We start from the raw sequence: 72,089 nt of genomic DNA on the forward strand, positions 1-72,089 counted from the left end.
ATGAAATACAGTTCCACTTGTTTGTTCGCGTTATGAACACGAATGCAAAGTTAACTACGTGAGTTCCATTATTGTATAAACACTGTCAAAACTGCTTTTAATGTTATTAAACAATTCCTCATTGATCAGCCATCTTGGCTCAAACTTATTTCTGAATGAGGCAAGGCCAGCTCCTTGATTTGAGCCACAATGGCGCCAGCTTCTTTGCTCTCTCGTATAAACCCCCGGGAATCCACATCTACACGGAATGCGTTGGCGGATGTGTTCACTGGCGGAAGGTTTGCGTGATAGCACAGTGGTGTGTGAGTGATGCGGTAGCCGCTGCAGCAGGAGGAAGGACCTCGGTTCTACTCGAGTATCTTTCAGTTTCGCCTTAAAGAATATCACTCAGTCTGTCTTTTAGATAATTATCAATTCCTTTACTACGACACTGTCATATTATTTGTACTCAGGGGAAAGTCTGCAGTGGGGAAGTAACCGCCATTTTAATCGAATAAAAGACACGTTTTCAGTGACAGCATTACAAGCACAACAATGGCTCTGAAAAGAATTCACAAGGTAAGGAAGACAACGTGAATCATACGGGTTCTTCAAGCAAGCAGTTTTATTTTATTGTATTTGTATCGCTCGTAAATATACAATGTACATGGGGGTATATCCACAAAGCTAATCTCTCCACACTGAAACATGGTTACAGTAAGTAAACGACGTGTCTGGTGATAATCAAAAAAAAAAAAAAAAACAAGGGCCCTTCAATTCTGAAATGTGACGGGACACCAGAATCCACTCTCACACCTTTGACACGTTTTAAATGAGTTTTGTTTTCTCGTTTTGTTGGGAGGTGAAGTATCTGTAGGTTCCTGTACTTTCGAGGACTCGGCTTGGTGAAATATACATATATTGTAGTATGTAAGGTAAAGCCATATCGACAATATTACTATATTTAAAGACGGGCTTGTTTAAATCCCGATATGTTGACGTCGTGAATGCTTACCTGTCTTTTTTTTTCCAGTTTTTGTTTTGAGATTAAGAGCAGGACGCTAATGGGCCTAGTCTTCAGAGATCATTCAATTGTAGTGTTTTTCTGGTGGTGGTAGTATACTGTGATTATTTAGTATGGTGACTTAAAACACAATGGGGTTCAGATTCATATATTTATTATTATGGTTTCAAATAACTTTGGCTACTTTTGGAACTCTTGTAGCACTAACTTTAAATCAAAGTTTGAGACATTTTAAGAAAATAAAAAATATTAGTTTATGGGATAATCGTGTTGAGCTAAGTATAACCCTCTGATCTTTCGGAGTCTTTATTTTTATTTAACGCCCTAACTGTCAATGTGTAGTCTCAGTCTCAATTGAGTGGAGCAAAACATGTTTTGATCTGTTTATTGGGCTTCTGGGGGGGCTGTGCAATAATACTTGTGATGTTGCAGTGAAAGCATCATTAACAATATCATAGTTATAGTTGCCCATTAGTAAGTTCACTTTGATTTAAAACACAGTGCAAACTTAAGCCAAGCTTATTTTGAAGTTAACATTTTAAATGGGTCACTTCTATATCAATCACCTCCACTTCCTGGATTTTTGCAGGATATCTCATTTTAATTATTGATTATATCTTGTTTCAAATTAGCTTACTCAGAAAATGTCAAACAGTATATTTTTTTATATTTTTCTGCATTTATTTCATATTTTAGCATTTACTTTTTTGAGATTAACTTAAAAACGCTATATTTGTTTTTATCTACAGAAAATGAATGGTAAAAACATGTTTTGTACAGGTCTACACTCAACTGGCAGACTTTATTTAAGCCACATTTTTGTAAGAAAGGAAAAATAGTGTCACTTATTTCAGTATAATTGAAACGTGGTGTATTATGTAATGTGTAAAGTTTAAAATTTAAGTTACTGTTCGCCTGATGACTAGTGAGCTACTTATGAACCGCTGACCAACATATTTGATCTAATCCTAGCCCTCTTGGATTTGCAAGGATCTTATAAAATGGTATACCTGAATTTGATAAGAGAATCCTTTCACACCAGTAATGAAAGCAGGTTAAATATATAATCCAGCCTATATAGGTTTACTGCTGGATAAAGACCTATCTAATATGTGTCCACTTGCTTCGATCTATAGCTTAACTTTTGCGGGCGTAAAATGGAAAAGGCATTTCTCTCTCACACATATATATATACACACACAGACATGTACACATTTACGTAACTATGCACATATATATACACACACACGCATATCTATTTATAGTGTATGTGTATTTATGTATGTATGTGTGTGTGTGTATATATGGATCATTCTCCCATAACATGTACTACTAGCATTACACGGGATAATAAAAATAAATCAAACGTATCATTATCTGTTATATTCTTGTGTTTTTTAATTATGAAATGCCCTATCTATAGACGTCTGTATAAAAAAAAAAAAAAAAAAAAAAATCGGCCAGCTACATTTTGTGCTTGTGTTTTCCACCACCCCCTACAGTTTTGATTGGATCAAAGACACCGAACCGGTGTACAAAAAGTATATAAATATCTATGTTCTTGGTTGACTGATATGTTAATTTTCACATATCAACGATATCTGCATGCATCTGTGGGTGTTCGTGAGAGTCTGAATGGTTGCATGTCACTTTTTTAAAAAGGTGCATGCTGTGGCCATGTTTATGTTTTTAGTCTCTGGAACACCCAGTATAACATTTTGCTAGCTGTTTGGGTTATTTATAATTTAATTCTGATGTTTTGCGTCTATAGACTTGCACAGAAATGTGTCACAATGAAATAGTGAATTTAACTAAATAGATTGCTTGATCTGTGGTCTGAACTGCAAGCATCTGCGATACAACAAACTTTAAGCACACAAACCAAAACCTTTTAATTGTGATTAGATTGTATTTAGTATGGCAACTGAAAACCACATTGAATTATAATATATAATGTATATAACTTTTTGCTGACTGAAGTCTGTGGTAACCTGAATCACAAATGAGACACCTTTAACAAAACTGCTTGTTCTACTCCTGACGCATAGTAATCCTTCCAAATTTAGCAACTGTATTTTTTTCACCAACAGTAGGTTATTTATAAGTGCAGAATAAATGCTCTTTTTGGAATGCAGAGTGCAAGAAAATATTTTCCTTTCAATTACTGATCGAACATGATTTCTGTACACCACCCTTGCAGAAATTCTTGAATAACGGTGCACGTTCTCATCCAAATTTTTATGAAACTGACCCTATATTCATGTGGTTATATGTATCTGATAATATAAAGGGGTGGACAAATCACTTCTATGTGTGGTAGTCCAGTGGGCTACCAAGAGAGAAACTATGGTAGCCCGCCACAGATTTTGGTATCCCACATTTTTCATTTCCATTAATATCTATCCAATAAATAGATTTTAGATCTAATTTCAAGGTGGTAAAAGGTTCAGAACAGAAAAGCGGTTCACCATCAAATTGCATAGGCTTGGCATAGGCAGTCAGTGTCAAATCTTTTGCGAACGAGAGCCGGGGGGTAGTGGCAAGAACAAGGGTGCTTTTTTTAAAAAATTTCTTTCAATGTTGACTAATTTGTTTTGCCAACCAATTGAATATGGAAACTCTGGGTCCATGTATATTCAAAAAGTAGGCAACGTCATTTCCGCAATTATGAGGCTGTCATAACACCAAACACATCTGTGAATGTTAGAAAAGTAGACCGATGTAGTAGTATCTCGTAAAGTAATTACATTCGGCATAGTTTTACTTCTGATGCATTGGACTCAAGTCGGTGTTTATAAGTTAAGGACTCTTATCCGGAAAGTGAGAAGGAGAGCATCTCTGTCAGCACTAATCCCTACATAGATCGGCTACTTAGTTACCCTACAGTAAATAAAATGCATCATGTTACTGCAAACTTTCCCTTCCCACCTGCACAATACAAAGACTACGAGCGATCGTCAAAAAACAGACACAATGGCAGAGTTTACCTGTGTTTTGACATTACTCGAGACAATATGCTCAAGTCACAGATGCCCTCTCCCTCTCGGGGTTTACATGGTTTTAGTTTATTGCACTCGAGATGAGCTGCTGTTTACCCGACGTCATGCAAATACATTGCGAATGAGTGAATTAATATGTGAATTAGATTATGTACAGCTCTCGTGTTGTTTTAGCAGGAACATCATAGAAAGTGTGGTTCACATGTGCGAGAACAATACTCGAGACACTTACTGTATTCAAAACTGCATAATACACATTCTACATACAAGCAGTTCAACATTACTGAAGTGTTATGTAGTACTTGTAGTATGCAGTTTCAAATACAACCACTGACCCATTGTCATGTGACAACTTGTTCAAATTAAATAGATTTTCATGTCACTGATGGAGCAGCAAGCCATGAATGTAAATGTTTTATTGGGATTACAACATGTACACTACTCTGCACAACAATATAGGAAGCATAATGATTAAAGGGCAGGAAAAAAGAAACTGCTTCCCATATTGCCATTAACCTGAAATACACCATTGCTAACAATGAAACGTCCTTCAGGAAATTACTTGCTTTACCTTGAAATCTCCAAATAATCTGACCAGATCTTTTCACATCACTTTTTAATGTGGCCATTTAAGGAGATTTTATATATACGATTTAGAATTTGCACGTGTTTTCCCCCCCATGGTTTTGTCATTTTTATGTACTGTAGTATTTGGGATTGACTTTTTTTTTTTTTTTTTTTTGGCCACAAAACCGATTCTCCCAAATGTGTACTTGCATCATGACGTCACAAGTAAAAAAAAAAACAAAACAACCTGTATCTAAACTCCCCCTGTGGCATTTGTGTGTGTGTGTATGTATATATATAATATATATATAAAAATTATTCATTTATGTTTGTATGTGTGTGTATATCAATTACAAACGAACCAGCAACTACAAATGTGTACTACTGTACAGCTAACTCACTTAGCCAACAAATATTATAATTAGGCTTAAATTATTCTATTCTCATCACAACATAATTATTCTCAGCAAAACTAAATGCACAGAGCATGACATAAGTTTGTTCCTAATAAATTTGCCTTACTTGGTTATTTATTTTCAGTCGGCTTCTTTTGCAATTTAGTCAACTATGCAAACTCCCGCATGCAAGCCAAACCTAGTGGAACAACCACTCGCAGCTCTGTGTTCAGCATTAAACCCTGCCCCATAGGCCTAAGAGCCAATCGCAACTCGCCTGCACACGTCAATCAAGATCAGAAGTCTATAAACAATATTGTTTTAGAGTTGTGGGCTTTGGGACATTAGTTTGGTAGTCTGGTCCCAATTTTTGGTAGTCGGGGTGTCTGGACTACTGATTTGTCCACCACGGATATATCATGACTCTACTAATTAAATACTATGATGGGCAATAAAGTGGTGTACTATACAGACAGTTTCGATAAAACGTTTAGATGGTTATTTACATTTTTACATCAAAGTTATATCAGTCTAAATTCTGTTTATAATGAATACGTAAGGCAGACAATTCTGAGCTATTTTAGTAAAAATGTACTCGTGTTTGTGACTACAAAGCATGTGACAAAATGGCATCTAAAAAAAACTGCAACTTCTAGAGATCAGATTATTAATTACACAAAAAGTGTAAGGATTTAACTATTGAAACTATAATTTATTTATTCATTTTGTATCCATGTTAAGTGTATGTTAAATGTGTGTGTGTGTATGTATGTGTATATATATATATATATATATATATATATATATATGTTTTTTTTTGTCAAGTTGATTTTAATACGTTTAATACGAATAAATAAATAATAAATAAATACATTTAAAGATGGTGCAGGAAAACCTGTGGAAAATCATGTAAGTCTTCAAAAGTATGGGAGCACTTTACATGGAACACTGCAAAGACAGTTTGCTGCAACGTGCAGAGCACGGCAATGATGCATGAACACCTGAAGAGACCTGAAAATATGCAAGATAAGAGAACACTTTCCAAATTATTAATAAAATAGTAAAATGAAAACTAAATGTCTTGTTTTTCTTGGCAAAAAATATATAATAGTATTTCAATTTAAAATGCTTTGGCTGCGAAAAGTAACTTATGTTAGCAAAATATTTGTATATTTATTTAAAATGCTTCGGTAAAATATGCAATTGTGTTGGTTTTACTTGTAATAATTCGTAATGAGAGAAAACGACAGTTTTTGATATAGCAGTGTTCTTAAGGACTAATTTATGCATATAATAAAGTTTGGACTGGCGTGCTAGTGCGCATGCGAAGACCCCTGTGGCGGCTAAAAGTTGATCCTGATCAAATGGCAGCGTAAATGCGACACCACTGATCCTGCTCAAAAATGTCAGTGTAAAAACACCTATTGTCTGTCTATATTTAATCTGTTATATAGTTCTTTGTGGTTAGACATGCAATCGGCTTTTCTACCAATCCGGGTCTTCCTCTTGTGATTCATTGATTAATGTAATTTTTAACCCGTAAAATCAGATCGAATCAAGTTCGTTTCACTGTTGTACGACAGTTACGTACTATGTGTTTTTTTTGCGCATGTTAAAATCTGATTCATCATCGGATCCACTGTGCATGTAAATGTAAATATTGTGCTACTGTGCATACGGTCTTATTTCAGTTTTTTTTTTTTTTTTTTTTACCTCCATAGTCCATTATTGGACTGATGTTGAAGCCATTTGATGTAGCAGAGCCTGTGAACACTCAATGTAATGTTTTCATTATTCATTAGTTTTCAAAACAGTTTTGCACCTTTTAAACTGTTCTTTGTGTTTTTAGGTGTTTTACTCTTCGATGTAAACACCTGTTGCTATATGTACTTTATAAAACCCTTTATTTTATGAGAAACAGATTTTTTGTTTTGTTTTAATAAAAAAACGTGCATTTAATACTGGAATATGTTTCTTTATCCGATTAATCGAAGTATTAACCGACAGATTAATCACTTATCAAAATAGTTGATGATTGCAACTCTAGTAATAATGAAGACTGCCTTGAAGATGGGATTTGTTATTTGTCTAATTGGTTAAACTAATGTACCTCGGCTAACAGTGGCTTCCTAACAGTCAATTCTGCATGGAAATACTTTGACAAAGTAAATTCGGCATACACAGGTATGTTTTATGATTTTATTTAAAGTAGACCAGTAGTCTATACTTTGAGTATGGTTTGAAAAGGTGCGGAAAGTAAATAGTTTAGTTGGGTAGATTGTATGAATTAGTTAGACACTACATCTTGTATTTTGCCGTTATGATCGGAAAACATTGTCACAAGGATGCTAATGTAATGTATAATCAAATGTCAATGCATTTGTCGCAGCTCACATTGCTAAACTATTATTGAATGAAAATTAATAATTGAATACAAATTTTAAAAGAAAAACACTTGTCAGTTAGGTTACAGCTGTAGCTGCAAAACATCCAGTTCTTATGCACATATCAACTCTGCCATAATTGTTTGTGAGACCCCCCCCTTATTTTTCCAGTTGTTGGTTAATCATTGTCCATTATAATGTTGATACCATATATTGATAAAAAATACTAGCAATAGAAAATGCTTAGAAATTAGAGAAACTCCCAACAGTTGTCAGAACATTACATTCCTGGCTTAAACTATTGATATTGAGTTGCTGCTGTCTATTTTGTGTGACACGTACAATTTTTAGTTTTTTGTAATAATGTCGGAAAATGAGATCTCGTACTCTATTGAGTCTGTCAGCCTTTAATCGACTAAATCATGCACCAACAGCATCACAGCACAACATTTTCAAATGTTATAGGTAGGGCCAGACAGAATTCCATAGACTTTGGCAAAACTTCCTGCAGAAAATCGACATAAATGAATATATTGAATTTAATGTTCTTCTATAAAGAAATACAGATTGCAAGTGTTCTAATTAGGGCCCAACAGATATATCGGAGCACTGATATCCGCCAGTATTGGCCTTTTACAGAAATATTGGTATCGACACACATTCCTTTGATCTACCGATACATTTTCTCAAAATATTGGCTAAATATTTTTTTCAAATTACAATAAAATCCTTCGTTGGACTTCAGACAAATCAATATGTTAGTTTGCTTTGATATATATTTACTGTTGTTCTCTAACATAGTTATGGTGCTTTAGTTTTTGCTGGAAGCTTCTGAATTGACAGCGAGTCTCGTGCACAGCAGCGCTGCGCACACACTACTGAATGTCATTGTGAAATTAAACCAATCCCTTATGAAATATAGGGCTTATAAGTATGAAGTATTTTTGAAAGCTGTGCTGCCTTTGAGTATCCATGGTTTTGGTTAGTGTTCTCGTCATGATTAAAGTTTACCATATACTATGGCATTGAAGCACATTTTTACTGAAAAGTAAATTAAGTTACCATTATAAATATTGAATAAATACATTACAGTAAATGTTCACTGAAGATGTTGACTGGATACCCACATACAAAGTCTCCAAATGACAAGCAATCTCAGATCACAGTAGAGAATCTAAAGAAATGGAGTGAAAAAATTTACTTCTCAGGCAGTTGGATAAAACTGAAACCACACACAATATTTATCAAATTTAAAATCCTACATTGTGTTTTGGTTATGTTTGGTATTGCAATACACAGTTAATAAGTTACACTTTTGAGGGCATTTTAAAAAACAAAAAACTAAACAAAAAATCTCCCCCTTGGGAGAGAGTGCAGAAAAGCTGCACTTCCTGCCCTATAACCTGCCACTGTGGGATCAGCAGTATCGAGCACTGAGAAGGACTTGCGAATGTGGAGGACCTGATCCCTGTAAAACTCGAATATAAGCTGGGCCAGCACTTAACACTCTTCTTCTGTGTTCTAATTTATAGAACAAGCAACTTTTTCCTATCTGTGTGTGAAATTGTTAAAATATATTGTGCTATGTTTTCTAATTCAGTGATTTTCAAACCGGTCCTTGAGGACCTCCTTCCCAGTTGTTTTTTGTTTCAACTGAAGTATTAATTCCTTAATTTAATCCTTAATTGAACTAACAACACAATTTTTAGAAGTCACTCCAAAACTTTGCTTTATGAGGGGCCCTCCCAAGAAGCAATTTTTCTGGAATTTAGTTATCAAACTTGGTGAATATTGTAAATTATAAAATTAAGAGATTAATAAATCAAATGAAACCTTATATGATGAATTTGCTTTGTATTTGAAAATATAGATTTTATGAGTTTCCGGAGCTAGCGCGGGACACTGTCATAATGATGGTCACACAGATAGATGCAGTAGAACAACAAAAATGAGATGGGCACAGATCGGCGCATGAGATGGTGTCTAGGCCCCCACCATGGCCTGATACATGTGCCTTCTAGTAGTAAGAGTAAACAATCACCAGGGGCTTTTACTAGTGGAGTAGTGTTGTCTGTTCTTTGACAGGTTTCAGTTTAGGTGAGTATAACTATGCGTCAGTTAGTGTATTTATTAAGGCTGCTTTGCTAGGTAGTGAGTGAATGTTTAAGACTGCAAGCTTAATCATAGTGCGTGTAGTTTTTTGCAACTTTTATTATATTGAAGCAAGGGCCCCTAGAGGAAAGGATATGTCCAAGCTGAGGAAGAATTGTTTTTATAGGTTTAATTATTAATTTTATAATTTGAGAGTTATGTAATTTAATGGATGCCCCCAGGCAGGGATCTAGGCTCAGGGAATGACTATGCTGGGAATTACAGGCAGACTGCAGTGTCCTAGGATGTAGCCTGGCCAGTACTCTGAAGAGTAAAGTTTAAACGGTTAGCTATGTTGTCAGATATTCTCAAAAATATTCCCGATTGATAACCGAACTGGAAAACGGGTGTGCATCAGATACATTCAATCAGTTGTTCAGAGACAACGGTCTTCATCCCTCTGTGTAATTTTGGTAGATCTCCAGAGAAGATTTAGATTGCTTTTTTTTTTTTTTTTTTTTTATAGCGATATAAAGCTCCTCAACCCTGATGCTTGTTAATGAATATTTCTTAGGTTTTAGCGCAGGGATGTATCAAGCCACTGTTGTTGATCTAGGTTTTTTTGTTTCGTTAGACTGGAGTAAAGGCACTTGTACTGCATTTATACTGCAAGGTCAGACCTATAGCGGCTTTGGTTGGACTTTGAGCATGTTTCTTATCCACATTCTGTGTCATGTTCACACTGTGGACAGACCCAAGCCATTTAGGTCCTTTCTTCATGCATACCACAAATTACAATATGTGCTTGTTGACACAATCAAAGTTTTATCTTCCTTCAAAGACTGAAGTATTCCAAAACAATACCAGCAACGTTGCCAGTTGGTGATTGTTTTGTATAGGTTAATCCAAATACATTCATTACTAATACTCATGATAAAAGGATAAATAAAGCAAACATGCATCAAGTTTGTTATTTTCCAGTATAACCAATGCGGGGTTTCCCATAGAAATCTGCATAGGCAACATGGTCTTATACTGAAATCTGTTACTGAATTGCTTGGGGGGATGTGCTTCCCTGTGGAGGGGATTTAGCTGTAGCGAATGGGAGCGGGGTGCAGAGCATGTGCACATGTGCTTTAATTTTAATTTTATTTTTCTTGTTCTTTCATGCATTTGTTTGGCCAGGCAGCACTGATTTTTAGCCAGACCTGAATAGCACTGTGGGAAACCCTGCAATGATTGTCTATAGTTTTATTTTTGCCCTTTGCCACTTTGTTTTGTCAAATGTTTACAACCGCAATACGTTTTTTTTTACATATTGAATACTAAGGACTTTAATCAGTAGAGAATTACACAGTTGAATATGTATTATTATTGCAGTGTAAAATTATATTCCTAAATGCAAAACAATTTCAGTAAAAGTGAAGCAGCAAGTAACGTGCATGTATAATAGCTTTCCCAATACATACAGGTTAAACATTTTCCTTTTGACCACAAACACACTTTCACTTAATTGATCCATATGTGATTGTTCTGATACCTCTTCACATTGAGATAAATGTTATGGGCAGTCTTGCTGGCACTAAGATGGTCTTCTAGGTCACTTAGGTGTGGCTGAAATAGATAATTATTGGTCCTACTGTGTTAATTGGGCATTGTTTACAAAATGTTTTCAAACTCTAATCTGCCATTTCCATGTTGATGCATGTATGAAAAATGTTCAAATACTTTTTTCTTTAAATGTGCTGAAATAAGTAAAAAAAAAAAAAAATCTTTTAGGTCCAAATGTATACAGATTACTGTAACAATATTGATATACCACAGTTCCTACAATAAGGGAGTAGGGGTGGGCGATATAGCCAAAATTATCCATACAAGTCATTTTGTTTCACGATAATGATGTATCACGATATAGCACGTTTTCTTAAAACTCTATTACTAGTTTATATAAAATAACCTTATGGTAAAGCCTATTTTATTTGGATTCTCCTGTGAATTAAAGACTTGCCAAACTTATAATTTTCTCCTTTTATTTAGAACTTGTAGTGCAAAGTAAACATAAAAATTACTTTCAAGTGAATTATAGTAGCAAACGAACTGAAGGCCTACAATATTAATATAGAACATCAAGTATAAGCAAAACACTTTCAAGTATCAGCCATAAGAGCAAACAAATTAAATATAAGCCTACTACAATACGAATATAAAATATCAAGTCAACATGACTCTTTCAAGTAGTGTATCAGCCATAAGAGCAAACAAAATAAAATATAGCTAGTCTGTAGACATCGACTGCACAGTGTCCAGTCTTTGATTAAATGGATTGTCAAGCTCATATAGGGCTCAGTCGTTCGGCTCGTCCACGTCGGTTGTTATTGTATAGTACGTTACCCCGCTAAGCTCCGCTATAACTAGATTCTCCATATAAACATGCCAACTCGATCGCACTGAAGTGCTTGCGGCTTTTCATGACATACCACGGGTATGACCAGGGGATAAAATTAACTTTTTTGGCCACTAGCCACTGTGTCTGGTAAAAGGAAAAAACTTTACAGCCACTTGGTATTTTTACAAGCCAAAGGCAAACATCACCAAAAATGCATGAGGGTGCGTAAATGTGTGGTGAACGTGTTAAAATGTGGCATTTATTCTGGTAATTAATCAATCACCATAACAAAAGCTATTTGCACACCTGTATAGACTAGACAGGTGTGTATGAGGGAAAAGGATCTGGATAGAAAAAACATGCTCCCACATAGTACTACATACATTCTACTTGCAAGTGTTATAAGATCTTTGATCAAAACATTGCAGTCTATTGAATTATAACACTTGCTAGTAGAGACAGTGTGTGGGAGCATCTTTTCAAATTAATCAATCACATATGCAATAACATGGCAGCTAATGGGGATCTGTATAAACACACTAAACTAATGCATGAGAAGGGGTATTATATGGTTACAGATTATTGCTCTTCATACTCTTCCTCTTCACTGCTACTCCCTTATCTGGGTTTATGCACGTCATTAAAAGGATTTCATTGGATTCGCTAGATATTCAGAGTCACGGTCTGTGTTTGGGTAAAAAATATATAATCTCTAGGAATGATGACAGACCGTAACGTCCTTTCCATTGGTCAATACCATGCACGCCAGCAAAGACGCACTGTAAACAAACCGCATGTTTCTCTTCAGCAGAATCTCCACTACGCAGAAAAAAATGCATGACTCTATCGCAAATAGTTTCCCCATAAATGAAAATGCCTGAACATGAGCGTCCTTGTGGCAATGTTTTCCAGTCACAACTGCGAAATACAATATGTGTAAGACCTATCTAGCTAGCTAGTCTACTTGACTAAATGATTTACTTTTCCTCTCCAAACCACACTGCCAGTCTATGTTTGGAAACAACTGTACGTTCGAGATACAGCAAATACAAAATAAATAGCAGTAGCTCGCTGTGTATGTAGTAATGTTTGTTGTGGTCCTCTTTCCTTTTTGGTCATATTATAATTCTGAAACGCTTTGATCCAGGTAATTAATAAGTCAGTAATTATGACTGAAAAGTAATTTTTTCCACATCCTTAATCACCTTACTTCTGCTTCATTGCTCTCCATGAAATATGTCCTTCCTGAACTGAAGACTGTCCAGATGCCATATATTTTAAAACATGATATTGTGGTTTGCCAAATAAACTAACATGCCAACACTACAATATCAACAAATTAATTCGTATTTTTAAACATACCGACAGATACTCTATCAGAAACTAAAAGTTGAGTTCTTGTATACTTGTTGGCTACCCGCCAAAGTGGCTGGTAAATTTGACAGATTTACCCGCCACTGGCTAAATCTACGCGCATTTGGTGGGTGGCGGGCGTTAATTTTAGTTTCTGGGTATGACTGATGATTTAAACCCAGTCTTCTCAACCGTGTAAATCGGGACCATGTATTTGCATATACAGTGAGGGGAAAAAAGTATTTGATCCCCTGCTGATTTTGTATGTTTGCCCACTGACAAAGAAATGATCAGTCTATAATTTTAATGGTAGGTGTATTTTAACAGTGAGATACAGAATAACAACAAAAAAATCCAGAAAAACGCATTTCAAAAAAGTTATAAATTGATTTGCATGTTAATGAGGGAAATAAGTATTTGATCCCCTATCAATCAGCAAGATTTCTGGCTCCCAGGTGTCTTTTATACAGGTAACGAGCTGAGATTAGGAGCACTCTCTTAAAGGGAGTGCTCCTAATCTCAGCTCGTTACCTGTATAAAAGACACCTGTCCACAGAAGCAATCAATCAATCAGATTCCAAACTCTCCACCATGGCCAAGACCAAAGAGCTGTCCAAGGATGTCAGGGACAAGATTGTAGACCTACACAAGGCTGGAATGGGCTACAAGACCATCGCCAAGCATCTTGGTGAGAAGGTGACAACAGTTGGTGTGATTATTCGCAAATGGAAGAAACACAAAATAACTGTCAGTCTCCCTCGGTCTGGGGCTCCATGCAAGATCTCACCTCGTGGAGTTTCAATGATCATGAGAACGGTGAGGAATCAGCCCAGAACTACACGGGAGGATCTTGTTAATGATCAGCTGGGACCATAGTCACCAAGAAAACAATTGGTAACACACTACGCTGTGAAGGACTGAAATCCTGCAGCGCCCGCAAGGTCCCCCTGCTCAAGAAAGCACATGCACAGGCCCGTCTGAAGTCTGCCAATGAACATCTGAATGATTCAGAGGAGAACTGGGTGAAAGTGTTGTGGTCAGTTGAGACCAAAATCAAGCTCTTTGGCATCAACTCAACTTGCCGTGTTTGGAGGAGGAGGAGGAATGACCCCAAGAACACCATCCCCACCATCAAACATGGAGGTAGAAACATTATGCTTTGGGGGTGTTTTTCTGCTAAGGGGACAGGACAACTGCACCGCATCAAAGGGACGATGGACGGGGCCATGTACCATCAAATATTGGGTGAGAACCTCCTTCCCTCAGCCAGGGCATTGAAAATGGGTCGTGGATGGGTATTCCAGCATGACAATGACCCAAAACACACAGCCAAGGCAACAAAGGAGTGGCTCAAGAAGAAGCACATTAAGGTCCAGGAGTGGCCTAGCCAGTCTCCAGACCTTAATCCCATAGAAAATCTGTGGAGGGAGCCAAACATCAGCCTCGAAACCTTAATGACTTGGAGAGGATCTGCAAAGAGGAGTGGGACAAAATCCCTCCTGAGATGTGTGCAAACCTGGTTGCCAACTCCAAGAAACGTCTGACCTCTGTGATTGCCAACAAGGGTTTTGCCACCAAGTACTAAGTCGAAGGGGTCAAATACTTATTTCCCTCATTAACATGCAAATCAATGTATAACTTTTTTGAAATGCATTTTTCTGGATTTTTTTGTTGTTATTCTGTCTCTCACTGTTAAAATACACCTACCATTAAAATTATAGACTGATCATTTCTTTGTCAGTGGGCAAACATACAAAATCAGCAGGCGATCAAATACTTTTTTCCCTCACTGTATGTATTGTAATGGCACACGTTATCTCCTTCCATCTTGCTAATGTCTTGTCCTGTGGAGTGCTTCGGGCAAAAGCTTCTTTCAAAGTTTGCGTCCGTTTGCTTTTAACACTCGACTTTACTTTGATAGTTTTCATTTTTTGTCTCTCTTGGTACTGTCCTATCGCACAGCCCTATAAGGGAGTATTTCAAATATTTTGATATGATTATTTGAGAAGTCATTATATATGACTATTAGTGATTACACATGCACATGATTATTGTATGCACCTTTCATACAGCATGCTCTTCTCTTCAGCATGCATAACTGATTAAACAAAACTATCAAACAGAGAGGTGTGTAGTATATTTTGTAAATGCTTCAAGTATTTACAATAGTATGAAATGTATACCAATGCAGTATTTTATTTTATTTTCTATTTAAAACCTTTCTAAATATGATACTTATATTAACAATAACCCTCATAATATTACATCTGTTGTATTTCATACCTGAAAGAGAGGACCACTTTATTTCAGAAATAGTAGTTGACAGTAGGAGTGAGAAGGTTTAAAATCAGTTTAGTGAAGGAATTGTGCCCATGCTTCAAGGAAGTTTGAAACTGATGCATTTTATTTTAAAATGTTTCCCCAACAGCACACATAAGAGACATGCAACAGTCTATACATTTAAAACCTGAGCTTCATAAAGTGAAAAAGTAATCGAGTTTTACCTCCATGATTTAGTATTTTTTCTCTTCATACAACTTGACTTTTAGTATCATTTTGGGGCCCCATGTGCTCTAAAGAAAGATTTTAAATGCAGTGTGGATTTCAAAACGTTTTGGAGTTGATTCAGTTCCATTTTAACTCATTCTTCCAGGACTCCCAATTCCGATCTCCTTGATAGTTAATGGTAATTAGCTATTATTTTGCACTGTTACTATGCATTCCAGAGATGCATAATAGTATTGAAATTGTCTGTTATAAATTTATGAAATAAAGATATAATAGTGACACTTAAAATGCTCCATAGCCTCTAGTGGCTTGATGTATAAGTTCTGAACTTTCTATGAAGGTATAACTTTATTTCCCAGAATTAAGACTTGGAAATATGAATTGTTTAATCCATCAATTGGATTTTTGTGCCTTGATAATTATTTGCATTTTGAGTAACTGTTAGCCTTTTTAGCATGCATTAGGCCAGGACTAGAGCTTGCTTATTTTAATGTTTTTGCAAAGTGTGTAAAATAAAAAATGCTGTTTGCTTGAATATATTCAGTAGATACTAGCTTTTTCTTTCCCCCCCCCCCCCCCCATAGGAATTAAATGACTTAGCACGTGATCCACCAGCACAGTGTTCAGCAGGACCTGTTGGAGATGACAGTAAGTATCACTTTTGCTAAATGTAGCAAATTCTCACTATTAAGTTCAACTTTGAATTCATACCATGTGGCATTATTCTTGTACCTAGGTTTGATATGGTCAACCCTTGAATAAATTGCTTATTTCATATAAAGGTGAAGCATTGTTTTCAAAATGTTTCAGCATGAATTTCATTTTTATGCACTCTTCTATGCAAAATAAGTTTATTTATCACTTTAACATACAATGTATTTCTGAGCCAATATTATCTGTACACTACCTAGGTTTATATTCAGTGTTACAAATGATCTTTTAATAGTATACACATCTCCAGTGGGGATAAAATATAATTGCATTTGAAATTAACCTTCTAATGTAAAGGAAAGATTTAAACAATTAATGCAATAAGAAACATTTGCTACCTATGCAGCACCCTGAGATTGAGAATACTTGATAAATAGTTATGCTGCCTGCTACTTTCCATAGCCATATGTAGCTTCCTTGTAGGGCTGGGCGATTATGACTTAAAAAAATACTCTATTTTTAGAAGTTTGGGCGATACACGATATACATCACGATATACAGCATTTCATTAATCCTTCAATAAGCAAAACTAACAAATACTACATGCAGGCTGTCATGGTAAATATATACACTCACCTAAAGGATTATTAGGAACACCTGTTCAATTTCTCATTAATGCAATTATCTAACCAACCAATCACATGGCAGTTGCTTCAATGCATTTAGGGGTGTGGTCCTGGTCAAGACAATCTCCTGAACTCCAAACTGAATGTCTGAATGGGAAAGAAAGGTGATTTAAGCAATTTTGAGCGTGGCATGGTTGTTGGTGCCAGACGGGCCGGTCTGAGTATTTCACAATCTGCTCAGTTACTGGGATTTTCACGCACAACAATTTCTAGGGTTTACAAAGAATGGTGTGAAAAGGGAAAAACATCCAGTATGCGGCAGTCCTGTGGGCGAAAATGCCTTGTTGATGCTAGAGGTCAGAGGAGAATGGGCCGACTGGTTATTTCAGTCAAAGTTGCTCTTCTATCAGCTTGAATCACTCGTTACAACCGAGGTATGCAGCAAAGCATTTGTGAAGCCACAACACGTAAGACCTTGAGGCGGATGGGCTACAACAGCAGAAGACCCCACCGGGTAGCACTCATCTCCACTACAAATAGGAAAAAGAGGCTACAATTTGCACAAGCTCACCAAAATTGGACAGTTGAAGACTGGAAAAATGTTGCCTGGTCTGATGAGTCTCGATTTCTGTTGAGACGTTCAGATGGTAGAGTCAGAATTTGGCGTAAACAGAATGAGAACATGGATCCATCATGCCTTGTTACCACTGTGCAGGCTGGTGGTGGTGGTGTAATGGTGTGGGGGATGTTTTCTTGGCACACTTTAGGCCCCTTAGTGCCAATTGGGCATCGTTTAAATGCCACGGCCTACCTGAGCATTGTTTCTGACCATGTCCATCCCTTTATGACCACCATGTACCCATCCTCTGATGGCTACTGATGGCTACTTCCAGTAGGATAATGCACCATGTCACAAAGGTGACAGTTTAAATCTTTTCATTTCAAATTGGTTTCTTGAACATGACAATAAGTTCACTGTACTAAACTGGCCCCCACAGTCACCAGATCTCAACCCAATAGAGCATCTTTGGGATGTGGTGGAACGGGAGCTTCGTGCCCTGGATGTGCATCCCACAAATCTCCATCAACTGTAAGATGCTATCCTATCAATATGGGCCAACATTTCTAAAGAATGCTTTCAGCACCTTGTTGAATTAATGCCACGTAGAATTAAGGCAATTCTGAAGGCGAAAGGGGGTCAAACACAGTATTAGTATGTTGTTCCTAATAATCCTTTAGGTGAGTGTATACATACACATATACAGTGGGGGGAAAAAAGTATTTGATCCCCTGCTGATTTTGTATGTTTGCCAACTGACAAAGAAATGATCAGTCTATAATTTTAATGGTAGGTGTATTTTAACAGTGAGAGACAGAATAACAACAAAAAAATCCAGAAAAACGCATTTCAAAAAAGTTATACATTGATTTGCATGTTAATGAGGGAAATAAGTATTTGACCCCTTCGACTTAGTACTTGGTGGCAAAACCCTTGTTGGCAATCACAGAGGTCAGACGTTTCTTGTAGTTGGCCACCAGGTTTGCACACATCTCAGGAGGGATTTTGTCCCACTCCTCTTTGCAGATCCTCTCCAAGTCATTAAGGTTTTGAGGCTGACGTTTGGCAACTCGAACCTTCAGCTCCCTCCACAGATTTTCTATGGGATTAAGGTCTGGAGGCTGGCTAGGCCACTCCAGGACCTTAATGTGCTTCTTCTTGAGCCACTCCTTTGTTGCCTTGGCTGTGTGTTTTGGGTTATTGTCATGCTGGAATACCATCCACGACCCATTTTCAATGCCCTGGCTGAGGGAAGGAGGTTCTCACCCAAGATTTGACGGTACATGGCCCCGTCCATCGTCCCTTTGATGCGGTGCAGTTGTCCTGTCCCCTTAGCAGAAAAACACCCCCAAAGCATAATCTTTCCACCTCCATGTTTGACGGTGGGGATGGTGTTCTTGGGGTCATTCCTCCTCCTCCAAACACGGCGAGTTGAGTTGATGCCAAAGAGCTCGATTTTGGTCTCATCTGACCACAACACTTTCACCTAGTTCTCCTCTGAATCATTCAGATGTTGGCAAACTTCAGACGGGCCTGTACATGTGCTTTCTTGAGCAGGGGGACCTTGTGGGCGCTGCAGGATTTCAGTCCTTCACGGCATAGTGTGTAACCAATTGTTTTCTTGTTGACTATGGTCCCAGCTGCCTTGAGATCATTAACAAGATCCTCCCATGTAGTTCTGGGCTGATTCCTCACCGTTCTCATGATCATTGAAACTCCACGAGGTGAGATCTTGCATGGAAACCCAGACCGAGGGAGACTGACAGTTATTTTGTGTTTCTTCCATTTGCGAATAATTGCACCAACTGTTGTCACCTTCTCACCAAGCTGCTTGGCGATGGTCTTGTAGCCCATTCCAGCCTTGTGTAGGTCTACAATCTTGTCCCTGACATCCTTGGACAGCTCTTTGGTCTTGGCCATGGTGGAGAGTTTGGAATCTGATTGATTGATTCCTTCTGTGGACAGGTGTCTCTTATGCAGGTAACGAGCTCAGATTAGGAGCACTCCCTTTAAGAGAGTGCCCCTAATCTCAGCTCGTTACCTGTATAAAAGACACCTTGGAGCCAGAAATCTTGCTGATTGATAGGGGATCAAATACTTATTTCCCTCATTAACATGCAAATCAATTTATAACTTTTTTGAAATGCGTTTTTCTGGATTTTTTTGTTGTTATTCTGTCTCTCACTGTTAAAATACACCTACCATTAAAATTATAGACTGATCATTTCTTTGTCAGTTGGCAAACATACAAAATCAGCAGGGGATCAAATACTTTTTTCCCTCACTGTATATGTGTATGTACATAAGTTTAAAAATAGCTGGCGTTACAATAGTTTTAATAAATCTTAAATGTGGGGTGCCTTATCCCACGGATTTTATATAGAACAATTTTCCGGTCAAGGAAGGACAGCAGCTCCCATCTAAAAACAGTCCATGTTCACTGATGTCTCAAAAATTATTTATTAGAGAAAAAGTGAACATCATAATGCTTACACGTTTCGATTTATCTTCCTCAGAGCACATATACACATTATGATTTACTGTCAGATAACAACAATAACACAAGTAATAGTAATCACGCAACACATGCGCTGTAAAATGGTACAGATTCAGGTAGATTTTAGCACAGCCGGGTTTATAGTGGCGCATTAACATCTGCTTTCTTTCTGACTGTCGCGTCTCGATTCTACTTACAAGTACAGCACGTTGTTGATACAAAATAGTTATTATAATAATAATAATAATAATAATACAACAGTTGAACCACTTCACCATCTTAATAAAAATAAAATGATACTTTCTGCATGTGTTTGCATTGCTTTCCAATTCATTAAAATGCAAACAAACGTTATTATTAATTTTATACAAATTATATCAATCTAAATTAGCGGGGGTGCAGGGGGTGCTTGCAGATCGAGTTTAACCCGGCGACGAGAGCGGGGCGCAACATGTGCGCTTGTGCACTAAAGTATCTCTTGGTTGTGTTGGTTATTGTGTGTCAGTTCTCTCTCCTCATGTCTGTCTGTGTTTCTGATGCTCATTTCTACCTGCATCCAGCACGTGTGGAAGAACCGGGAATAACGCAAAGCGTCCTAATGACGAAAAATACTGCCGTAAAGTTTGCAATTTGCAACACCACGATATAAACGATATAGCATAATATGAAACGATAGACTTTTTATCGTCATACGATATACATCGTCATATCGCACAGCCCTACTTCCTTGGTTTAAAAACAAATGGGTATGTTATGTGATTGAGACGCCTATTGCATTCAGAAGTGCTTGTTGTATTTTTTTTTTTTTTTAAGATCAAAATATTTCTAGTGGGGAAAAAATGTTTAATGCTCTGCTGCTTTTCTTATGTTTTCTTTTTCCTCTTTCAGTGTTCCACTGGCAGGCCACAATAATGGGACCAGTAAGTATAGTAGTTTTACAGTACTGTCTATAGTAAATTATCATCTGTTATTAAAATGATGCTTCTCTTTGACAGAATGACAGTCCTTATCAAGGCGGTGTGTTCTTCTTGACAATTCACTTTCCAACAGATTACCCCTTCAAACCACCAAAGGTGAGATTATTTTCTCCTGATTTATACACTCAAACATTATAGGCTTATTCGTAAAGCTGTTTAACCTGTTCGTAACTTTAACCATGTTTCTAATTTAGGTTGCATTTACGACAAGAATCTACCACCCAAACATCAACAGCAATGGCAGCATCTGCCTCGATATCCTACGATCACAATGGTCACCAGCATTAACTATTTCGAAAGGTATGATTTTGACATTTTACCTTGTCATCCAGTATAACATTTAAGCAAGCAAGACCTGACACAGATGGTGTTTATAAGTCATTCTGTGTTTGTGTAATTAAACCCACCCTGTAGTTTCATGCCTGGTAATGTTCACAGTATTTTTTATTTTCTTTATAATACAATATTAGAATGTTATTTTACATTTACATGTTAAATGTATCCTTCCCCATAATTTCCCCCCTTTTAAAGAGAAACTAGTGTAGTTCAGTACTAGTTCATTGAAAGTGTGGTGTCTTTTTACATGTTGCTGTTAATGAATAAGTAAGGTGTATGTCAAGAAGAGCATAAAGACCGGGACACAGTGTAAGAGGATTATCAAGGTATGAGGGGGACTAAGAGAATGAATTTAACTGGGAGCCAGTGAAGATGTTTTAAAATGGGGGTAATGTGTTCCCAGGGTCTGGGCCAGATGAGGATACATGCTGCAGAGTTATTGTGCAGTTTGAGTATTTGAAGTTTGAGCATTTCGGTAATCCAACCTGGAGGAGACAAATGCATTGATTTTCAGCAGCAGAATTTGTTAGTGGAGCATGGAGTTATTGACTTGGAAGAACGTGTTTTTTGTAGTATGGCGAACACGAAAATCAAATGAAAGTGGAATCAAATATTACACCAAGGTTCCTGACTTCAGTTGAAAGTGATTCAATGAAACCGGGGACCAGCAGATTTTGGTTCTGGGCTTTCTTCAGGGTGGTTGCGATGCTGATCAGAATGGCTTCAGGTTTGTTACTTTTTAAACCTAAGTAGTTGGAGGCCATTAATGAGTTTATATCATGAAGTCAAGTGACCAAGCAGACTGAAGCAAATTGGTGTGGTGTGAAGGTAGATCTGGGTGTAATCCGGATTATTTGACCAAGTCGGAGGAGGTAGATGAAGAGCAGAGGCCCAAGGTAGGAGCCCTGAGGGACCCCATGGCATAAAGGAGCTGTGGCAGATGGAAATCAATTGCTGTCTGTCTGATAGATAAGATTAGAACCAGGAGAGGGCTGAGCCAGAGATACCAAGGAGAGATTCCAAAGGGTTCAGAAGTATGTTATGGCAAACTATGTCAAAGGCAGCTGTTAAATTGAGGAGAATATTTAGTTTACTGGAGAAATTGGAAAAGATTCAGCAGGATTTAATAGGGCTGGGTGATATGGCCAAAATATAGTATCACTATTTTTCACATTTTTGACGGTATGACAGTATTTTTTAATGGCCATTTTATACTGTTCGTAAAGCAAAAATAATAGGACACAACTGACATTGAATTAAGTTTCCCTGTTCTGTGTCAGTTGTCTTGAAACCAAATCACGTCCACACTATCAACGACGCACCTTCCTTCGGGACAAATTCACTCGGGTAACTTTGCTGTGAAGTTTCACACACTGCTGTCCTCCATCTCGTCTTCATTCATTGTGCATTTATCACCTTTGTTTGTTTGTCAACATGCAATACACATGGAATTTATTTTCAATATTTGGCAGAATTCACTCCAAAACGAGCGTCGCATTCAAGAAGCAGTTCTGCAGAGATTCAGAGATGCGTGTTCTTGGGCTGCGTCCCAAATCGCACACTTGCTCCCTACACCCTTCGACAAGTGTACGCTTTGCGTGACGTTGTGCAGACATCACAGAGTGTGCACTTGGGTGAGGAGGGTGTAGGGTGAAGCTAAAAGCGCTCAATTGGACACACTTCAGTGCCTATGCCTTTGACCGAAAAAGTACCTATGCAGTCTTTTCTGGTCATCTGTCTCTGTATTTAATTACAATAATAATAATACTACTACTACTTTTGAAATACATCTACATACTATCACCTCCTAGTTTTATAGGATACTACTTCAGTAATTAACTGATAGGTGCCAAAACTTATTTTAGCGGAACTTTCTAATCATGTATTTAAATCATGATTATATAATTTATATTATCTATGTATTATTTCCTTGATGCATAATTTAACAATTTCTACAATTGTCTAGCTAGCATTACATTACATTTATATACACCCACCGCTGCCATATTTTCCGAATTGACTTGTCTCCGCCTTTAATGCACAGAGTTCTGGGAGTTATGTACACTCCGCCAAAGGGAGCATTATTATTATTATTTTTTTTTTTATTACTTGGCAGACGCCCTTATCCAGGGCGACTTACAACATAAGTGCAAAACAAAGTGCAAAAATACAGTTAAGTACAAGGCATTACAAATTCAAGTTAACTAAAACATAGTAATACAAAATACATTTTATAAATTCCAATTTATAATTTCCCCCAGTACAGTAAGTGAGGTCCTACATCCTGGAAGGTGAACGCTAAGTACTGTCAAGATGTAGGGTCACAGTCAAGGGCAATGGGAAAGGGAGCAAGGAGGAAAACGAATCAAAAGCACAAGGGGCATAATAAAACTGTGAAGTGGTATCTAGCAGGGATAGAGGACTAATATTACAAGTAATGTCCGAAAAGATGAGTCTTGAGTAAGCGCTGGAATGAGGTCAAGGACTCTGCCGTTTTGACTTCGGTGGGCAGGTCGTTCCACCATTTAGGGGCCAGGGATGAGAAGGAGCGGGCTCTGGAGGAAGGAGAGTGGAGAGGAGGTAGAGTTAGCATTGAAGGAACAAACTGCTCGATTAGGCTCCCTTCACTCGCTCCCTAAGGGATTGGGACACACCTTAAGATGGCCACCGTAGTATTTCCGCCCCGCAAGGGAAAGGAATGAGGGAACAACTGTGCGATTTGGGAAGCAGCCCTAGAGTGTTTCTGCGTGATGCCACTAAGCCCTGCCCACATAAATCTGCACAGAATCACACAGCCCAGCACAGCTCTGAGAAGCTGCTGCGGGAGGCGAGCTGTGGCTGAGAGACAAAAGATTATGCAGAAATCAAGAGGGACGTGTTGAATCTGGATGTGAGGTGAATGAAAACTACTACTGCCCACTTGTTGGAGACTTATGTCAACTTTCATTGCAGAATGAAGCTGTGAACAGCATTGTGAAAACCATAGATATAGAATTCTAGATCGACACTTTAGCATTGTCAATGCTTTATTACATACATTTTAAAAAATATAATGTAAATCTATGATGCACAATTAATTGATACTTAAATTATTTGCAATTCAATTTTTTTTTTTTAATAAAAACTAAAATAATATAAAAATAACAAATTTAAGTCATCCAAATACATTGATTTCTGCAGGGTTTGTGAATAAAGGTTGATTGTGTTCTTGTAGCGCAGATCTGCAGGATCCAACTGATCCCATTGGTGGAGCCGTGCAGATCTGTGTAAATTTGCGTTACACGAACACTATCGGAGTTCTTTGATCAGATGTGTCTCGTGTCAGACGGCACAGTGTCAAGCAGCCGCGCAGCAAGTTGTGGGATACATAAACGTGATCAAGGTTATTGGTAGCTGAATGATATGACTGAATAACATGGTAATTAGTAAATTATTCAATTTAGCATAGAAAACTTTAAAATACCGATATGAAGTTATAGAAAAAGTCCAAACCGGTCCATAAATGAATACCGGTATATAGTTGTTAACGGTATACCACCCAGCACTAGGATGTAAGAGCTTGTTGATCGTATAGAATAGATATCTGGGTTTTCCTTGGTCATGAGTAATTAAGTCTAGATAATAGGTTTTTTTTTTTTTTTTTCTGCATCCAGCGCTGATTTGTCAAGTGAGACATGTTCCTTGTATACCAAGGCATGAACCATTAGGCCAGTTAGTTTAGAGAGGCATTCAAGGTGTTGACCGTTAGCTTTCATGGACTTACGCTCTGGTATAACCAAGGGGCTGAGATAGAGGAGGTTATGGTGCAGTGTTTCAAGGTGGTGATGAGGAGATTATCATAAAACGCAACCAAGTCAGATGCCGGGGAGTGATTTTGGAATTAAGCAATTCCATAAAAACAACAGGGTGCATGTTTTTTATATTCCTGTAATTCATGGACTGATTAGATGAAGAGGGGGATATAGACAAGGTGAGGTTACACAGAACAACCTTATGATCAGAGATCAAAAGGTTGAGGCTACGGAAAGCAAAGGAGGTGTACCAGAGGAATGTCAAGAGTGGCCATGGGAGTGAGTGGGGAAATCTGTGTTGTGTAAAGTCAAAGCAGTAAAGTAGATTCAGGAAATCAGTAATACATTAACAATGTTCAGAGTCAACATGGATATTTTGGTCACCTAGCAACACAATAGCTGGACACAGAGTAGATGTCAAAAGTTCAGGTAATTCAGAAATGAATACAACAGATGCTTTAGGAGGATGTTATATGAGCACAAACAGAGTGGGCTGTGTACAGAGTAGCTTAAACACCAGACATTCAAAAGAAGTAGGAGGCTCAACCTTTACATTGAAGTTAAGCATGATACAGTACAGCAAAACCACCATCATGACTATCGGCAGCGTGTAGTAGTGGTTAGGTCTCAGTTAGGTCCAGTGTGGAGGGTCGTGGGTTTGATCCCAGGTGAGGGGGGAGTGCTGTTGTACCCTTGAGCAAGGTACTTTACCTAGATTGCTCCTGTAAATATGATGTATTGTAACAATTGTAAGTCACCCTGGATGCTAAGAAATGGAGTAATATTCCCAATTAAAAGTTTACAATAGCGTAGTTAAGTTGTATCGGTCTCCGAAGCAGTACCATTTTCAAAACATCCCTCATTTGATTTCCTGAAAAGCACTCTCATTTAATGAGCACTTTCAGTGCACCACTATTTTCCCCATCTCCTCAAATAAACTTTTTTTTTCTTTTTTTTGAACAAAAAGAAAAATCTGTTTTTTAAAAGCTTGTTGAAAGGTTAATACTCACAACAAACCTGTGTGCTATTGGTCAAAACCTTTTTAAGGCTAAAGTTTGGGCCAAAAATCACCCCCCCTCTAGTCCTCCAGCAATATTACTGCATGGACCGAAAATCGGCCCTGTAGTCCTCTGAGGGTTAAACATGGAGTTAAAAACATTGCAATCAAAAAGTATTTAATTTAGCTAACTCATGTAATATACTCGGTATAGTCTACATCGATGGGTATAATTTATTTTGCACAACTTGTAATTTATCCTTAGAGCACACTTAAGTCTTAAGTCTGAAAATTAGTCTTAGATTGACAGATATGTCCTTCTCCAGTAAAATCATAAGGGAAAGGAAGATATGAATGCCAACAACTTTTTTTTTGTTTTTGTTTGATTTGACAGAGGCATTTGTTTGTGCTAATATTCGCCTGGGAAGGGAGATTATAATCCCAAAATCTATGCAGTCTTCAAAAGCATTTGAAGTTAATTTCAATAATGACTGAATTTCTCTGATAATACCAATCAGATGATCAAGGCATACAATTACATTAATCTGCTAAATTCAATACATTTCACTAGTAAAGCCCTCTTAATATCTGGGAATTTTTTTTGGAAGCAGACAATCTGTTACAACCGTGACAAATATTTGTACTTTGCCCAAGAAGAAAACTACAGAATTCTTGGATAGCTTGTGTAAGGTGGTCTTCAAAATGTGTTCTACCCATAAAGTTGCCACCTGAGTAATGCATGATATGAGCCCTTCGTATTCAGCTGCTAAATATCAATACAAATTCATCTCTTTTTATGTTGACTCCAGAAATTGTGTAAAATTAGTTTCCTTTAAAGATTAAGCATTATTTCTCAATTTTGCACAAAAGGCTATAATAGTTTTCTTGGGGAAAATGATGGCACACTGAAAGTGATCATTAAATGAGTGCTTTTAAGGAAATAAAATGAGGGATGTTTTAAACATTTTACTGCTTCTGAGACCGATAAAACCTTTTTTGTAGTATTGTAAACATTTAATTGGGCACATTGATTAGCATTGTAGACTGTTATGACAGGGGGGGGGGGATGCAGAAGTTTATCACGAGAATGTAAATGTGCGTGGGTAAAGATGCATATTAAGTTGTTTCTAGTTAATTTCAGATGGTCAATCTAAATGTCAGAATCCCCTTTTTAACCCAAATTACATAATTGACACAGATGAAAACCGCTAAGATTAAGAAATACACAGAAGTCCGAGATGTATTCAATACAGCAAACCCGACCAGCCAATTTCTCAGCAAAGGAGAAAGAACACATCTACACTGAGTATAATAATCAGTACATTTGAAGATGCATTTATATTTATTCAACACATAACACAACCTGACCGGCTGATACTTGTTGTTTTGCCTGTGAGAGAATATAGACGGACCCGGCAACCAAGGATGGTGGAATAAGTGGCAAGGAGAGCAGAGTTGGTCACCAATCAGGTCTGTGCAATAACTTCTGGATGAGTAAGCCCAGGAACAGGAACTTTGCACATAAAACAAAAACAAACAAAAAACTTGCCAGTAAAACTAGGCTTTAAGTAAACCAAAAAAAAAATATATATATATATATAATATATATAGCGAACTCCTGGCTTGTGCCATTAAGACAGTTGAACAGCTACCATAAGCTTACTTTGCTTATTTAATTCACTGGCTGAGAGCAGCCGCTACCTTTCACAGGTATCAACCTTTAGAACTGAACTCCTACAGGTTGAGGTAAGGCTTATTTTATTCCCTTCCTGTGGCTCCTCCCATGATTGGACCGGTCCACTTTCCTAAAAATACATGTAAGGCTAAATAATGTTCTATAACCTTAATTCTTATGCATAAGCTTTTAGTACAATATTAGTAATTAAAAAAAACATTTCTACATGACATGAAATGAAAAAGAAACAGACTATTGTCATACATCTCCATATTAATCGTTGCATTAAGGAGAAATAGCCATTACACTAGGTGCCCCCTGCTTCTGCATGAGTGGTCCAGAACACTGTATGAAAGCAACCACTGGGTGTTGCTCCCAGGCACTTGGAGCGAACACAGTGAAACTAAAACCCGGAAGCATGAGCTCAGCGGCAGTCCTACAGCGGTTACCTTTCCTAAACAGTCCAGAAAACAAAAGGAAAAAGGCATTGAGAAAAAAAAAAGTGCATAAAATACATTGCTAAACTGCAAAGCGCACATATAAGCACCCAGCAAATTAATTTTTATTCCCGTATTGTACAAAGATAGAATGTCCGGTTTGTCTTTCCCCACGGCTTTACACGGAAGCTCTGCAGGTGCTGTTTGCTCAAGGTAAGGCTCTTCATTTGTTTACCCTGATGATAATTGCAATTCTGCAGCAGAATAACAGTTTGGGTTTAATGCAACGCACTCGGAGCACTCTTGATGTCATTTAAAAACACTGATGTTCGTGATGAGGTCGGGACAAACTCATCACAGCCTGTATTCTGTTGAGTTTCTAGACATGTAGGCTTCTTGCAAAACTGATATCTCTTGATTATTTTTAAACTGATGGTTTGTCTTTTTTTTGTGTTTGTTTTAAGAATATTCTGGAGATTTGTTTTGATAAGGCAAGTTTTGAAAATAAAATTGGCGTCTGTATTACACATTTCTGTATTCAATCCATAAATAAACTAATTATAGAAAGAATGTACTTACGTTTCTTGTGATTATATAGGTTTCAGATCCTTATATTTATGTTAAGTAATTTGCTGAGCTATACCATTTGTGTGAGAGTGCTGTAGTCTTTACGCCTAGAGCGGTAACTGTGAGTTTAGTAGGGCCCGACCGATATATCGGTACACCGATATTATCGGCCGATGTTTGTTCTTTTTTTTTTTTTTTTTTACGGAATTATCGGTATCGGCACATTCCACCAATAATGCACCAATAAACATTCATGTTTCATGGACACATCCTATATTTTTGTGCAAGGCCTAGAGTGTAGGAACAGTCCCACAGTCTCCTAGATACTCTCTACAACAGTATGCTAACCCACAGACTCTTCCAGAGGTATCAGAGGGCATAAATGAAGAGCTGCAGCATTATCTTAGAGAACCTGTGATTGATGGGAAGAAAGGCAACCCTCTTGAGTGGTGGAGCCAAAACAGTGGCTGCTTTAAGGGACCATCTCTACTGGGAACGAGATACCACTGCTCCTCACCTTCCTTTGTCCCAAGGGAGAGGGTTTTCAGTACTGTTGGGAACATTTATGCGGACGGACTGAGCTCTCTTTCGGGAAAAATTGCAGAGAAGCTGTGCTTTCTGCACTATAACCTGCCACTGCTGAAATGGCATTATTGAGCACTGAGAAGAACCTTTTTCTATTTGTGTGAAATTGTTCATATAATGTGTTCTATGCTCAAATTTATAACACATGCAAGTCTTCCTTTATATTACATTCTAATTTATATAATTTATTTTTACAATGTTTGATTTTGTGGTTATTTATGGTAATTCATGTTAATTTAATAAAGTTCAGTTTATTGTTCACATGCCTTCAGTGCATATCTTTGTCTCTTTGAAAGCAAAATTTGAGGAATTCATACTAGAAAATGTCTGTTTTGCATGTTAACTAAATAAATAAATAAATATTGGCAGATATATCGGTTATCGGATAATGTTGCTCCCCAGTTATCGGTATCGGACCCAAAAAACCTGTATCGGTCAGGTTCTCGAGTTTAGTACTCTGAGGGTTAAGTAGACTACATGGCCATCTTGTGTGGAGAGAAATGAAGTGCAGCCTTAGAACACATGTTGCTTAAAACACAGGGTGCTTGTCATACCTTCCTGGATAGTTACAACAGCTCCGGGTTTGTTTTCCCTGCGACACCTCAAGTCATTCCATTCAGTAGTGCTTTAGAGTTCACATTTTACCAACTCATAATACTAATGTACATTTTGAAGGAAAATGAAAAATCACAATTTCCCAAACACAGCACTGTGTAAAAAGAATGTAATTGTGATCTTTTTTTTTTTTTTTTCCTTTCAATTTAGTTATAACTATGGTAATTTTTCACAATCCTGACATGACATGATTTGGCATGGCTCAGATTCTTATTATTCATATGATTTCCTCAAGATGTCATATGAATCAGATTTAGTCATTGCCATGTCCATGACCATTTTACATACTGAAATGTTTTTCATTTTTTAATTCTCTGTCAAAAGTATAAGTAAGGTGTGCTGGCATGGGCGAAAGATACAAGGTTTCGTATGGTTCCTGGAATGTGGAGTCTATGTAATCTGTGATAACAAAAAGCATTTAATAATCCTCACAATTTTAATGCATCTCATGCTAGATATTGCATTACGATGTTGATGCTTCTCAGATCTTGTATACAGTATAGCCACCTTTTTCAGCTCTACCCTGTTTATTCATGGAGTTGGGCACTCATTTTGTTTGAGTACATAGCTGTAGGTCATATACCAAGAATAAAAATACTGATGTATGGATTCGCATTCATTTAGAAAAAAAAAAAAAAAAAAGATTCTATGCAAGAATTCTGCTTTGTCAAAGGAATAAAACCTATATTTGTGTGAATTATACCAATTGTAATTTAATTTACAAGGTCTACATTCCATGAAAGAGATTATATAATTTGTAAGCAAAGTAATAAATGAGTAAATGGAACTTTCCCCAGGTAGGGTTGAGAAAATGTGTTCTGTAAAATTCTGTAAACTTGTCGCAGCTTCCGATCCTAGATCAATGGAAAAGCCTATACTTGAATACAACTACAGATTCGTAATTGAGATATATGTGTGTGTGTGTGTGTGTGTGTGTGTGTATAATATATATAATGAATATGAGAGAGAGAGATTAGACCACTTAACATTTCTGAACTTGGAGTGGTTTCAATTTTTAAAATAATTAGAAATGTACACCTACAGTTAACCACACTACCATTTTTCACTTGGTGTCGTCAAGTGAATGCTCAGTTTTTGTAGTTCTTCTGTGTAGTTAGACCTTTCGACTCTGTGTAAAGTTCTTCCTCAGTGGGAGACCGAAGCACTTAATAATGTCATCTTTCTTAATTTTAAACTTTCCGTTACAGCAATAAGACAACTAACTAATTGAGAATATATCGAGAAATGCAATAGCATGTTATCCATTTTAATCATATACACCTCTAAACAGTATAAAATATAGGCTAATGTTATGTCAGTTTTTTTTTTATATATATATATATGTGTGTGTGTGTGTGTATGTGTATATATATATATATATATATATAATATACATATATACACTCACCTAAAGGATTATTAGGAACACCTGTTCAATTTCTCATTAATGCAATTATCTAACCAACCAATCACATGGCAGTTGCTTCAATGCATTTAGGGGTGTGGTCCTGGTCAAGACAATCTCCTGAACTCCAAACTGAATGTCTGAATGGGAAAGAAAGGTGATTTAAGCAATTTTGAGCGTGGCATGGTTGTTGGTGCCAGACGGGCCGGTCTGAGTATTTCACAATCTGCTCAGTTACTGGGATTTTCACGCACAACCATTTCTAGGGTTTACAAAGAATGGTGTGAAAAGGGAAAAACATCCAGTATGCGGCAGTCCTGTGGGCGAAAATGCCTTGTTGATGCTAGAGGTCAGAGGAGAATGGGCAGACTGATTCAAGCTGATAGAAGAGCAACTTTGACTGAAATAACCACTCGTTACAACCGAGGTATGCAGCAAAGCATTTGTGAAGCCACAACACGTACAACCTTGAGGCGGATGGGCTACAACAGCAGAAGACCCCACCGGGTACCACTCATCTCCACTACAAATAGGAAAAAGAGGCTACAATTTGCACAAGCTCGCCAAAATTGGACAGTTGAAGACTGGAAAAATGTTGCCTGGTCTGATGAGTCTCGATTTCTGTTGAGACATTCAGATGGTAGAGTCAGAATTTGGCGTAAACAGAATGAGAACATGGATCCATCATGGCTTGTTACCACTGTGCAGGCTGGTGGTGGTGGTGTAATGGTGTGGGGGATGTTTTCTTGGCACACTTTAGGCCCCTTAGTGCCAATTGGGCATCGTTTAAATGCCACGGCCTACCTGAGCATTGTTTCTGACCATGTCCATCCCTTTATGACCACCATGTACCCATCCTCTGATGGCTACTTCCAGCAGGATAATGCACCATGTCACAAAGGTCCAATCATTTCAAATTGGTTTCTTGAACATGACAATGAGTTCACTGTACTAAACTGGCCCCCACAGTCACCAGATCTCAACCCAATAGAGCATCTTTGGGATGTGGTGGAACGGGAGCTTCGTGCCCTGGATGTGCATCCCACAAATCTCCATCAACTGCAAGATGCTATCCTATCAATATGGGCCAACATTTCTAAAGAATGCTTTCAGCACCTTGTTGAATTAATGCCACGTAGAATTAAGGCAGTTCTGAAGGCAAAAGGGGGTCAAACACAGTATTAGTATGGTGTTCCTAATAATCCTTTAGGTGAGTGTATATATGTGTGGGTGTGTGTGTGTATATATATATATGTGTATATGTTTATATATATGTATATATACGTATACGTGTATGTATGTATGTATGTATGTATAATGTATTCTCTCCACTAGGGTGCTAGAAACACTCCTAATGGTTTCTGTGTTTTGGGTGGTTAAGCAGACATTTTGTTCTGGTGGGTGGCATTGGAAATTTTGATTTTTGATCTTCTTCGAGGCCCTGGGACAGGCAGTAGTACTTTGAGTTTACCTACAACCTGCCAATCAGTTTAAAGTAGTCAGTTTCTAAAAGACTTGGGTGTTCATTTTTTTTTTTTTTTTTATATATATATATATATATATATATATTATAGTATTCCCTTACATGGGAATAAAAGTCCATTGTGGAGTGCTTGTGCAGTTTTGCGAGGTGCAAACAGATTTGTGAGGCACAGGAAAAAGTGATATATATTCCAATGTCAAGTAATTACTTTGCACCAAGTGAGATTTGTTTGCGAGGGGGAGGCACATATTTTAAGAGGTAATTCTGTGACATTTGAATATTGGTCCCTGTATCTTTTTAATAGGCATGTTTTCTATAAGTGTTAAATTTGCCGATGTCTGTCAGACGAGGGCAAATATGGGATGTGCCAACTGAAAACATTTGCCAGCCCACCGTTTCAGTTCCATTTGTGAACTGCCTCTGGTTTCATTACTCTGAAATACCGATACAGATATTGCTTTGAATGAGAGAGATGTTGCAGGACTTTCTATGCCTTGATTTCTGATGTGCAATTTTAAGTGAAACCAGGGATTGCATCCAGTGGCAGAGATGAGACAAGTCAGAGTTGTTGTGGATAAAAAGTAACAAAACCGATATCTGGGTTAATCAGCAACAACTGCTGCTTGTGATTGACAAGGCATCCCACCCTCATTTACAGAGTTTAACCTATTGCCGTAGTAACAAAATGCCCAAAACCCAGAAATAGAGCACTTGTGGCATCTTTTCATGGTGAGTTTTAAATTTTAGTGTTAAAAGTTGCTTATATGATACTTATCTGGAAAAATGCTAATTGCATTAATATGCAAAAATAAATGATAATGTGAATACACTATTTTGCAACACAAAGAAGCAAAACTGTAATTTAAGGAACCAAGCTAGTATTCTAACCTATTAGGCCTATACACATCTGTGTACTTAAATGTTTATATTAATAAATTGACTTATGTATTTATAGTCTAGGAACCTTGATGATTTTGAAATTTAGATATAGGAAAAGTTATTGTATTTTGCTGTTCTAAACATGTTTAGAAACAAGGTTTCGCCACTAGCAACATTAAATAATGTGTGATGGTCAGGAAATGTGTAATAAAGTTGTACTGGAGTAATATAAAAACAATGGAGCATCCTGTATAACAGGTGTAGCTTTTTAATACTCATTTTTGAATATCTTTTTAGTTTCCAAATTCAGTTTTACTACATTTAATTTTATAAAATGTTGAAGAGGACTTTTCAATAATTAGTCTGCGATTGGGTGACAGCAATCCGCAAAGCCACAGTACTAATTCTGAGAATAATCAGTGTTGTAATCTGTTGCTGTAGTTTGAAAATAAGGCAACATAAAATGGATTAATCCTCCACATATTAAATTAACCCCAACATTGATTTGTATGTTTTTTGTTTGTTTTTTCTTCGTTAATGTGAAGTAATTCCAGATGTTCTAATGCTGTATATTGGAAGTGCATGTTGTCTAAACGGCAAATAAAATAGCGGGAAATCCTTCAACTGATGTATAGAGTTATCCGTGTCCGTGTTTCCTACAGGTTTCTGATTGTTCTAGAGGAATTAATGCCCTCCTGTTTGGTTTGTTCTGTAGAACAGCTCTTAGAAGGTCACCTCTGGTGACTTTTTGACACATAGGGAAGTCATATTGATTTTATTTTAAAGCCTGTATTGTTGATTGGCTTTCTAGGTAGCTTTAATGAAGATTGACGGGAGGGTGGGATTTGTTATGTCTGCTAAACTAGAACGTACCTTGGCAAACAATGGGCATGTTCATGTTGCGTGGATTTCTGCAGTTCTACGCAGTTCTGTGCAAATCTGCACGGCTCCACCAATGGGATCGTTGGAATTCTACACATCTGCAGAAATCTGCGCTACATGAACATGACCAATGGCTTCTTCACAGAGAAGTTCTGCATGGAAATACTTTGACAAAGTAAATGAAAAGAATTAAAGTGTATAATAGGGCTGGGTGATATGACTTATAAATAATATCTCTGTTTTTAGAAGTTTGGGCGATACACTATATATCTCTAATTCTTGTTTTTATCCAATGAAGCTACAAAAAAGCTACAGAAAGTTCATAATGTTTTGTAATTGCAATTCAGTATGTCACATTGAAGGCAAGGACAACAGCTGTGGAATTATCGATCATCCAGTATTTGTCATGCACATTCCTAATCCAAAGCCACTATCCATAGCAAACTTATCTGTAAAATTAGGCAACAGTAGATACCGGTAGCTATAAGATTGGGTGACTCTTTCGCTCGAACAACTAATTTATTTTGTCAAGCTTACTTGCACAGTTCTTTAACTTTGCAACAAGGAAAACAATATGCATGAATCAGTGACTCATTCATACTATGCAGTATAGAAAGTGTTTTCAAGCCAAATCCAAAAGTAGGTGGAGAGCTACCTTGTCCCTTTACTTTTCCTCTCAGCTTGCCAGCTGGTAATGACTGATACTGGAGTAAAGTGGCACAAGTCACTCTTGTTCGTCTGTAGTAGTGGCTTGCGTGCTCTAGCCTAGAAGAAGCAGCGCGGGGCGGCTTGTGAGCACTGCACATTGAACCTGGATTGCCTAGCAACCCCATATATTTGTAAAATAAATGCAGATAAGTTAAACTTGGAGTGCACGTTTGCTACTGAGCCAAAATATAAAATTGTTTTGCAGTGGCGGTGTAGATTCAGCATCGGTGTACCGCTGCTCCAGAATAGAGGTGCAGGAAATGCTGATCTATGTAATACTGTGCTAAATGAATTGGTCCTTAGTCCAGCCTGCCCAAGCAAGATGGCCTGACCTACAAAAAAGCTGCTTTCCCACTTTCCTGTCATCTATCTGTCAGAATATTGCACATTGTCACTAATCTGGTCCCCTACGCACATTATATATATATATATATATATAAATATAGCCATTGTCTTGTTCCAGTTTTAAATTTTAATTTAAATCAATGTGATTTAATTCTTAGTTAATATAATAATTTGGCTGACAACTTGTATAGTAATTGTTTTTAGCTGGTTATTTAATCATTGAAATACTAGGTTAAACACTCATTACACATCTGCAATCTACATTTGTTGACTGAAAACTAATGCTGTTTGTTGTCCAGTTTAGTGTGGTACAATATAAAGCAAGATGGTAGGCAAATGGCAGGGGAAGTGTAAAAGTTGTCAGAGTCCACTACATGCCCTTTCCCCAGCAGTTGTTAGGTGTTGAGTAACTGCATCACAGCACATTGCCCAATCCTGACACATTTGTCATGTGTGCTCCCCCAGTGTACACATTCCACACATACTAGTTTGTGAGAACATGAGTCAGTCATGTTTTAATTCAAACTGGTGACACTTGTTGGGAATAAATTGCTGAAAAAAACTCGTCCATGGAAACAAACTACAACTTTTAAAGACTTTAAACTCATTTAGTTAAACTTAATCTAGCAGGCGGTGGATTTTGAATTAAGGGTCAAAACCTGGCATTCAATTTGCAGGCTGTTGTCAGCAAAATGTAGAAAAGAACATAATTTGTTTGTGTTTTCTTGGCATGACTTTTGACAAATGAGGGCTTCAGGTCAGTAATTGTGCATTACTCTTCCAATAATCGTATATCTGTGGTTTTACAATCCAGACCCATTGAAATCTGGATTGTGAGCAATTTGTCCTTGCAAATCTGTAGGTTTCCAGTCATGCAAGTGGGACGGGGATGCTAAATTACCAACAGCATGAACCTGCTCAGCGTACCTATTGGTTTCTGCAACAATTCATTCAATTACATTGGGGTTAAGCCTACACATAAAATAATGTAACATTTTAGGCCCTGTTCATGACGCATTAAATATTTTTCTATCTCTCTCCCCGCCTGTTGGTTTCACTTCATGCGACTCCTCCTGACTTCCTCTATCAGCCTGCTTGTCTCCTCCTTTTGTGACTCTGATCCATCCATTTCTACACCCTGATTTGCATCTCCCAAGCTGTCAATATCATAATCAGCAAAACACTTAAACTTGCTATCAGGGATGAGAATTTTCCGCGGATTATAATTTCTTTGTACGAAATATCATGTGACAATACAAATAAGATTTTGGTGCTTTAACTTTAAGCTTTTAATCATCCTGAATGATGTGTCTGTTGGGAAAAGTCACCCAAGGTAGTTCATAACATTGGGTTTGCCCAGGGCAGGGAATGAGTTTACATATCAAGTGATTAAGAAATGTAAGGTAATACATGTAGATATTGACATGTAGCCTATGCCCTACCATATAGACAGGGTAAATTATCAAATGAGTTGATTTGAAATGCTCACAATGCAGTTTTCTGTATTATTTTCCATGATCCAGTACTGGGGGGCCTGTAATCTGTTTTCATCTAACTTTCAAATTGACTTCACGTTACAAAATATATTAAGGAAAATTTTAAATCTACAATTTTTATAAAGTCACTCAACAAAAGTATTTTGTGTACAGATATTTAACTACATGTTTATATTCTGTTGAGTATTCAATGAAATTCAGAACACAAATTTATGAAAAAAGTGGGAGTGCTCCAATATTAATATTACAATATACAATTTAAAGGAAGGATTTGTGATTGTACTGGCTGAAATTATTTTAATATTACTATGAAAAACATTTGTATCTTGATTTGGAATGTCAACCTCCCCATAAGATTACAAACAATAATAATAATAATAATAATAATATTATTATTATTTTTGCCTTTTTTCTCTCCAGTTCTTTTGTCGATCTGCTCGCTGTTATGTGATCCAAATCCAGATGATCCTCTAGTGCCCGAGATTGCACGCATCTACAAAACAGATAGGGAAAAGTAAGTATAATACACAAGTATAGCATTTCAGTTGTAATTTACTTTCCAGAAATGGGAAACCTCAAGTCAAGTAAATAGTTTAATTGTAGGTCCTATTTTTAAACGTGAAAGCCAAAGTGTCCGAAAGCATTTTATGAAGTGAAATGGAGCTGGAAACAGAACAAAGACTATGTAATCAGCATAATTTGGAGGGAAATCATTTACAACATCCATACATATAAACAAAAACTCTAAAAAGTCCTTGATTAAAATGCACAGAAGAACACTACAAGGATGAATCATGTGTATAGACTTACAATATAATAAAGATATGCTTGAATTATCATTAATACCAATGGAATTTTCAATCCATTGCCCACCCATGTGTCAAATGTTTTTCTTCAATTATTCTTTTCAGATTTCTCACTTAACAGCAGCAGCACACTTAATTTCTTTATAAATGTTATTCTGTGAAAATTGATCTTCAGTTTTCATAGTCTCTGACCTGATGAACTTCACACCAAGACATAAAAATAGGTGGAACGTCAGCAAAAGATAGATTTTCTATAGTTTGCACACTGGATATAAATGACAGCAGTAGTACAGTAACGCCTTTCCTCCTCCTATACACTATCTATTCCAGAAATTGTATGTAGAGCTTAACTGCACAATAAAGGAAACTTAATTTGTCTGTGCTACATAGAATACATTATAATATATATTTGTTTAGTGATCAGACTTGCAGCAATAAAATGTACTTCTGTATCTCAAGTTTTCTACTTTTCCTTTCAGGTACAACAGAATAGCTCGGGAATGGACACAAAAGTATGCAATGTAGTAATGCCGAATTGTGGATACACCTCTACATCTATATCTAGGGGAGCTTTGAAAGAAAGGAGAAAAATCTTGATTTCCATTTTGACTGCTTTCTATGAGCCCACGCCTCATCTTACCCTGTGCACATGTTTACCTGACCCAGCAGTGCTGCATTGTGTTGTACATATTTGAAACGGCAATCTTAGAAATAATGTGCTCCCTGTATCTTGCTATTTTTCAAAATGACATTTTTAACACGAAAATGTGTTAAGGGCCAGTTGTTCAATCATAACATTTATGAATCTAAAAGAATTCCTTGCCATTTTAAATTGGGGTAGTCTGAAACTGAGTTTTTTTTTTTTTTTTTTGTTAGTTTCCCTGTGCTTCCAGGCAATATTTCCAATAGTAATCAGTGAGTGGGGCAAATGTATTTTTGTAAAAACTTCTTAGGAATTCTTTTAAACTTATAATAGGTTATGAATAGAAAAATGAGGTCTTTGGCTTGTTTTTGTACTACTGGTAAATTCTGAAGGACTTTTATTTCCCCTTGTTTTTGCATTGTCATGACCAAGAACCATACCCACATCCATTAAAAATACTGCAGATTTGGACCACTTGTATCAACAAGTTATTAGTTTAATGTGTTTTCCCTATAACTTTTTAGGTTGCGTTTGGCTTTCATTTAATAAGAAGCTAAGGCTCCAGTTACTCTTAATGGCTCGATTTTCTGGATGTAAGGGTATGAATTCCTATGAAAGACAACTTCTGTATATTTAATTACCTGAAAGCTCTTTGAGCTTGTGTGTTTAAATATGATTAAACTGTGTAATAAAACTGATTACTAAAGTCGTTATGTTTGAATTTAAGTATCGATAACATAATTGCTGGAAACATGAGCTTCTGTGAACAGAATCATTTTGATGTTTAGCAGTCTTGTTTAAAAATGGAAAATCGAACAATGTGTAGTTTTTTAACATTTAGACTTCAGTTGGTATGATATTCGAAGGTGATGATTAATACATTTAAGTACAATATATCATTGTTAGTGGTAGTGTTGCAAGAGATTACTAACAAATAGTAATTTTATCAAGCATGGAAGATAATCATACAAGTAGTTTTCAAGAGTGTACAAATAAAATGGTCAGGTAGGTCACTTCATTATGAACTTGAACTAAGGATGTCATACTCACCATGTGTTGCCAAATGTTTTGTAAATCTTTGGAGAAAAACTTAAATTAAAAGAATATTTATGGAAGAAATTATCCACTTTTATAAACAGATTAGTCTGTAGTTCATACCTTGGAGTAATTGAAATGTGTTCTGACAGACATGAATATCCTTTATTGCTACTTTAAAAGACTACGCCATACATAAGTAAATAGACGCACAGATTTGAAAGTACAGTTTATGAAATGAGTAGTGCTATTGCATTGTGTTGGAAGGTATAAGCACACTTGCACTTTCATTTTTGGAACAGAATCCGTATTCCTGGGAAATTTCAGGATTGGTTTTATAAGGATCTGTCGGCTTCTACACACATGAAGTTCATGTTGGGTTAACTGAGTGAATTCCATCTTTGTGTTGCACATGCAGTAAGAGCTAAGGCACCATCTTTCAATGGAGAACTGCCATGAACAGTGACATAAACAATCTTGGGTTTTTTTGACATCCAGGACCGTGTTAGTGTTTTTGTGCTTTTGCAGAGCAAAACACTATGCACACAGCCTAAAGTTAGTAATCTTTAATAAAGATGGACCATGTATACAAGAATGGAAAACCTGGAGTTATGACAAAACAAAATATTCTGATAGTGTTCCAATGTTAACATTGCATTTTAACTGTCATTGTGTGGGGTGTGTAGCAGTTTTGTGTTGCACTTTTTTTTTTTTTTTTTGGTACCCTGTGTTGTGGAGACACTTTGTTCTCCTACATTTTCAACAACAGTTTGGGTTATAGTTTCAACAACATCACAGCACAAACATGTCTCTTCAGTTGGCCTTTAGAACTCAGGAAATATTTTTCTTGTTCGCTTCTACCAGTGCCCCATTTAAATCAATGTGATTTAATTATTAATTAATATAATAATAACTATGACTGAAGTCTCATACTATTTTAAAACCCATCAGTTGACAAGAACTTTGTCTGTGCTATGTCTGAGGCTTTCCCTGGCCATGGTCTGTATTTATAGCTCACAGACGTGCTTTACATGTGACCAGAATTATTATTTTTTTTTCTTGGGGAAATGTCGATTTACTTATGTACTTCAATATATTGTATTAACTGTGAATATTGCTTTAATCTCAGTTTGTATGTGCAAGATGCAATTTTTCCAGTAAGATCCAATTTATTATGGTAATTAACTTAGTTGTATTCATTTAAGTGGAGTTATTTTGGAGTATTGAAAGTAGTGAAATTGTAGTAATGGCACAGGTGAGAACCATCCAAGAGAACATTCTCACTGTGAAGTGAACATTTGTTCTTGAAAAAAATACTCACAGATTAATTGGCTCTGCTAACTGATGATTAGAGTGGTTTTGTTTCCTAAGAATAATTTGGTAGTGGGATCAGCCATTCACTCAATTTTCTCCTCGGTACAGCAGGTAATATTAATAGGATACAGAATTACCTCCACCCCATTGAACCTTTTCAAATATCTATATATATTTGTAACATTTTTTGACTTTTTGAAGAAAATACACATTGATGTATCAATTGGAATCCTTTATTAAAAAAACATTAAAATAGTTCACCCATTTTGTATGCTGCATTTACCTTATTTGAAACAAACGTATATGTATATGACCATAACTTGCTTTGGCCCATTATAATTGTTTTCTGATTGTCTCTCCTTGTCACTATGGCTCTCCCACAACTAAAATGCTTTTTGTTTATTTTTTTGGTAGTAGTGGTAGACAACTACTATTACAGAAAGTGTATATATAATGTTCTGCTCAGAATCAGAAGGGCTTCTATGCAAGATTAACTGCATATTTTCTAAAAGTATTTCAACTATCTTTGTGATTTACATTTTACAATCCCATAGGAAATCAAAAGTGTGCTGAAATGGGGAGGATTGTGGTTGAATCATAACTGCAATTGAGAAACATCAACACCATCTCCTTAATACACAACAATGGCAGGCAAATGCCCTGTAACTCAATTGTTTAAAACCGTGGTTCCCAAACACTGGTCCATAGCATATTCCATCTTGCACACTATTGCCTTCATCTCATATCCACATCAAAATATGTAGGAAATAATCCACAATGCTTCAAGTGTTCTGTATTGGTATTGCATTTTATTGTTATTGGCAATTACGTATTTTTCCTTTGTGCCAGTGCATGTGTATATGTTTTATATGCAATAAAATGTATGTTGGCTCTATAGTTCATATTGTGGTGTTACACAATACTTTAATACCACAAATAGTTGGGCTGCAGTGTTTAAAGGTTTGGGAACCACTGGTATGATTGCATGATTGTTTGAAAAGTCTGAATATTGGCAATATGGGTTAGTAATAAAAGGTATAGCACAATATTTGTTTTTTTTGCCATATCAGATATTAATCTGTTGAATTAACCATGTGGAGCTTCTTCTAATAGGGTAACTTAGAGTATTTTTCAGGCAAAACAGTGCTTAAAGTAAGAAAAATAACTGCTAGCAGGGAAAAACTACAGTAAAGTTTTTAACATATTTTTAATCACAGATGAATACCACATTTTTAATGTAGAGAGACTTTGGTATTGATGGTGTTGAACAGTATTTACTTTGTTAATTCCAAAAAAGTATTTGTAAAACACTATTGACCATTCCTTATTGCTTACCATGTATATAGCAATAAGGCCTATAATACCTTTCTTTAGCAATGATTTGCAATGATTTATGCAAATGGTAATCAAATCTGATGCCACAAATTCAATGCTGGACTAAAAAACAACTTGCAGAACTGTACTGGCCAAGATTGTGCTATTGTAATAGAGAAAATTAGCCTTTGTACTAGGAAAGTGTCCATGAGTATAAAGGACATTTTGAAGATCTTAGTGGATGCAAAAAATACAAATTAAATACTTAATGGAAGTTACAGTAACTCACTAACTAGCAATGTGAGAAGATTGAGCCAGTGACAATATTGACTTTTACATGTACACACGGGAAATAAACATTTGACAAATATGTCCAAGATTGTCATGTCAAAGCTTCTTCCCAGTGGCTAGACCGATACTGAGTGAGTGCTTTTGTTGTATAGTATTCATCTAGTTGGTGGAATATTAAATGTGCAAATCACGGCAGCTTTTGTGCTTCGTCTCGGGTGCTGGATAATGTTGATACAGGAGGTAGATTTAGAAAATGGAAACCAAAATGGTGTGACCTAATACAATTTCCTGATCAATATACTGAAAAAATGTCAATGATAAAGTGTTGAAATAGACAATCCCCTAGAATGCTGTGATTTCTACAGTTAATGATACTGTATTCTACTGTATCCAATCTAGATGCAACAAATGTGTGTATCAATTTCTCAGTGTCATGTAATGAAATTGTCTTAGTTTAGCGATGATTCTAAGCTGGAGGAAATTAAGATCTTTACACATTCTGAATGCGATTCAAAGGATAGATTTAGATCACAGATGACACCCAAGTTTCGGGTCATCTCCTTAGGGGTGAAATCAAAGTTATCATTACTCAGCTTTGTCAGTATATTATGAACATTTTGAATTTTGTCCCCTAAAATAAGGACTTAAGGACTTAACTCTGGTTAAGCATGAGGAAATTGTGTGTTACTTGCATAGCTGTGTAAGTTAGCATTATGTTGTTGAAATATATCACCTAAAGGGAGCATGTATGATGAACAACGTATAGGTCTGAGGACTAGTCAACATGGGTTTAGATGAGGCAGATCATGTCTTACTAATTTATTTGAGTTATTTGAACATGCAACTGCAGCTGTAGATCACGTGAAAGCATATGATATGATATATACTTAGATTTTCAGAAAGTGATTGATAAGGTTCTACACCAGGTTCTAAAACCTGTAGGCATTCAGGGTAATGTAAGTAGTGTTTCCAGCCTGGGGACCCGGGGCACCAAAACCCCGGGCAACCTGGACGATTTCTCAACCCTATGGGGAGAAAAAAAAAAATCATACTTGCATGTACAGAGCAACAGCAAGTGGGAATGTTCATTCAGTAACCTATCGGCAAAACCTACATATAAAATACAAAATATAATTGAGCACTATTGCAAAATACACTCACCTAAAGGATTATTAGGAACACCTGTTCAATTTCTCATTAATGCAATTATCTAACCAACCAATCACATGGCAGTTGCTTCAATGCATTTAGGGGTGTGGTCCTGGTCAAGACAATCTCCTGAACTCCAAACTGAATGTCTGAATGGGAAAGAAAGGTGATTTAAGCAATTTTGAGCGTGGCATGGTTGTTGGTGCCAGACAGGCCGGTCTGAGTATTTCACAATCTGCTCAGTTACTGGGATTTTCACGCACAACCATTTCTAGGGTTTACAAAGAATGGTGTGAAAAGGGAAAAACATCCAGTATGCGGCAGTCCTGTGGGCGAAAATGCCTTGTTGATGCTAGAGGCCAAGGAGAATGGGCCGACTGATTCAAGCTGATAGAAGAGCAACTTTGACTGAAATAACCACTCGTTACAACCGAGGTATGCAGCAAAGCATTTGTGAAGCCACAACACGTACAACCTTGAGGCGGATGGGCTACAACAGCAGAAGACCCCACCGGGTACCACTCATCTCCACTACAAATAGGAAAAAGAGGCTACAATTTGCACAAGCTCACCAAAATTGGACAGTTGAAGACTGGAAAAATGTTGCCTGGTCTGATGAGTCTCGATTTCTGTTGAGACATTCAGATGGTAGAGTCAGAATTTGGCGTAAACAGAATGAGAACATGGATCCATCATGCCTTGTTACCACTGTGCAGGCTGGTGGTGGTGGTGTAATGGTGTGGGGGATGTTTTCTTGGCACACTTTAGGCCCCTTAGTGCCAATTGGGCATCGTTTAAATGCCACGGCCTACCTGAGCATTGTTTCTGACCATGTCCATCCCTTTATGACCACCATGTACCCATCCTCTGATGGCTACTTCCAGCCGGATAATACACCATGTCACAAAGGTCGAATCATTTCAAATTGGTTTCTTGAACATGACAATGATTTCACTGTACAAAACTGACCCCCACAGTCACCAGATCTCAACCCAATAGAGCATCCTTGGGATGTGGTGGAACGGGAGCTTCGTGCCCTGGATGTGCATCCCACAAATCTCCATCAACTGCAAGATGCTATCCTATCAATATGGGCCAACATTTCTAAAGAATGCTTTCAGCACCTTGTTGAATCAATGCCACGTAGAATTAAGGCAGTTCTGAATGCGAAAGGGGGTCAAACAGTATTAGTATGGTGTTCCTAATAATCCTTTAGGTGAGTGTACGAGGAGTTTTTTTCCCGATCCAAGCTCGGTTTGGTTCTACTTCCTACAAGAAGTAAACGGGCAATCACCAAATTCAAAAAGTATGCAAACAAGGTATTGCAAACAGCTGGGGGCTCTACAAGGTCGCTTGAGTTCATACAAATTATCAATACATTATGACTATGTGAATAAATAAATAATAATGCAGTTTAACAGTTTGTTTCAGCTCATATTTCATATTTCAATCATATTTCAGCTCCACATAAAATACACAAAAATTGCATTTATTATTTTACTTATTTAGAATTACCTTTTTGATATGGCCAGGGGTTCTAGTTTAATTAATCAAATAAGAGGAAAAAAACTAAGATTTCAGGAGTTCAGTCAACTAATATGTTTGATGTGTCTAACAGTGTGTGACAGGGTGAGGCGTGCGCCTGCAAGATGAGGTGGTGCACATGCTGTGCTGAAAGCGTATACTCGCATTTGAGAGAGAGAGATAGCTTCCTTTGTAGGCTCCACGACTTGTGTGTGTGTGTGTGTGTGTGCGGTGCACAATAACTATACAGTGGCTGCTGTTCAAGATACACACCACCTTTCAGCAGGGCAACTGGTTACTGACCGTGGACTTTAAAGATGCATAATTTCACATTCCCATACATCGCAGTCAGTGGAAGTTTTAGAGGCTTGCATCCAGGACAAAGCGATTATGTTCCCGGTCCTCACATTCAGCATGTCCCTCGCTCCCCACAACTTCAAAGTGAGATGATGCTGTGCTGTTGCGGCTCCTGGCCATAAGGGTCCTGAACTACTTGGACGACTGGCTGTAGAGTGCCCAGTTGTGGGAGAAAGTGGCAACACATACGAGGCTGGTCCTTGTGCACCTCCAGCATCCCTCAATGGCTGTTTGTGTTGCTGCCATACAAACCTGTTTCACAGTTCAGATTGGGGGACAGGATCTCAGCAGGGGTGTGCCAGAGGCTGTTGAGCTTATTGTCGCAGCACTTCAGGTCATTTCAGGTATGGCTCAACAAGCTGGCGTTGCATCTGCTTTGTTATCACCACAGTGCTGGAAGGCACTCCAATGGTGGAGACAGCTTTTCACACCTGTGGAGGCTAGTCACCCTGTGGAGGCCAAACCTCCTCTCCAAAGGGAGTCCTCAGTCCTCTGAATGGCACAGGTGGTGGCTCAAATATGGGCTTGGTTTGGCAAAACGTGCACAGGTCTCGTGACAGTCAAAACACTACACTCTAATGGTTCTCGTTTCATGACAGCTCTCTGAGAGTGGATGCACTGGCCCACCCTGTGGCTGTGCGGGCTACTGTATGCCTTCCCTGTATGCCCTGTCCACAAGGTCTCAGTACAACTACCAATGGCAGGTGCAATCTTGGTGTGTGCATCATGGCCATGACCCTATTTCTTGCTCAGTAGTCATTTTATAGTGTTTACAATAGTTGCTGGACACAGGTAAGTCAGCATCCACATTGGCAGGTTCGCTTACATTTCTATCATGGCGCCTTGATGTAGTGCTGGAGGCACTTTCCAAAGCCTCCTTTTATGCACTGGACTTGACATGTTTGTCTTTGAAGACTTGGCTATTGTTTCACCTAAGTGGGTGGATGAGTTGCATGCACTTTTTGTGCATACTTCCTGTTTGCGTTTCACAGGGGATGGCTCCTTAGCCTCCCTGCATCTTAAACCCACTTTTTTCCCAAAGGTTTTATCCCTGTCATCAACAGGTCGGTGGAGTTGAAGGCTTTTCATCCTCTTCCCTTTTCTTTGCATTTGCAGTGCCTTTGCAGACACTGCAGTGCTATGTTGAAAGGATGTGCACTATTCGGCAGACTGATCTGTGGATGCAAGCTGGGTAAAGAGGGCATTTTTCCTGTGCAGTGTACTTGGGCTAAAGCAGGAGGCAGAGTGACTGAATGCACATAGGGACCTATTGACAACTTTGAAATAAGGCTTATTCAATATTTCTGAGGTTAAAAGTAATTTCCCAACACCCTCAGTTAACTGTTTCTTCATTTCAGATAACTAAGGATGCATCCGCAACTCAATATTTTGTGCAACACTGCATACGTTATTCCAAAATAGTTTTAAGTGAGGGCAAGACTAAATACAGTGTACATATGTTCCATGCTCTTTTTTTACATTTTAAACATTGAAGTAATGCCATTATTTTCCCAGACCGACCACATAACCTATATCTGACAAACCTAGCCCAAAATGGATTTCCTCCAATCGGCTTTTTCCATGGTTTTCTTTCATTGTATGTAAACAGGTAAGATTGATAGGTTTCAATGTATAGGATTCTATGCCTTACCAGACACATTCAACATTGTGAACAAAACATGAATTAATATATTTTAAATTCATTGTTCAGTTATAGATTTTAACACTAGGGAACAGCCAGCCCCCAATTCTAATTGGCAACTGCAATCCAGTCTGAACTTAGTTTTGTTCCACACCCATTAGAACTTTCTTATAATCATATTAATGTGGTTTAGATCCCTGATGAGTAGCAGCAGAGATATAATTTAAAGAATATATAAAATCCTGGGTAGCAGATTAATCTTAATTATTCCTACTTTTCCCATAGGAGATAAGGGGAGACATGCCCATCCTGATAATATTTTCTCAGAATAAATTCCATAGATATGGGGATATCTGTATTCCCAAATATGTTATAACTATAAATGTGTTATAGGGCTCTCTTTGAAAGGTGCACAGGGAATTGTCTTGAGTAGGTTTTGTAGGCAAAATTAGTAACTTAGAAAACATAATTTTGTAGCCAGAAAAAGTCCCAAAAAACTTGGTCACTGACACAAGAGGCTTAATCAGAAACAGTATTATATAATCTGCATACAACATAAGAAACATAAGATTTAAGTTTATTAACAAGAGGAGGCCATTTGATCCATCATGCTCATTTGGTATCCATTAATAACTCAGTGATCCAAGGATCCTATCCAGTCTATTTTTGAAGGTTCCCTAATTGTTGCTTCAACCACATTGCTGGGGAGTTTGTTCCAGATTGTGACTACTCTCTGTGTGAAAAAGTGTCTCCTGTTTTCCATCTTGAATGCCTTGAAGCCCAATTTCCATTTATGTGCCCGGGTGCGTGTGTCCCTGCAGATCTGGAAAAGCTCTTCTGGTTTGATGTGGTCGATGCCTTTCATGATTTTGAAGACTTGAACCAAGTCCCCATGTAGTCTCCTCTGTTCCAGGGTGAAAAGGTTCAGTTCCTTCAGTCTCTCAGTAGGACATTCCCTTCAAACCTGGAATAAGTCTGGTTGCTCTCCTCTGAACTGCCTCTAGAGCAGCAATATCTTTCTTGAAGTGTGGAGCCCAGAACTGTACACAGTATTCCAGATGAGGTCTAACTAATGCATTGTACAGTCTGAACATTACTTCCCTTGTTCTAAATTCAACACTTTTGACAATATACCCTAACATTCTGTTTGCCTTTTTTATTGCTTCCCCACATTATTTGGATGGGGAAAGTGAGGAGTCCACGTAGACTCCTAGGTCTTTCTCATGCAATTATAGTGGACATTTTTGTTACCTGCATGTAATATCTAGCACTTGTCCACATTGAATTTCGTCTGCCAGGTGTCGGCCCTTAACTGAATATTATCCCATATATAGATATCCCATTATCCCAATAGTCCCATTTAATAACCTGAGCTGCTGAGATTGTATCTGCTGAGCCACCTATTTTAGTATAATCTGCAAGTCCAGATCATGAATATAGATTAGAAAAAGCACAGGCCCTAATACTGATCCCTGTGGAACTCCACTAACAACCTCACTCAAGTTAGAAGCAACTCCTCTAATCGACACCCTCTGTTTACTATACATCAACCAGTTCATGATCCGTCTACTTATATGAATACCTACAGCTTCCAATTTGAGGAACAGGCACATCTTGGGTATCTGGGTCACATCTTATTGTGTCCACCGACAGCTCAATAACCATAGCAAATATCAGAGGTGAAAGTGGACACTCCTGTCTTGTGCCCCAAACCAAAATAAACTTGGGGGGCCTTCATGCAGCAGTGGACTGACAAAGGCTGAGATTATAATAACCGGGGTTGATTTCAAAGGAGATGCAGGGCATACAGTGCTAGGATGTTCATTGGTAAATGGGAAGTGGGAGGAGTGGGGCTGATTCAAGCAAAGCTAACAGTGGAAGAGTTCAATCCTTTGAGACACTTGTCATCATCATAGTCTGCTGATCTGTCCTGGAAGGATGTGCTGTGACATGTAATGCCCATGGCTGCTTGCCTAATCCTCACTCCCTCTTTCTCATATGAGTTTATATGAGAAAGTGTGAATGAAGGCTAGACAACCAGCAAAGGGCATGTTTTACTGGAACTGGGGAAGATACAAACAGAAGGAAAATAGAAGGAAGGGGACGGAACCTGCACTCTTAGAAAAGGGGGTTCTTAAAGGGTTCTTTGCAACATTCAATGGTTTCATATAGAACCGTTTTCATTCTCAAGTGAAGAAAGGGTTATTTATACAACAAACGGTTCTTTATGGAACCCTTTCCATAAACCCAGCAACACAGGGAGCCACCTCAACCAATCAGCTGCCAAGGCGCCCTGAACGTCTCCAGACAGCTGCTTCACCTTGTTGAGGCAGAAGACCTTCATCACAACGAGAAGAGTCCTAACTGAGGTGGGTTCACATTATTACTGAAGAACTTTATTAAAATAGATTGGTAATATATCAATAATCTTCAGTTATATTTGAGTTTGTTTTACAATTGTTAATGAAGATAATACTTAATACGGCTCATCAGACACCTCTACAAGAAACTATACAGTATTCAAAAGTAAAATAGATATCATGATTAAAACAAAACTAAATAAATGGAGTAATGCTGGTAATTAAAATAGTGTCGTTATATTGTTATTATAATTAATACTACTTATGGTTATTAAGTTCGAAGTCAGTCGGTGAAATGGCTTCAGATGTCAAGTTTAATTAACCAACTAAAGTAGGGTATTATTTATGTCATATTATAGGATGTTATTTAAGAATATTTTTCGTGTTAAATTTGTATTTTAAACTTAACATTTCTATTGATATGGTAATTTAGGTTACTTTTCTTATTAAAATATAACTGTACATACTGTAGCCTATAACACACACGTTCATATAGTTTTAAAATTTCCCTTTTTAGTGAAGAAACACTATATATACTGTATTTTCTTCCTCAGCTCTGGATTCCTAATCCATATTGGTGTTGAAAAGACAACTTCTTGGCTTACCTCAGAGATTGCCACCTCGAGCATGTGCGAGAGACTCTTTTTCATGCCAGACGTGCTTTGTTTGTGTTGCGTTTGACTGGGCGGGTTTATGCAAATGAGTTACACGACACAGTGGATTGTGGGTATCGTCATCGTTCGAATTAAGCAGGCACTTAAAAGTAGCGTTTTTTAAATTCCCTATTCACTGATACAATGATGTTTAAATGAGCTCTTAGGAGTGTAAAATGCCGTGCAAACTCACAATTTTAAGTTTTCTCTATTTTTTATATTAAATGTTTACAGATGTGTAATGTGTTCTTTTAAAAAATATATATCCTGTCCTTTCCTGTCCTTTGAAGTGATTTATAATGAACCCTTTGTGTCCCAGCTAGCACTGAGGAATCGGCCCAGAAGTGGCCCTCTTCCGGGGGGCCAGAACTTATTGAATCAGCCCAGAATCGGGTGTTGGAGTCGGGCCGGAATCAAAATGAATGACTGCCCAGAATCCGCCCGAGTACATTGTTCAGTCAACATTGCCGGCATCTCACCAGAATCCCCCCAGAAGCGGCCCGATGCACATTTAAATAAATGACCCAAATTAGTATTTTTTTATATTACTATGATACATTTTACACACAGCCTAAAAATAATCCCCATCCACAAAGTTTTTAATGCTGATCAATTACCTTGCACAAAGTATCAAAATATAAAAATACTAGGCTACTTAAACAATAAAGACTCTTAAATAATTTTATTAAAATTAAAATTTTATTTTCTGATCACAGAAACAAGAAGTAGTTTTATTTTGTCTAAGCTCTGCTAGGCATTCAGGTTTCTTCATCACTCCTCCAAGGTCTAGTCACTTGTCACTCGCTCTCTCCTTTTTCTCCCTCCATTTCTAGCAGAGCTAGCAGGGCTAGCAGAGGTGGGACCAAGTCATTGTTTTCCAAGTCACAAGTAAGTCTCAAGTCATTGCATTTAAGTCCCGAGTCAAGTCCCAAGTCAACACAGGCAAGTCCAAGTCAATTCACGAGTCCTCAACTTTTAGCTTCAAGTCTTAAACAAGTCATTAGTGCGCTTTGCCCAAATTAGTGTCAGAGTATTAATTACTATAGTAAATGTATACATATTTTATCCAGAAGACTTTTAAAATATGTTCATCATTTCACAGTTTAACTTCATTTGAGATGAGGTATAGACAATTTTTTTCACTAAGTGCACCCATCTGTCTCATCTTCCCATCTTCCTTAGGATGTGCTTGAAAGTTTCAAGTGTGACATAAACTTAAGGAAAAGCAATGGAAAAAACGTATTTTTGTATTGGTAACAGAGTAAATAAAAAGACAAGATCATTCTGTAAAAATAGCACAACTGCACACTTTGCATGTGTGTGAGAGAATGTGTAAGTGAGTGTTTTTATGTGTGTGTGCAAAAGAAGGCGGAAACATGGATACAGAATAACTCATATAGAACTGCTGCTGCTATGTACCATACTTTAGGTTTGAGAGAGGGAAAGAGAGTATGAATGTGAGTCAGTGAGTGAATGTTTGAGTTATTGAGGGTAACTGTTCTTATATTTGGGCCCTATGATGCATTGCACTTGCAAAAGATCATATTGTCCAAAAGTCTATCAGCCTTTTGTGCACGATGGGGCCGTAGTATGATGCCTCCATGGCTGAAAACACGCTCCACCGGAGCACTAGAGGCAGGCACTGCCAAGACCCTGATGGCCACTCGAAGGTAGTGTTTTCTTGTTCATAGCCCAGAACAAGAGAGCGTTCTGTCCTTCAGAAATGTCAAGGTAGTGACTTAGCTCTTGTGCTGGAGTGGTCCCATTGGACTTCCTTTGTCTCTTACGATATGCTGCAAACAGTCCATCCTCCTGTTCAGGCTGCTGACCCTCTTGCTCTTCATGCTCAATCCTTGAAGCAGCCCTTACATCCTCGACAGCATCTTGCAAGATCAACTCTGGCAAAGGATAAACACCACAACAGGTAACTATTACTATCATAATGTTGCTAATGATGCAGTAAGTTAAATTAAAAATATATTTGTCATGATTACCCTCGGGGAACTCGGGAACAGGGGACCCAAGTGCAGAGCATGGTCAGACAGGCATGGGTCGAGTGCTGGTGGATCAGGGCAATGGAGGCTAGACAGGGACGTGGTTGTGGTCACGGGCGATGGTCATGGGATCAGGCAGACAGACAGGCAAAGGCAAGACGGAGTCGTAAATGGGAAGACAGGCAGGAGGTCAAGGGAACACGGGAAATTGCCGGACATGGCGGGGATGGCCACGGGACCGAGGAGCGCAGGCACAGAGGTAGTGGCAAAACAGAAGTCCGGAGGTCTGGGATGCAGCCACAGGACGGGGACAGGGTCTGGAGGTCGGGGAGGCGGCTCCAAGAAGGGAGCGGGGTCCGGAGGTTGGGGAGGTGGCCACAGGACAACGTCGGGAGGTCTGGGAGGCGGCTCCAGGACGGGAGCGGGGTCCAGGGGTCGGGAAGGCGGCCACAGGACAGGGTCGGGGACAGGCGGAGGAGTTGCTGGAGGAGCTGACAGGGCTGGGAGAGGCTCAGAGGGCGGAGCCGTGGAGGCCTCAGGAGGCGAAGCCGTGGAAGCCTCAGGAGGTGGAGCCGGCAACGCAGGTTGCTGGGCGGCAGTGAAGGCAACGACCGCTGGGCACTCAGGCTGGGCGGTGGCCGGGATGGGGATCGGGACCTCTGGTTCGGCGGCAGCGGCCGGGATGGGGATCGGGACCTCTGGTTCGGCGGCGGTGGCCGGGATGGGGATCGGGACCCCTGGTTTGGCGGCGGCGGCCGGGATCGGGATCGGGACCAGGAACTCTGGCTGGGTTGCCGGGGTCGTTACCGGGGCCTGGAACTCTGGCTGGGCGACCGGGAGAGCGTGCTGCTGTACAGGAAGCACCAGGTTCAGTTTGGCAATAAGCCCCTGGAGCAGCCACATATTCTCCCCGATCATGGCCTTTTAGCGGCAAAGTTTTCTGTCACGTTTCCCTCAGGGGCTCGGGAACAGGGGATCCAAGTGCAGTCCTGGATCGCAGGATGGTCGGACAGGCGTGGGTCGGGTACCAGCAAAGCAGAGCAAACAAGGGCTGGGCGAAGACGTGGTCATGGTCACGGGCGATGATCGTGGGATCAGGCGAAGACAGAGTCGTAAACGAGAAGACAGGCAGGAGGTCAAGAGAACATGGGAAATCCAAGGCACGAGGAGTACAGGGCTACGGGGAACATGACTGGAACTGGGACAATGCTCGGGATTGCAGTGGGGACTGGCAAAACTTAGCCCCGAGTGAGGGCAGTGAAGGGTTTAAGAAGGGGACAGAAACTGGGAAGGCAGGTGCAGGGCCAATGGAAACAGAGGTTGGAAGCACGAGTGCACAAGGGTGTGTAGCGTTATGTTGGGTATATTTTGATAAGAGCATTTGGGCTCTGAGCTGAAGCACTGATCTAAAGAAGACCTCTCCCCCCCCAAAGTTATCAGATTTCCTTAGCTCATCAGCTTGGAACTGGTTTGCATCAAAGTGACAGTTTTGGGGAGGATGGCACCAAGAAGAGGCCAAATAGTTTGTTATTCTGCTATGAGATGTCTGGAGAAAGTGGCCTGTAGGTGATAAAAACTCTTTGAAGTGGACGAGAGCCGAAATCCCGACACAGAGCTACGAACCCAGGCCAACCGGCATTTCCAAAAGATGGCATGGATTGACATCAGTCATAAATCAAGCCCCCCTCCAATAGGACACTGGGGGCTGAAACCGAAATCCAATCTCAAGAACTCAAGAAACAATCATCTATTGATCTGACAGACTATAAGGAACAGCGCACAGTCTCTCTCTCTCTCTCTCACCTGAACCAGTAACTCGCTGCCACAGCTCAACCTGTAGCTCTGTTGCCAGAACCGGAACCAGAAACCAACCAAGTCTTTGCCGGCAACAGAAGAGTTAAACTGGGAGAAGGAGATTGAGCCGTTTGAAGAATTCTTTTAAAGGACTTTATTAAATAAAGAACTTTACAGACTGCGCTGCCCGCTTGTGCCCACCTGATCAGTGGAGTTTTACAGCTGGACAATTGACAAGTCGACTGTATACGAAAGTGTCAGTCATTTAAATAGCTATTTGAGTCTTAAGAAACTTGACCCTTGGAACAAACCCTGCTTTCCTCAAAGACTTTGACTTTGCAACCCTGCTTACAAAGAAGATTTTGTGCACAACCTTGGAGCCTTCAAACCAGTGGAAAATCTGTTTGGAAAAGATTCTACATTCACGAAACCCCAACTTCCAGGTGCATCGACTGAGTGGAAGTTCTTGGACAAAGCCGAACCGGACTGACTTTGTTCCAAACCACACGGACCTCGTGACGTGTGCTGTTATCTGAGCCTGAAGCCGAGAGGCCTCTCTGCGACGAAGTTCGGATAAGTTTAACAGTTTGGAGTTCATGGTTCATGACATTTGAGAAATCAATTAGAAATGTTAATCTGTGATTCATGACTCTAGAATGTGTAATATAATTTAGTTTTCTTAAATATAAATGTGTGTTGCATTAAACTGTTTTGTTGATAATTTTAGAAATAAAATCTGTCAATGCCGAGAAATATCTTCTCATTCCTGTTTAACTGTTTAGTCTGAAATTGACACAAGTTAATAGACATTAGATTATTGGTGGCCCTGCCTATCCTTAATCATTGAATAATAATCAGTTAAGGGAAATTGTGGTAACAAGCAATGATAGGATCTTTCTTGGCACCTAAACGTAAATGAGACTGATATATATATAACGAGAAGTTACCTGACATAAATACTAACCTGCGTAGTTATTTAATGTCTGACTAACAATACTAATGAGAGACTCACCTTCGTCTTACTAACCGGTATTGTAGTCAATGTGTTTATAACCTTTTTTGTTTAACGATTTGTGTTATCATATGCGATCCCATGGTCTTTGATTTGGTCACGGAAGTGATTTGTCTTTGATTTGTTGATCTAGAGTTGAATTTTAATTAGTTTTTCCCTTTTGTATAATTAGTGTAGTGCTACATTTAGTCTTTGTTTTTGAATTAATTTGACAATTTATGTGAACAACAGCTCCTTATGTCCAGACTTTTCCAGAACTGACCTTTGCATGATCACATTCAATTACTGCCCGTACCTGTCTCAGTGTGAGTTCCATCTTGTGTTAACAGCAGCTGGAATGCTCCTTTCACCAAATTTAGACTACAAATTCAGACTTCTTTGAAAGTTGCTTGTGTGAAGCAATGAGCTGATTTCTGATGATTTTGAGAGAGAGAACGCGAGATAATATTTGATAATATTTGCCGTCCCCCACCACCAGTTGAAGAGTGTGGGTGAAAGACTGAAGATGCTGTTTTCTTGCCATAGCAGCATCCAGGGATTGCTGCTCCTCTTGGCTTAGATCATTTCAGAGCTGTGGATCATCAAGATGGTGCTCATCATGTGTGTCTTATTCTTTTTCAGTGGGGAAGCACACAGTGAAGGCTTTCTTCATGTTGGTGGCATTATCACTGATAATATAGTCTAATTTATCTTTAATGTGAAAATCATTACATATGGCCTCAAATTGCTCACTGATTCTTTCACCAGTGTGTGGGGCTTTGAAAAGGTTGCAGGCCAGTAAATTAGAATTAAGCTTAATACTCTCATCAGTTGCCTCAATGAAGTGTACATTTACTCCAAGATACCCCCTCATTTTTCTGTCGGACCAAATAACCACTGTGACAGATACATTTTTTGTGTTGCTTAATGCAGTTTTTAGCTTGTTGCATTGCTCCACAGCAAGATTTTCTACTTTTGAGGCCACTATTCTGCGACACACTGGGGTGTACTTCTGGTCAACCACTGAGAGAAAGTGACAAAAACTCTTGTTTTCCACAATAGACAGAGGTAGGTTGCAGTCAATAACTATGACAGGATTGAATTGGTTATAGCTTTCTGTTGTGGATGATTGTCACTGTACTTCCCAACATGGGTTTCTATGAATTGTGAGACTGAAGGTTGCTGTGGTTCATTTGGGATGCTTTTGTTTATCTGGTATTCTTCAAACCTGTGCATGGTAAAAATAATACAAAGCAGAGATTAATTTCATTTCTATGAATGACAATATTCAGAATAAATACATATCAAATACATTTGGACGAGTTTAAAATAAGTATTTTACAAGTAGTATAATAAACATTATTACATGGCTCTATTATAACTCTAATCTACATATCATGTTCATATATTTATTTATTTGGCAAGTAGATGTGTAATAAGTGGGATAATGTAGGCTACATTTAGCCGGTTATTATCACAAAGGATAGATATCCCTTGAACCAATGAAGCCGTGCAGACTATTCACATGACCAGCACGGTTCTGTGCAACATGCTAAACCAAGTAAAAATACATTTACAATCATTACTAGAACGTAACATTTTATTACGTGGTATCACGATACATATGTCATAATTACTGTGGTATCTGGCACCAAGACATTAGCAGCAGATCCTTTAAGTCCTGTAAGTTGTGAGATGGGGCCTACATGGATCGGCCTTGTTTGTCCAGCACATCCCACAGATGCTCGATTGGAGTGAGATCTGAGGAATTTGGATGCCAAGTCAACACCTTGAACTCGTGGTTCATCAGACCAGGCCACCTTTTTCCATTGCTCTGTGGTCCGATCTGATGCTCACGTGCTTATTGTAGGCGCTTTCGGCAGTGGACAGGGGTCAGCATGGGCACCCTGACTGGTCTGCGGCTACGCAGCCCCAAACGCAACAAACTGCGACACTGTTCTATCAGAACCAGCATTAACTTTTTCAGCAATTTGAACTACAGTAGCATGTCTGTTGGCTCCCCACGTGCATCAATGAGCCTTGGCTGCCCATGACCCTATCGCCGGTTCACCTCTTTTCCTTCCTTGGACCACTGCAGACTGGGAACACCCCACAAGAGCTGCAGTTTTGGAGATGCCATCACAATTTGGCCTTTGTCAAAGTCGCTCAGATCCTTACGCTTGCCCATTTTTCCTGCTTCTAACACATCGACTTTGAGGACAAAATGTTCACTTGCTGCCTAATATATCCCACCCACTGACAGGTGCCATGATAACGAGATTATCTGTGTTATTCACTTCACCTGTCAGTGGTCATAATGTTATGGCTGATCAGTGTATATATATATATATATATATATATATATATATATATATATATATATATATATAATATATTTATCTCCACATCAGGAACTTCAGAATGGCTGTGATGCATAGCACCTTTGTAAATTTCAGAAAGAGAGAAAATAGATCATTTATTGAAATACTCCCTTAAATATGAGTAATAGTTTATGGATTTCCTATCCCTAGAAAATTGTTTTATCAAGGGATTTTTGAAAAATATTTCCCATTCATTATATTCTTTCTGCCTTGAAAACTGTGTTGTAATAATGCATTTCCTTGCTGTTTGATTTAATTAATCATTTCTGTGACATTGTGCCTCTCTGCACCAGGCAGTGGTCTTGAAAGCAATGGCAAGAGTCTCAAAAGCCTGTTTCCCATTGGCCCCTCTCCAATTCATTTTCATGGCCAGGGCATTTGTAAGTTTTGAGAGGATTCTCCACACATTCTCCTTGGTGGTCATCCCTCCAGACAGTCCCAAATATATGGTCTGAAAAACTAAAACTTGAATATGATGAATATAATACCAATTTGAAGAAATCTTGTGAATGGTCAGATTGTGGCTTGGTTGATTACTTTTCAGCAATACATGTAATAGTATATAATGTTGTCATACCAGATTCTTTTTTAAGCCTTGATCTGAAAGTTGGCCCTCAACTCTCCTCAAGTCTTCCAGCGAGGACATTGGAAGTCAAAGGTTGGTCAAATCTGGAACTTCATCCAGAGTTGATCTGTTTGCCTGGAGCTTTTGCAGCTGCAGCAAAATCTGCGTTTGCTGTTGTTTAAGCATTTCTATGGAGGTTAAGATCTCACAAAGAATTGCTGCAAAAATACAAAACAGTACATAGTTGTGTTTAATCCCTCATCCTCTTTCACATTATAGATCAGTGGTGGCCAACTTTGATGTTGGTGGGAGCCACAATATATACCTTACATGTAACACTTACAATCACATAGCTGCTGCTGTTGAATGTTTGGCTCAATCCAGGTATCTCTCTTCTGTCCTCTGGAGGTCTAATGACTGGTGCAGGTGGCAAACCCTTAGAGGTGATTGACTGGCCCTTGAGTGGAAACTTTTCATTTGGTTCATCATCCTCACTTTCAGTGTCAGTGAACATTTGCGTATTTCTGCCCCTGATATTAAAAATATAAGGTTATTTAACTCATAAGGATGACCAGTGAAGTAAACATATGTTGGATATTTAGCCCATCCACTGAAAAGTTTTTTAATCATATTTGTTAGCTGATATACTTTTCTCTTCATATATGCAGGACGGTCATCCTCCCTCTCCGTCTGCAGATCAGATTGAACCACAGCCATAGGAAGCTTACGGCAAGCCTCTTCATATGTGTCTGTCAGGGAATATTAACGTATTATTTAGAACGCAGATACATATTGTTGTCTCAGGAGGTTGATGTTACTTATAAGTAGTTGACTGCAAATATAACATTAACTCACCTCTAGTGTACCTGATGTTCACATCAAACAAACCCCATGTTTCGTCAGGTGCTTCTTGACATTTCACTGCCCTTGTGCTGCGTTCTGTGGATGAATAAGGCAGCCAGTAGCTCATGCCAACCTGGACCCACGACGAAGGCACAACTTCGGTCTCCTTCTTCTCCACGGATATAAAGTCCACAATGTGAAACATGCTGTGTAAAATGAGAATGAATATGCAAAGACTCTCCAAAGAGGGCTAGCTCTGCTGACCAGCCAAACGCAGGTTGTGATGATTGTTGTTTGTAACCGCTGACCCTCACTGATTCTGAAAATCCCACATTTAGCCCACTAGATTGTATATGTGGTTCATGGTTATTTTTTAGACACGTTTTACTTTTCCATGCTTGTTGGTGATTTATGTATGAGCACAGGTTTGTAGTGTATATGTAGATTATTTACTATTTCAATATGATATGATGACTTTAGACACACATTCATGCACCTTTTAAAGAAACATTTGTATTTAGAATAGTAAAAAAAACTCATATATTTCACACTTTATACAACGATTTACATACTGATGTTACAAAACAAAATCTCAGTTCTGGCATCCAACAAGTTTTATATATTATTTTTGTAAAATACAATCAAGTATCTGGCAATATGTATTGGATTACAGATTTCATCTGTTAACCTTCAACCAAATGAAGAAGTGGCATACCCACAAATTTGTTTTTAAATGGCAAGAGCACATACTTTAGAAGGCTTTTATCTACCTTGACACATTTCAGATTCAAAGACATATCTGAAAAAATAAAGACTCCCAACTCTGATGATTTAACTGGGTAGTCAAAAAAGTCTGTGACAGAAGTGAACTCATTATATACAATATAGGGGTCCCCTTTAATCAAAATTATATTTCTAACTAAACCTATACTGTCTTTGCTTTTGATGCAATTGTCACCAGTGACAACCTTGATGCAGAATTTGGCAAGATATATTTCCTTGTATTCACTGACTGTACAAGTAACATGTTGTGGGATAGGACCATCATTGTGATATTTTTTCTTTAGGGTAAGAAATGTCACTACAACCATCAGAGGTCATATGTTCCAACTCTGATATCTTGACAGGTTTGCAGTACACCTTCGCCGGATGTTTGAAGTCACACTATACTCTGAATACTCCTCAGACATTACTGACAAATACTGATGTCAAGGGGCGGAGCTCTAAAACACACATTGATGAAGTGAATTACTAAAGGGCAGCGACTTGTATTATAGTTATAGTACAGTTAGTTCTGACCAAGTAATTTTATTAGACAAGAGGCATTCCATGAGTGCTGATATAGAGTATAACAGTACTGGGACATTTAAACATTTAACTATGTATCACTCTGCTTTACAGGTGCTCTAATAACTGTTAATTGCCCCCCACCAAAATGGAATTGGTGTTATCTATCTTGGTTATCTATCCACCCAAGCAACAGTCAACAAACTCTTATTTCACTGGTTGCACAATAAATGGAAACATACATGTACAGTACATGATACAAAGTAGCTGGCCTGCAGTAATGTGTAGACCTACACAAAGTAACAAACTAGTGTGCAGGAAAATGTTTGTGTTGCTTGGCAACAGTCCAGTCCCTGTCCAGTTGTGAAACTATTTGTGTTAGCAGAGACAAATAATTAAATAAACAAATCATCATTTGTTGGTGCTTATTATTGTTAACTAATAAATGGCACTTGTAGAACTTTTGAATTACAGGAACCTTAATCACCTTAGCTGAATAGCTGTCTGGCTGCAGGAGGAAGAGCTGGGGCTTCTGTTGAAATTACTAGTAGTTGGCAGGCTAGAGAAACAGCAGAAATTTTTAGGTGTGAAAGTGAATGGAATATTCATATTCATTTTTACGTAACACTCACCTTGATTAATCAGAAGTAAATGTACTACTAGCACGAGAAATTGAATATCGTATTTTAGGATACATTATATCTCACAATTGTGTTTTTTATTACACACAAGCTAAAAATTGTATTCTGCTTTTGGTGAAACTTTGAACTCTCCATTATGATTACATTGGTTACGTTTGTGACGTTTCTGACTGTGCCTACCTAGCTAGCTAGCGTTAGCTGCATTTTTCGCCACAAAAACTTAAATATTACAGGAAGTAATAGCAACGCTTTCGGGAATAAGAGGCACATTTTTATACCTTTCATGTCTACATTGTGCAAAAACTGAGGGACGAGTTAGGGTGGGAATAATAATATTAAATAATAATACTAAAAATATATATGTGAGATAACAATAGTGTGCCTTGCTGAGAGCAAGCACACATAATAATCATATCTGTTGTGGCTTTGTTAGCCTAACTAATAAATGGTGCTGGTAGAACTGTTGTATACAGTGAGGGAAAAAATAATTTGATCCCCTGCTGATTTTGTACATTTGCCACACGCATTTCAAAAAAGTTATAAATTGATTTGCATGTTAATGAGTGAAATAAGTATTTGATCCCCTATCAATCAGCAAGATTTCTGGCTCCCAGGTGTCTTTTATACAGGTAACGAGCTGAGATTAGGAGCACTCTCTTAAAGTGAGTGCTCCTAATCTCAACTCGTTACCTGTATAAAAGACACCTGTCCACAGAAGCAATCAATCAATCAGATTCCAAACTCTCCACCATGGCCAAGACCAAAGAGCTGTCCAAGGATGTCAGGGACAAGATTGTAGACCTACACAAGGCTGGAATGGGCTACAAGACCATCTCCAAGCCCATGTGAGATCTATTCCACCAATGAGAAATATTCCACGAGTACCCGGCCCACAGCTGGAAATAAGCCAATTGGCGCTTGTATTATCTTTCCTTAAAATGCAGCGCCCTTCAAGGCTCAATCCAAGTTTGTTTCCAGCCTATCAACAAACAGAGACATTTCAGAAGCACCGGGTCAGGTGAGCAAGCCTTCTGCTGAATGCAAAAAAGAAGCATCTACTTTTGCAAATTTGGCTATTACTTGGGGAGGATTATTACCTGCAAGAAGAAACCTAGGCAATTGACAAAATAAATCGATATTTTTAATGTGACCATTAATTTCACTGGATCAGGATGCGCTTTTATGGTGGAGGATAAATTTCGATTCAAAAGGCTTGGAGCATTAGTGAAGGCATATTTGTGCATTCCTACAACTTAATTCCCAGCAGAATCTTTTGGAGCAGAATAACTGGACTTACTGTAAATAAGCTATGCAGTAATTTCTTGTCTGAACATGTAGATATGTTAATATTCTTAAAAATATATGTATATTGTTAAAAATATAGGAAACACAGGGATAGTTTTGGTGCGATCCTACCTTCATACATTGTTTGCTGTGTTTTAGATTTTTGTTTTTTTGAGCAGCATTAATAAGCAACTTTTATTTGTTTCTGGTTCAATGCTAAATACATACTTTTGTTATGTAGGTTTGGATTTTTGGAAGAAAAGAAAATGCCTTGGCTAAACTAAAGGTTTTGGGTAAATGCACTACATTTTTTATTTCATGCAAATTAAGAGTTATATTTAGATATGTACAATAAACAAAAGTAAAAAGGATTTGTGGATTTTGTAAAAACATTTTTTGGTGTTGATTTTTTTTTTTCTCAATACAATTTCTACAAGTACGAGCAGGTATTATTTTATTTTTAATATTAAATACTATGGAATAAATAAATACATTTAAATGAATTGTGATGTCAGTACTATTTGGTAGGCTATTAATGTTAAACTATCAAGCTGTGTGAATTTATAGTAGGCCTGTATGTGAATTTTATTTTTGTGAGCATAAGAGCAGGGGCTATAATTAGGTTAATCGAATATATGAAAAAGTATTGAAATAGCAAATTTGAAATTCCCATCCCTAGTGGGATCCTTGCTTGAGTCCCTGCATGCATTCTTATCAAACTCCTTACTAGGTTGGCCAGCCTAACTAAAAATCTGAACATTCAATATTTGTTATTTATGAACTTGAGAAGTACTTCAATTTAAATGATTAAGTGTGACTAATATACAATAGTATATTACTTAATGTATTTTTGCATAATCTAGTTCTACTAAATGTTTGTTATACATATGAGCGATTGTCTAGCATAGATGTGTGGATAGGGATGTGCATGACAACAATATTTTGATTATTGATAATTCCACAGATGTCATCAACCCGTCCACTTGCTTTCAAAATGAGATGTACATTACATGCAAAATAATGCAATTGTTAAATAAACATTAATAAACAATAGGCTATGTAAAAAAAATAAAAAAACCACTTCATGGTTAGTAGTAATATAGGGCACTCTCAAATTTTTCCCTATGCGAGTGAACCTCCAAAAGAGATCTATTAAAGCCCTCCCGATTCTTTAGTAACATAGATATTTCTACTTAAGCGAGATCCACGAGGCTGTCTCTGCAACAGGGCCAAAGGGGTTACCTCTTTCAAATGGACAAAGGTTATGTCGGTCTGGAGCTTTTTGAGCTAGTGGGGGTGGTGAGGAGATGTCTACGTCTTTAGTAACCTTGGATCGGTGAAGAATTGGTATATTTGGGGGCGGAGTTGACAGGGCACTGAAGAAATAGCCTATCAGGTTAGAGTTTGGTTTGAAGAATTGGTATATTTGGGGGCGGGGTTAACAGGGCACTGAAGACAGGTGGGGTCTGTTTTCAATTTGAGAACCGGCTCTGTTTACATTTGAGGTGATGTGACTGGGCCCCCCTAACCCCCGGATAACGGAATGTGGCAAGAGATAGCGTTCTGTAGAAGCGGTGGGGGCTGTGGGCAGCTTGAGAAACACAAGATGGACTGAACTTTAGAAAATCCTGAATATGCACAAAAGTAAAAGAAATGTAATACAGAAAATGTAATTGGAACTTTCAGTAATCAACATAATATCAGTAAATACCACTCCTACCCAAGACCTATATTTTCCTGTATTGTAGAATATATCAAACATGTTATTTAAAGAAAAGGTAAATGTAAAGCTTGAATAAATACAAATATAATGTTTTAAATGTGTGTGTGTGTGTGTGTGTGTGTATTCACAACACCCAGTGATGTAAACGAAATGTAACGTTACTAAGTTAACTTAAGAAATCCTTAGAAGAACCATAGAATATATATGTAGAAACTGTGAAATTTCAATAAAACTCAATAAAAGCAGCATTTGTAATAATATTAGTAACAAAACATCAAATTATTTTAAATAAATATCTAATGTAATCCATTCATGGAATAAGATTAAGTAAATACACAATATGATTTAAGCAAAAACCTATGTGTGTATGTATATTTATATAATTTACACATTACAATAGCTTGGGGGTGCAGTCTGAAGACCTTAATGGTCTTGGTTGTATTGACAGTAAGACATTTGAACAGCCTTCAGTACAACTAACTAGTAACATTGTAACAGACATAAAGAACAAGAACACAATTTTAATAACGACAGTAAGTAAATGAAACTAAACCACACTTATTTAACTACAAATATAGTAGAAATACAGTATATAACCGACATTTAACTGAGCACAGCTCTCTTTGCTAGTTAGATAACTCTCCAAGGTCAAACAGAAGCCTTATAGTAGTAACCTTCTTACAGAAATAAAGAATGCACCCCATGTTGTTAAGAAAAAAATAAATTAAAAAATACTAAAGTAACTTTAGACATATTAAATATGTATCATTCATTAAGTATGTGTCTATTAAAACAGTTAACCCCTAAAAATCAGGCACAGAAAAAGAGAAATTGGCTAGAAATAGAGAAAACCGATAAAAATAAAAAAATAAAAAAATACATACATACATAAATAAATAAATAACCATAATAACAGGGTGAGTTATAAAGACCAAACCGAAACAGTTGAATATTTGAACGTTTTATTAAGAATTTGCTTCACAAAACAGTTTACACAGTCATTCCACTGATGCCCTGACACGATCACACTGCAGTGGAGGGGCTTCAGAAGCAGCACGTCCTGCTCTCAGCACCACGGTGGGGGTTTGCAGGGAGCGGCACGGTTCTATCAACAACACAAAACTAGCCCCCTCTAATGACCAGAAATCCTGTACACATCCAGCGGTAAGGCATTTCTACCCTGTCTGAGTAACGTCATTCAGTAACATCTCTCAATGATATTCTGTATAAATTCTATGTAGTTCTTAACTGGGTGTCTGATTTTAAGCCTTACTTTTTATGGTTTTAAACCATTTTTGCAATTAAGTGATACTGTACAGATATGTGAGACACCAGATGTATTTCACTAGTTTTGCAAACTGCTTTATGAGACTCATTGTCTGTATCTAAGTAATGTACAATTGTGTTGAAACATGCACAGTGTACTGAAATACATGACATACTAATGTGATAGATTTGACTATTTCGCTACAAATGTTGAAATTTGGGAAATGCTTTATTATTATTATTATTATTATTATTATTATTATTATTATTATTATTATTATTATTATTATTATCATTAATATTATTATTATTATTTCTTAGCAGACGCCCTTATCCAGGGCAACTTACAACATATGTGCAATATAAAATGTATTTTCTATATCAAAGTCAATTCCGGTTGTAACAAAGCACACATTGCAAACAGAAATAGTCTATAGGTTATATTCAAAATACTTTGTGGGCTTATTGCATATATCGATTTTATTATTTTTATTACACATAGGTCTCCACTAGAGGAGTTTAAGCGGCTCTGTATGGGTTGGGGTGGGGGTTCAGGCATATCCAGAAGCCTTAATGCCCTGCTCTGTTTCAAGAGCCAAGTTTAGCCATTTGGCATTCCTTTTAACTGTATGTAGTCTGGTGATAACATAAAGCTGGTTTTTTATGTTTACACATAGTGACAGACGGACAGACAGACACAGCATCACACAGTGCTGACAGACACAGCATCACCCTGAACAGATCTGTCAAATCAACAGCTAGGACCTAACAGCATATAGCTTAAGCATCTAGGGTTTAAAACGGCATCACAGATTTTCAGTCACCCGGCCAATAGTTCACTGATTATCTTTGAAACGTGAGCAGAAACAGGACCAGCGCAATCCAGATTAATATTCTATACATTGAGCTGATGTAGCATCATTTCCTTCCTTCCTTCCCATCTTGTGTATGTTATTAACAATAAAGAAGCATTTCATAAAATAGATACCTCTCCGATTCTTATTTTGTACAAAAACATGTTCTTACCGGCTTGTGTCTCTCTCTGCTAAATCTGATTTCGCTTTACTGTACAAATCGTACCCCAAATAACGTTCAAAATAAGTAAAGTAGTTAAAAAGTCAAACGTTATGCACATCAACCTGTTCGATGTGTCCCTGTATACAAATTAAAGAAGTATTGTTTCAATGACCTCCTTGACTCCTGTACACTCTGAGTCATCCAACGTTTTGCTAAAAAGGGCTGATCTGACCGCGCTGGGGAGAAATCGATGGGGGAGGAGAGTCCAGCTAAGAAAAAAAAAAAAAAAGCTCCGGCCTCTGTGGAGAGCCGCCTGAAAAGCTGCGAGGAATGCGGCCCGTACATTCACAGCCCCTCTCTGATCTGAACCCCCTGACACAGATCCTCCAGAGCAGACCGGACAGCACAATGTCACATTACAGCGGTGCAAATGCAGGGTGTCTGTCTAGTTAGTTAGATAGTTGTATGAATTCTCAGCATTGACACTGTTAAGGCTGTACAGAAACGCATGAGAACTGCAAGGTCTTGATGTTTTAATTTTTCCTTACTAAGGTATTATCATTTCCAGACAGGATCAGTAAACTAAAGGAAAATGAAATGAAATGTTTGTGCTTTAAAAGATTAATTTCACTTTACATTTGTATTGATTTGTATTACAAATAACTTCAATAATAACTAAACTGACCACCCACCACCGCCTGTCTGTGAGCGCACTAAAGACAAATTCAACTTTCCAAATAGTGACATTAAAAATACACTAACTTGAAAGTGTAAAGATTGCATCTAAGAGGGGTTTAAAATTAAATGATTGAGATTTAACAGATTAGTAATTGTAAGAATAAGTAGCATCTTAATGGTTACCTTGAATTCAGGGCAACACAGTTAATGAACGGGCAGGGCTATTAAGCCTGGTTGAACATTATTCAAAATACAACACTAGTGATCGTCTGGAGCGTTACACAAATTGGGGGACAGGATGTCTCAGGCTTTAAGGGGGTTGAACCACCGTCACACGTGCCACAGCATAGGACACTGACTCTCGTACCCCGTCATCTGTCTGCATTACCCCTGAAATGAAAAGTACAGCCTCAACCACTTCAGTTTTTCTGGTCTGTCAAGAAGTATGGTGCCATGTGTATCACCTTTTAACAGCATGTTTAATAAAATCTTATTGATTTGTTGTTTTATTCAGCACATGTATTTTAAATCATATGAACACAGTTTTTATACTGGTGGACATATTTGGCTTTTGGGCCCGATGTAAAAGCTATTTTTAAGCGGGATTTAACTTATCAGTAAAATACAGGCTAAAGACAAAGGTTCATTTTAACAAAGATCAAGATTTTATTGTATTTTATTGTTTTGGATTTATTCAACCTTAATCAAATGCATTATTATAAATCACAATGCTGAATACAAACAGGGAGCCTATAACAAATACTCAGGGGGAATCTGCTTTAGATTAGTATGTAATTTCAAATAACTAGACCAAATACCTCAAACACATCAGAAATAACTGTTTACAAAGACTTTCCGTCTTTATGACATTAGTCGGCTGAAAAAGGTTTTCAAAGTAAGATAAAAGAAACAAATGTGTAACTTTAAATAAAAAAATAAAAACATTTTACTAATTTGTGACAATAAAGAAAACTAAGTTGAGGCCCTAAAACAGAGACCTAATAAATGCTTAGAAACAACAACACATTTGTGTCGTTCAAATAAGAAAACTGAATAGCGAGTGACCACAGCCCGGGAGGAAGGGATCTAACTGTGTCCGTGTGTTAAAAAGTCACGAAACATGATTGTAAAAACTCTGACTCATTACATAAGTTTGAATTACTATTTATTTATTTGTTTTCTTTACAGTTTTCTTTCTGGTTGATCATCCTGAAAAGAACTGCACATTCATATCAGATCAGGGGTTTGATATGAGAGAGCTGTGAACTCAGCGATCGGTAATAAGCATCAGTCACAGGCTAGGGGCCCCAGCCCGGGGTGGAACCGCTTATCAAAACCCCTGCAGGGGCAGAGCAGGTAGCACAGACCGAGGACCTAGGTAGTAGGGGTGCTTTTTTGTTTAGTTGAATCATTGAGGTGGATTATAGCCTTAAATAGATCAAATGAAAACATATGTATGTATATATATATATATGTGTGTGTGTGTGTGTGTGTGTGTATAGTCCCATGTATTCTATATGTAAAAATGTCCCATTCTTTAACTTGACCTTTTTATCGCCATATTTTGGATCGTCTTTAAACATTTGGCACATCTTACCGGCTTTTTTTAAATGGAGTTAGTATTGTGTACTTGATTATAGCACAGGGATCTGGTGTAATGTGAATCTACAAGGCTGTTTGTGTTGTCTTTCCACCTCTATACAAACAAAACATGTATTTAGTTATTTCACCTACAGGTGGCCCATTTATAGCGTCAAAAATTCTTTAACATCCTGTGAAATAGGGTGTATTTATTAATGTTAAAGAATTCCAATGTTTTTGCGTGGACGGTGTGCTGGGTTAAAATCCAGAAAGCATCGGAATACATAGTACGGTGTTATTCGTTTTCAGAACCTGTTTATAGGTTCAAAGGTATAAAAGTACCTAAACTAGATCCCTCTGTGAATACCTCAATATAAACACGATCGTTGAAATATGTAATCATGTTTAAGGTGTTTGACGCTATAAATGGGCCACCTGTAGGTGAAATAACTAAATACATGTTTTGTTTGTATAGAGGTGGAAAGACAACACAAACAGCCTTGTAGATTCACATTACACCAGATCCCTGTGCTATAATCAAGTACACAATACTAACTCCATTTAAAAAAAGCCGGTAAGATGTGCCAAATGTTTAAAGACGATCCAAAATATGGCGATAAAAAGGTCAAGTTAAAGAATGGGACATTTTTACATATAGAATACATGGGACTATACACACACACACACACACACATATATATATATATATATACATACATATGTTTTCATTTGATCTATTTAAGGCTATAATCCACCTCAATGATTCAACTAAACAAAAAAGCACCCCTACTACCTAGGTCCTCGGTCTGTGCTACCTGCTCTGCCCCTGCAGGGGTTTTGATAAGCGGTTCCACCCCGGGCTGGGGCCCCTAGCCTGTGACTGATGCTTATTACCGATCGCTGAGTTCACAGCTCTCTCATATCAAACCCCTGATCTGATATGAATGTGCAGTTCTTTTCAGGATGCTCAACCAGAAAGAAAACTGTAAAGAAAACAAATAAATAAATAGTAATTCAAACTTATGTAATGAGTCAGAGTTTTCACAATCATGTTTCGTGACTTTTTAACACACAGACACAGTTAGATCCCTTCCTCCCGGGCTGTGGTCACTCGCTATTCAGTTTTCTTATTTGAACGACACAAATGTGTTGTTGTTTCTAAGCATTTATTAGGTCTCTGTTTTAGGGCCTCAACTTAGTTTTCTTTATTGTCACAAATTAGTAAAATGTTTTTATTTTTTTATTTAAAGTTACACATTTGTTTCTTTTATCTTACTTTGAAAACCTTTTTCAGCCGACTAATGTCATAAAGACGGAAAGTCTTTGTAAACAGTTATTTCTGATGTGTTTGAGGTATTTGGTCTAGTTATTTGAAATTACATACTAATCTAAAGCAGATTCCCCCTGAGTATTTGTCATAGGCTCCCTGTTTGTATTCAGCATTGTGATTTATAATAATGCATTTGATTAAGGTTGAATAAATCCAAAACAATAAAATACAATAAAATCTTGATCTTTGTTAAAATGAACCTTTGTCTTTAGCCTGTATTTTACTGATAAGTTAAATCCCGCTTAAAAATAGCTTTTACATCGGGCCCAAAAGCCAAATATGTCCACCAGTATAAAAACTGTGTTCATATGATTTAAAATACATGTGCTGAATAAAACAACAAATCAATAAGATTTTATTAAACATGCTGTTAAAAGGTGATACACATGGCACCATACTTCTTGACAGACCAGAAAAACTGAAGTGGTTGAGGCTGTACTTTTCATTTCAGGGGTAATGCAGACAGATGACGGGGTACGAGAGTCAGTGTCCTATGCTGTGGAACGTGTGACGGTGGTTCAACCCCCTTAAAGCCTGAGACATCCTGTCCCCCAATTTGTGTAACGCTCCAGACGATCACTAGTGTTGTATTTTGAATAATGTTCAACCAGGCTTAATAGCCCTGCCCGTTCATTAACTGTGTTGCCCTGAATTCAAGGTAACCATTAAGATGCTACTTATTCTTACAATTACTAATCTGTTAAATCTCAATCATTTAATTTTAAACCCCTCTTAGATGCAATCTTTACACTTTCAAGTTAGTGTATTTTTAATGTCACTATTTGGAAAGTTGAATTTGTCTTTAGTGCGCTCACAGACAGGCGGTGGTGGGTGGTCAGTTTAGTTATTATTGAAGTTATTTGTAATACAAATCAATACAAATGTAAAGTGAAATTAATCTTTTAAAGCACAAACATTTCATTTCATTTTCCTTTAGTTTACTGATCCTGTCTGGAAATGATAATACCTTAGTAAGGAAAAATTAAAACATCAAGACCTTGCAGTTCTCATGCGTTTCTGTACAGCCTTAACAGTGTCAATGCTGAGAATTCATACAACTATCTAACTAACTAGACAGACACCCTGCATTTGCACCGCTGTAATGTGACATTGTGCTGTCCGGTCTGCTCTGGAGGATCTGTGTCAGGGGGTTCAGATCAGAGAGGGGCTGTGAATGTACGGGCCGCATTCCTCGCAGCTTTTCAGGTGGCTCTCCACAGAGGCCGGAGCTTTTTTTTTTTTTTTCTTAGCTGGACTCTCCTCCCCCATCGATTTCTCCCCAGCGCGGTCAGATCAGCCCTTTTTAGCAAAACGTTGGATGACTCAGAGTGTACAGGAGTCAAGGAGGTCATTGAAACAATACTTCTTTAATTTGTATACAGGGACACATCGAACAGGTTGATGTGCATAACGTTTGACTTTTTAACTACTTTACTTATTTTGAACGTTATTTGGGGTACGATTTGTACAGTAAAGCGAAATCAGATTTAGCAGAGAGAGACACAAGCCGGTAAGAACATGTTTTTGTACAAAATAAGAATCGGAGAGGTATCTATTTTATGAAATGCTTCTTTATTGTTAATAACATACACAAGATGGGAAGGAAGGAAGGAAATGATGCTACATCAGCTCAATGTATAGAATATTAATCTGGATTGCGCTGGTCCTGTTTCTGCTCACGTTTCAAAGATAATCAGTGAACTATTGGCCGGGTGACTGAAAATCTGTGATGCCGTTTTAAACCCTAGATGCTTAAGCTATATGCTGTTAGGTCCTAGCTGTTGATTTGACAGATCTGTTCAGGGTGATGCTGTGTCTGTCAGCACTGTGTGATGCTGTGTCTGTCTGTCCGTCTGTCACTATGTGTAAACATAAAAAACCAGCTTTATGTTATCACCAGACTACATACAGTTAAAAGGAATGCCAAATGGCTAAACTTGGCTCTTGAAACAGAGCAGGGCATTAAGGCTTCTGGATATGCCTGAACCCCCACCCCAACCCATACAGAGCCGCTTAAACTCCTCTAGTGGAGACCTATGTGTAATAAAAATAATAAAATCGATATATGCAATAAGCCCACAAAGTATTTTGAATATAACCTATAGACTATTTCTGTTTGCAATGTGTGCTTTGTTACAACCGGAATTGACTTTGATATAGAAAATACATTTTATATTGCACATATGTTGTAAGTTGCCCTGGATAAGGGCGTCTGCTAAGAAATAATAATAATAATATTAATGATAATAATAATAATAATAATAATAATAATAATAATAATAATAATAATAATAATAATAAAGCATTTCCCAAATTTCAACATTTGTAGCGAAATAGTCAAATCTATCACATTAGTATGTCATGTATTTCAGTACACTGTGCATGTTTCAACACAATTGTACATTACTTAGATACAGACAATGAGTCTC

The 72,089-nt window shown here is 37.8% G+C and overlaps 1 protein-coding gene across 1 annotated transcript; it reads left to right on the forward strand.

Moving 5' to 3' along the window:
* Positions 1–281: 281 nt before the first annotated feature.
* Positions 282–39,344, forward strand: ube2d2 (ubiquitin-conjugating enzyme E2D 2 (UBC4/5 homolog, yeast)). The gene is made up of 7 exons (XM_066716365.1): positions 282–558; positions 16,271–16,334; positions 20,908–20,939; positions 21,015–21,092; positions 21,191–21,296; positions 37,618–37,711; positions 38,483–39,344. Exons 1-7 carry the CDS (start codon positions 535–537, stop codon positions 38,526–38,528), a joined length of 444 nt encoding a protein of 147 aa, XP_066572462.1. The 5' UTR covers positions 282–534; the 3' UTR covers positions 38,529–39,344.
* Positions 39,345–72,089: the final 32,745 nt, after the last annotated feature.

The sequence above is a fragment of the Amia ocellicauda genome, chromosome 11 (genome assembly GCF_036373705.1).
Source record: "Amia ocellicauda isolate fAmiCal2 chromosome 11, fAmiCal2.hap1, whole genome shotgun sequence".
NCBI lineage: Eukaryota > Metazoa > Chordata > Actinopteri > Amiiformes > Amiidae > Amia > Amia ocellicauda.

Coding starts and splice junctions, on each gene's coding strand:
- ube2d2 (XM_066716365.1), top strand. CDS start 535: ATGGCTCTGAAAAGAATTCACAAG. Junction 20,940..21,014: donor AGGCCACAATAATGGGACCA/GTAAGTATAGTA, acceptor TCTCTTTGACAG/AATGACAGTCCTTATCAAGG. Junction 21,093..21,190: donor ACCCCTTCAAACCACCAAAG/GTGAGATTATTT, acceptor TTTCTAATTTAG/GTTGCATTTACGACAAGAAT.